Source organism: Oenanthe melanoleuca, chromosome 2 (assembly GCF_029582105.1).
Source record: "Oenanthe melanoleuca isolate GR-GAL-2019-014 chromosome 2, OMel1.0, whole genome shotgun sequence".
In the NCBI taxonomy this organism is placed as follows: domain Eukaryota; kingdom Metazoa; phylum Chordata; class Aves; order Passeriformes; family Muscicapidae; genus Oenanthe; species Oenanthe melanoleuca.
In genome coordinates, this window is record NC_079335.1 from 137,126,821 (window position 1) to 137,198,909 (window position 72,089).

Genomic DNA, 72,089 nt, shown 5'->3' on the forward strand with positions numbered 1-72,089 from the left:
ATATTCATGTGTGTGTATGTGGTGTGTCCATGCCTCCAAGACTTTCATGATACATTTTAACAGGAATTTCTAAAATAAGCTTGGTGGTGTTATTATTTTACTTTCTTTGACAGTTTTCTGACTAAATTTCATATTACTTTTCTACTGCCTTTTTCTTAGTTTCCCACAGCATGTATCTCACACGATGCTATCTTTTCTCACAGATTCCTTGCCCTTAGTTCAAAAGTTTGCTGGGATAGGGCAAATGTTATTATGGCATGTAGAAATGGCAGTTTGATAGAGTAAGAAGTCATTCAACTCTAAATAGAGATTCTAAATCAATTCATAAATATGAAGACTAATAATAAGAGAGGTTAGATTCAATTTTAAATTAATTCCAAGATCTTCAACTCGAACTCTAAATCAGCTCAGTCTAACAGCTTGTGAAAACCTGGATGTGCTTTTAATTTCAGTGCAATGAATGGCACTCAGTATCTCCCAATCTCCCAGTCTAGTATGGGCCCATAATATTGAAATCATCTGAGAAACCTCCTTTTTCTTCCAGTGGCTTTGGAATGAGGCTGAGAGTAAGATTCAAAATGAATAATTCTTGACAGTCCTTGTGATTTCCCTAATTTCTATTTAAAAAAAAAAAAAAAAAAAAAAAAAAAAAAAAAAAAAAAGGAATACTTTGAGTATATTAATTCATAACGGTGAAAAAAATGGGAAAAAACAGATCAAATCTGGCTTTCACAAAAGACCTAATGTTTATGCAAAGTCTCAAGCAAATCAGCAAGCTTTAAGAGCAGCAAGCTCAAATCAGTGAGGGTTTTGCTGCAAGTTGCTGCTCTAAGGCTGCACTGCTGGATCCCCAGCAAATAGTGCAGCCTCAGGATTTCTGCCTTCCACACCTGCAGAGGAAGCACAGTCCAGAGGAAGCTGCCTGCACTAAGCCTAAAAGATTTGGATAGCAGAACTCATTTAAAAGAGAATTATGTCAGTAGAGGAGCATCTCCCCAGCCCCAGCACAGCAGCCTGTTTTGACAAGTGTTAATTCCCCTTGTGCCCTCTCCCTCCTAGCACATCTGTGCCCCCAAGAAAATCCTTTATCCCATATTTATTGATCTGATTTTTCTTATAAATTTTTTCCAAACCAGATATTTTTATATTGACTTCTCTTTTGCAAGAACTTCTCACTTGTCACCTGTAGTATGTCTAACCTTGAGAAGAAATTGGTTATTTTAGTTGTTCTAAATTTTGATTCTGAAGAAAGTATGAGGTAACTTTCCTCAGTATGTTCAACCTTCACGTTATCCCACCAAGAAAAACTATAAGAAAAAGAAAAAAATCACATATTTATCTTTCAGAGTTATTTAGATATTGTTATTTTTAATTAATAAAACTCAACATTTAATTTAAAAGCATACAAACAGCAACAGTCTTGTTTATTTAATGTAAAGCAAAATACTATATGGCCTTATTCAGAAATTATTTACACACCATCATTTCTGTCTCTGAGTTTGGTACAGGTTTAATGAGAATGGTTTTAAAATGGGCTTTTCAGTTAAAGTACACAAAATATTTGCTTTATCACACCCCCCAAAAAAAAAAAAAAAAGGTGTGCATTTTCTTGTATTGGCATCTAACAGCATGTTTGGCTTGGTCTATTAAAAGCAGTGAATTTTTACACAAAGATTGACCAACAAAAATTCTGATTCTTTGTTAAATCAAGTCTACAGGCACCCTTTAGCAATTCTTCAATTCTTGTTATCTCTGTCTTCTGTCTCATCCAACATTGTGGGCACTGTGCCAGGGAAAAGAACAATTCCCTGACCTGGTCAGTCACCCCTTTTTCAGGATTGTGGCATTCAGTCATGCAGCTGGGATCAGAAGGTTTGGAAAATAATCCCTGGGTAACCAATCCAGTCCTATCTTCTAATTCTTCCAGGCACCCCTTCTCTGTCAGCTGCTGGTGCACAGGGACAAACCTAGAGAACAATATAAAGTCTGTTTCATCTGCAAGTAGTGCAGGGAAATAGGAGGTTCTACAGAATGGAGCAACTGGTCCTGAGATTTAGGTGTCCAGTCTGTCATCTTCTGAAATTTACCATGGGTAATTCAGAATTCAACACCCATTGATGTTTGCAGTGCACTGGGTGCCCTCTGGAGCACATGATCTGAAGGAGAGCCTGTTCATGCACTCATTGCAGATGAATGAGTCTCATGAAGGGATGATCAGGAGATTCACTTCGAAAGTGTGCCTCTAACCTGGACCAGGTCAATGCAGACACAATAGAAGTGGCCATTCACAGACACCCAAAGAATAGGATAGGAAAGTAAAGGGGATAACTTTGGTGTGGTCTGAAAATTCCAGCATCCTCAAAGCTTTGATAGTCTTATGTGTAATATGATGGATGGATACTGGATTCATTTTCCAGATCTGTTACTGATTGACTACCCCCATTGTCACCAGCAGTCAGTAAAACTTCCAGAGGATGCTGATGTGGTCAAATCTCTGGAAGTACTTCCCTTGTTGAGGATATCATATCTGACGTGGCATTAAAGTCATGCTAATTTGTTGCTCTGAATAAGAATTATTGAAGCAAAAATAGCCCTTTATTCTTTAGTTTACAGTATTTATTTTTTCCTCTGTCTTGTTACATCTATGGTGACACAGGCATATGTTATTCTGTTCAGGCTGTAGCTAAACTGCACACAGGCATTGATGACAATTCTCATTTTGACCAGTGCAGGTGGAATCAATAAAAGATGAGGGAAAACAGAGATCAACTTAATTAATCTAAGGCCTTACATATTAACTACAACAGATTTAACAATGTTAAGAGTTCATCTTTTTTTTTTTCCCTTAGGAGTTTTCCATGAGTCCTTACTCAAGAAAAGGCATTTTTTCAGTTTTTGAATATTTAAAGGAAGGTGATCAACCAAGAATTTCTGGTGCTTCTTTGCAACACATTTCCTACTTGAGGAGAACAATAAATGTATCTTATACTTTCCCATCAGAATGATCTTCATCTTTGTTACCATTAATTAAAACATCTTGTTTCAAATTGAGTTTCTGATTTCAAGTTTTTATTGAACATAAAGAAAATTGACAGTAACACAGCTTATTTCTTTACAGAAGCAGAAAAGGAGAGAGTGACAGATACAGGATATGGGAATATAGCAAAGTCAAAGCAATGTAAGTTGTGGATTACAGAAGTATATTTACAGTTATAAAAGTTACATCAACTGTATATTTTTAACAACTTGTCCTTTTATTTCTTAAAACCAGTGAGCTGTTAATCTAATGCAGGCACTAAGTCACAATATTTTTTCCAGCTCCTTTACTCTTGACATCCACATTTCTAGAGTGGGTATTTGTTTTTTCGTAGCTATTGCAGTGAAGTTCACTTGCTGCCAGTATTATCAAAGATTCCAAAAATGGTCCATATTTATTTAATTTCACTAAATCAGGACAATTCCCTAAAAAATAGAATTTGGCTATTTATCAATGAAATAACTTGGGTACTAATTTTCTCTCTGATTTTTAAGTCTTTTGACAAACAGTTTTTCTGTAATGTCTTGCACAACAACAGCTGAGATAAATGTAACAAGCACTGACTAAATCTTTCATTGAAGTTACATTACAACCTTTAAATTTAAGACCAACAAATTTTATGCTTGTTGATAGCAACTTTGACAGATGAGAAGCTGACATTCGTGTCATTGGACTTCAGTAGGGGTAGTATAAAAACTCACAGGACATTGAGGACTGGAAGTCTTTGAATTCTGACAGATTTTTCTATATTGGCATTTAAACATTTAGCACTCATCCTGGGGGGATCCCAGAAAAAACCTTTCTATCATGATGCTAAAACCTGAGCAATTACAACTGTGTATGTCAAATCATCTCTCATCTCTTACTGGGTTAGATGTTTTGTAGTCTCTAATGGAGGCTGCAAGTACAACCAAAATCCAGAGCACCATAAAACATAAAAAACTACAGTGTTGTATAATATGTAGTCAATATTTATTAGTGGCCTTAATTGGGTTTGCAAAGGCTGATAACTAGGAACAGGAGCACCTGTGGCACTAATGCCTAAAAGAGTTCTAAATTACATTGTCACAGTCTACTCCTCCTGTGGATTAATAGTTAGAAAACCTAGAGAAAAAGTCATGGACATTTGTACCTAAAGTATAGCTCCAAGGAAAATAGTTTTTTGAAATGGGAGCTGGTTTGGAGACCATAGGATCCAGCTGGCAGATGTAGCTCAAATGGATCCCTGGCCTGTGTAGTCATGACTGGCCACAGCCCTGCTGTGAGGGACACTGAACCAGCTGGGCAAGGGAGCTGCTGTTCAAGCAGGAGAGAAACAAGCACAAAATTCTATTTTACAAACAACTTTTTCTTTGAGTCATGTTGTTAAGGGCTCAACCTTGTGTGTTAGTCAATATAGCCTTGTTTTGGTGTTACACCTGGAGCTGGGAGGCAGAGTGAAATGGCATGTTTCACCCTGCCAGAAACAGAGAAAGCAAACCAGCTTCATATTCAGATCTCCTCCAGGGACCTGCACCCACAGGCACAGTTAGGAAACCAGGAATGGAGAGTTCTCCCTGCCAAGCTGCAAGGAATGGTGGTGACTGCAGGAGTGCACACATCTTCTGTGTCCTTGGAAACCCTAAAACAGCCCAACCATGTAAAGCTGGAGTTTGTAAGACAACTTTGTCCCTTATGCAGCTGAAGGCACTGCAAATGAGTGAGCATTCTATGTCCAGTACCAGCTTGCCAAAATACAAGTGGAATGAGCTATAACATACAAATGTACAGGGATTAAGTTTTCCAGTCTGCAGAATCCTTCCTCTCTGCTCATTCTCTGCTGCATGGTAACAATTTACTAACTACATCTTCCATAAGGGATGCACTGACTTGGATTCCCATTTTTGAACTATAGTCATAGTTCTCTCACAAAGCCAGAGCATGTCAGTCTCCTTTCCAAATGCTTCTGCCCATGGTGTTTCATCTTCATCAGATTTCCCTGGCAGCATGAATATTAATGTGCCTGCATTCCCTTTCTTTGCTTTTACTTTTGTGACCCTTCATTTCTTGAAGTCCTCTTCAAATTCCATCAAATTAGTAAGCAAAATTCCTGTTTGTTTTAGCAGGACCTACCAGAGTATTCAACAAACCTTCTGATTTCCATCTCACTCTTTTTCGTGCTTCGTCCCAGCCCTTTTATTAATGCAGAAACCATTCTCTAGTCCAGGCCAATTTGTATGTCACTGTCACACAACCATAACACTTTGCTGGTCCCAATAATGCTGGACATAGAGCTCTTATTAAACTGACAAGCCACCTTTGGTATCCCTCTCTGACCAGAAAGTGAAATGGTGCTGACCTGTGTGCACTGCCAGGGACTACAGAAGAATCTCACTCAGGGCTCTGAACTGGTGAGGATTCAGAACAATCCCCAGAGGAGCAGAGGTAGCACAGGCACTTCACACCTCACTGGAAAACTAAATCGATTTGTGAGGTCTTTTTTATGTTAATTCACTCACCAAAAGTACAATTGCAATTTTAATCAAATTCAGGAAATATGTTTGTGTGAGAAAAGCTGTTCTTGCAGCCCTGGAACTAACTCATCACAAACTATTTGCTTCAACAGGACACAGCTGTCAGCCAGCCCAAATGAGAGTCAGAAAAAACCCTTATTCTTCATCTACTGTTCTTCACAAGTAAATTGCTCAACTAAACTAATTTCTTTCATTTTCTAGGGCAAGATTTTAATTTTTAATGCCAAAATCCAATATTCTTTGGATATTTTTTAGGTAAAAGAAGGCTTCTTAAGATTAAAAGAAGTATTTCATTACACTGAATGGCATAATTCATTACAGTTTAGATTTTTATTTCAAGTGAGATATTAGTCCCTAAATGAAGTCAGTTATGTTTCTAAAACAAACCAAAAGCATTGGTTCTTTGATACTAAGGAGAAGAACCCATAAAGGCAAAGAATCAAGTGGACCTCAGCCAATTTATGTATGGTGAAAGTTGATTTTCCATTACAATTTCCTCTCACCCCACTGTGCCAGTCCTTGCCAAATACTCCCTGTCTTTTTCCCTTTCCCTTTCCCTTTCCCTTTCCCTTTCCCTTTCCCTTTCCCTTTCCCTTTCCCTTTCCCTTTCCCTTTCCCTTTCCCTTTCCCTTTCCCTTTCCCTTTCCCTTCTTTCAGATGCCTTGGACTTCCCTACACCTTCCACACTTTACAAATCTAAACTTTTATTTGCATCTTTCCAAATAAAGTAGACTACTGTTGAGAAAAGTTGCAAACCTTATAAGTCATAGAAGAAATACTAGTGAAAACAAGATCTTCCAGCAAGTTCTGAGTTTGTTGTTTTCCAAGCATGCCGAACAGCCCAGCCCAGTGCTGCTCCTGCTGCCCTGGTGCTGCTTGAGGCAGGATGAAGGAGTGGAACATCCCAGTGCTGCCTGGTGCCCCTGCCATCAGTCACCATTGCTGCCCTGCTGAGAACAGCCCAAATGCCTTGCTGAGCTGGGATGATAACTGCATGGCTTGTGTGCACTTGTCCATCAGACCACATTATAAATCTCTGAGCAGCAGTTCTACTGCACTGAAATGTAGTTCTCCTTTTAAAAATTCTAAACATAGCAGGTAAGATCATGGTTTCCCTTAACCACATGGGGTTTTTTAATACATTTCAGCATATTTTAGAAAAGAAGATGAAATATTATTTCATTGTAAGGACACAAATTAGCACAACTAAGACCCCAAGAGTGGTGGCCACATTTTGAGGAAGCATATTAAAAGCAAAGCTGGTTCCACATCATGTAAGTTAAAACAGTTTGACTCAAGCTATGCTTAGAAGGGAGACCTTCAGGAGAAAAGGCAATGCCCAAATACTCATGTGCTAAAAGAAGTGGTGTGAGTGACTCAGGATTTGTCATGCCTTCCCAGTACCAGAACACTTCCCATGAGGTATTTATTGCACTGATGGAGAGACAAGCCTTGAATGACACACAGGGTGTGAGCTCCTAGTGCCTGACAATGATTTCAGTGAGGTTGGCACAGTTTGGGCCTCCTGAGCAAACTGGGGTGTGTGGGGGTTGTGTGGGGTGGCAGTGGCTTGTATTGAAGCAGTTCTGAGTGATGATAAACTGATTATATTCTAAGGTGGCAAAGGGATCTCTTGGCCTTTATCCTGTTATATTTCATACAAAGCAGGGTGTCCTGTGGGAAAGAGAAGAAATATTTAGCAGAGCTCTGTGTACTCCACTGACCATTGCTGGGTGCTCAGCAGGCTTGAGAAGGTCTTTGAGGTGCATCTCAACCTGCACCATAATCCACAAATGGGAAATTGCTGGGTTTGGAAAAAAAAAGGCAGCTAAGGACAATAAAGACAGGGATTCCTTCTCTGAGGTGAACAAGATAAACTGCACTCTTACTGAGGCCTCTTACTGAGAAGGGAGGAATTGATATTTTTTATAAATTATTTTAAGTATTATCATGATATCGTATTAGAAACACATGAAACATTTTTTTTTTAATGATGATGATGATGATGATGATGATGATGATGATGATGATGATGATGATGATTATTCCAAGATTTTTTTAGATTAGCTTTTTGTAAGTTCCCTGAATCTCACAAAGGGCTAAAAAATTATAAGGGAGTTTGTCTGAAAGTTACTACAGATTACAAAGGAAATACTTTGGTTATCTGCAGTTTTTTCACAGAAACATATTCTGTGATGCCTTTTTTAGGTAGAGCATAGCCTGAGCAGAGTTTCTCAGCCCGTTATAATTAAAGAAACATTTAACCTGTGGAAACAAACAAACAAACATGTAATGGCTTAAGTATTGCAGTAATGTGAGATTTTTTTCTTGGTAACAAAATAAAAAATAAGTTAAAATATACCATAGTTTATTGCTTGTATTTTCCATCATATTGTTTTGTGTCCTGTCTTGCATAACTGGAAAAGCATCTATTTAAATATGCACACATTTTTTATGTTTTGTTTTCTGGTGTTTTACTGACTACCAAGGCTATTTGACTATGAATTAACTTTGTCATACAGACTTTATTTATCCTCAGCCTCTGACTATCTTGATTTCTGTTTATTATTTTTTTCACAGTGACATTTAGATTCTATAATGCAGGGTTCTATTTGAATATATAAAAAGAAAGGGATTTCTAGATAGATCAATTGCAACTTGAACAGACAGAGAGAAATACATTTCCATCAATTTTCCAAAATAATAATATTGCAGGAGAATGATAGGAAGCACAATAACAGCAACAGATTGAAACCACTTGCTAAAAGTTCCTGAGAGGAACAGAACAAGGAATATTCAAAAATGTTTGGGTTGGGTGGACTCAAGACAGGCAAGCTTCCAAACTGGAGATGATATTTCCATCAGTGCTAATGCACCTTGCTGAGAAGCTCATTTTCTCAGACCAACACAACTGCACTGCTCTCAGGTCTCAAGGTAACTTGTCTCCCCAGCACTGCATTATTTTTTGTGGACATGCAGCCTTGGTTTGGAACTAATCCAAGGATTTCTTCATGACAGAACATTTCTGCAATATATACAAGTCCCCAATAAGCCTGTAAATGGGCTATAAAGTTCATTGTGGGGGGGGATTTGAGTCTTATCCACAAAATCATCCATCTTCTGGTGACGTGCTTGGTTCATTTTACTGGGTACTCAATGTAGGACACAAATATCAGATCAGATGGTAATTTCTTACCACAGTTTCTTAATGTAGTAATACCCTAGAGAAAAAAATAAGGAAAAAAACCACAACCCACTCTGTGACCTTGCTCAGTTCCTTGCATATATGTTTGTAAATGGAGAAAAAAAAAATTCTCCATTGAAATAAAAAACCCTAAACCAAGGAGAGTGTAGCAGTGAAGCAGAGGAAAGCAGGTCCTCAAGAATTTTGATATAATAGTCCTCTTCTGTCCATGAAAGTCTAGTTAACTTTGGGAATAAATTTAAAAGCCAACACAGCACTATAAATGTAGGATGTAAATGTAAGGAAGCAATAATGAAATCTCTGGCAAGACTTCACTTATACTGTGCTCAGTAATACTTACCACATCATAAAAATCTGGTTTCCTTAAAATGTGGTGAGAAGGAAAGAGAGTTGATCCTAGTAATAAAAGTTATGAGCTGTGAAGACGAGAACAGAAAAGTTCTCATTCTGAAACAGTCACAGAAAAGGCAAATAACTGAGACATAAATAGTAAGTGATGAAATTTAAAAAAAACTATTTTAGATATATACAGGAGAATTGCAGGCATTTCCCCATTTTTACTAATTCTTCTTTATTTTATTTGCTATGATAAATAACACAACTCCTTTAAACTGTGAGAATTTTACTGAATAATGCACCTACAGACTACAGAGACTTTCTGTGCCACTTCTCACTTGCAAACTGGAGCTTAAGTACAACTTCAGATTATACAGAAATACCAAGTGGCTGAATGCTGGACTGCAAGTGAGCAAATCACTATGAAAAACAAAGCCACATTGCTCACTGTGAGTGCAGAAGAGCACAGATGCTATCAGAAAAGACATGTCCTGAGAAGAACATAAGCTAAACTGAAGTCCATTTCTCTGTTTTCTTCTATAAAAGTTATTTGGGAGACAGTTGTGACAGTTTTCTATAAAATGCAGGTAGGAGGCCAAATTTTGATTTTCTTGACTTTGGCATGAATGTCTTATTTGGGTATCTTTTTATTCCTTCACTTTGATTATATGGCAAGACAGCAGAGAATACCAGAAAAGAGTTTTTTTAGCACAAGTAGAAAATTAAGAAGCTATCTTTAGTTTTAAAAAAAGAAAATTGTGAATGATTTGTTTTGCAAAAAGGTCATATTCACTCATGTGATCATAGTAAAAAACCCCAACAAAATCAGAAATCTCAGACATTAAGATGTATTTGGCAACTATAATTTCTAAAGAAATTAATCAACTACTACATCTGCCTTTTCTCTTTACTGTCCTCTCTTCACTCCCAGTGATTTTTGTGCTTCATTGTCTCAGAATTCTTGTTTCACCACGAGAGGCTTTTTTATATGGTAGCCAAATTTACCTATGGTTGGAAACGAGCTGATATTAACCATTTTGGATGCCTGAGCAGCATGTCCAGAGTCACAGAGGGCAGGGAATTAAACCTCAGCCCTTTAACACTCCAACCTCATGTCCATGCTGGAGGTGGGGTCTGTGCATTGCAATTTTATTCCACTAGTCCTTGGACTAAAGATATGCTGAGCTTCATTCCAAAGGCTGCAGGTTCCCCATGACTATGTGTGAAATGATATTCACACAGCCCTGTATCTTGTATTTCACAGTCACTTAAACCCAGGGTCTTTCTGTTGAGTGTGGCAAGTGCCTGAGCAAACTTTTTAATCCAATCCTAAAGGCAGGGGATGATTTCTTACTCAGAAATAAACAGATGTCAAGTCAATACCAGCCATTTCAGTCCCTCAAGTAGAGGAGATAAATATGCATCTTGTACAGGTGGAGAGAGTACATCAAAAGAAAAATACCATCATGGAAAAAAAAAAAAAGAAGAAAATAGGAAAAGAAGTCACGATAAGTTAGTTATTGAAAATACCACAGAACCAAAAATAAAACACATAAAAATATTATTTTAGCATGCACTGACAGTAGTGGTGAAACATGAGAATTATGTTCTGCAAGCTACTTTTGAAATAGAAGCACAGAAACCATTGTAGCAGAAACACTGTGAGGCCCTTCTTGTGTAGTAATTAATTCTAAACAAAATGGTTTTTTGCTTGTCACATGATGGATTTTATTACAAAATAACCCAAACCTAGAACTCCAAATGCTGAAATTCTTATCTTCAGAACGTGAATTGCTAAATAGATTAAAAATGTCATATGCAATCAACCCCCATCCCCTGCTGATGTAAATAGGATTAGCTCCACGCAAGGTTTCCAGACTGTCTTATACTACCTTGGTGATTTCTTGCCTCTTAATCCAGTGTTATTCAGCAAAATTCATCATATTTGCTGTTTGTTTTAACCTTCAAGCACTTTAATTCCCAAAAAGTCTAAATATTTGCTGCTATATTCCCAGAGGTTATTCCATTATGAAAATTCTTACCTTTTCTGGTTTTCTCTTCAGCTCAATTCCTTCCCTGATTTTAGATAAGAGGGACACTCTGCTTCTGCTTGGTCCTGTCTTCACATCAGTTCTTTCAGCACGTTCATTCTTGAAAGATAGATTTAAGATTTTTCTCATAGAGTTCACTACTGCATAATTTCTATGAGTAGATGTATATGCAAAATGGAGCAAGCCTTTAACTGGAATGAATATTTGTCCATCAGGTTATTTTTGAGTGCCATGAATCCTGAATATCTAATCTGTCAGGTCCCCTGTGTGAGGAGCACAGTAACATATTGACCAGGGACTGCAGAAGAAGCCCCATGAGCCAATGAATGGATTTTTATCACTATAGTCAGACTTTGGATTCTGCCAGAAAACTGAGGAGAGAGAAGGAGTGGGTAGAATTTTCCTTCTTACAGAATTCAGCTGTTGGGGAGAAAGTGCAATATTTCAAGAACAGAAGGTGTGGGTGCTACTTCAGAAGTACAGCTGTGAGGAAGAAATATGCTGTGAAATACTTATATTAAGATATCTCATGCAAATGTTACCCGTGGGTCCAGTGTCTGAGAAACACTCTAGATGTGATTATGTAGAAAATGTGAATTGACTTCTTACAGACCAGTTCCAAATGAACAGCCAATTTCATGTAAATTAAAACTATGACATCAACCTTTATATATGAGTAGTCTTTCTTAATATGGAAAGTAATATTTTACTGCTCCAGATAGATTAATAACTTTATAGATACAATACAAGCTTCCCAGTTGTCTTCTGTCAAAATTTACAGTCTTCTGACATGTCCATGTTCCCTCTCAATTGCAGGGACACAAATGCATACACACGCAGAAAACACAAAATAGTTTCTTGAAATAGCTTGAAATCACAAGTATCTATTCTTTTTTACTATCTAAAGATGTTCCCTCTGAGATAAAAAAGGTGTGAGATGCCACCACTCCTTGCTGCTCTGGGGACTGGAAATGCTATTGTACCTACAATTCTTTGCAAGCTGCAAGATTTTTAATGACAATGTACAAACTCCACTTCTGTGACTGCGCTTCTAAGACTCTCACTACCAAAACATTAAAGCTATTTCATGGATTCAAAAACAGATATTTCTCCACATGAGCATAGAATACAAGCAAAATCATTGTTCATAACTTTGTTATAAAATGTAATAGCAAATGTGTATAAATCATTAATATCACACTCTGGTGTTTGATATAAAGGATGGGTTTCCAGTTACATCATTGATGTACTATTTTCTTTTTAATGTCTCAAGCTTACTCCAGTTTCTAATGCAGTAGGAAGAGATCACAGTTATTTTAGCTGGGTTTCCATTTCAAGCCTGCCTGAGCTCCTGCACTTATATTCAATGCCAGCTTTTCCCCACAAATACATGCTGTTAAAGGAGAGAGCTAAAATTCACAGAGCTGTCAAGTAAGATATCCATTAAGATAGTAAGATGCCAGTGTTCAAACTTCGACTTACAGCATTAAATCTCAAAGGAATTCACTTTGTTAATGAGAAACAAGACAGGAAGGAGTGCATGATGCAGGGGGTGGGAGACAGGATAATATGGAACAATGTGATGGCAAAATAGAAAGCACAGATTGAGGTACCACAAGGAATCTGAATTCCTCAACTAAGACTTGTCAATGAGATTTTTAGCATATGATATGCAGTTTTAATTAAATTATGGCCCAGAGTCAGAGAAGAAAGCCAAAGGCCCAGGTTTTTATTTCATTTTTAGAACAGAGATCTTATCTTCTATAGTATTTCATGAACTTCTAATTAAATATGGATTTATGGTTTTAAAGTACCTGGAAATACAGCATGACTTTCAGGATTCATGCTTTGCTGGACTCAGAGCAGTGCTGTCATAGAGTGAAATTCCAGCCCTTCTTCATAGGTTCAGATGGATGTGGGCAAGGCATTACAGAAAAAATTTGGCTTAAGTACTGCATACAAAAAATGTTATTATACTTCAGAGCAACAAGAAAAAGTGTCACTTTGTGTGCAAACATATTCAACAAAACTTTACTTGTGCTTGCTTGTAGTAGCAGGGCACAGTTTTGAACAAACCTAATGAATTCTGAGTACTGCCAAAAGTGCTATTTCAATTTGATGGTTATTTTTTTGCTGTGCCTGCCAAATCCTACATTTTTTGGCAACTCTAATTGTGCTCCTTTCACACCTCATCACATTATTTTAAACAAATACATTATCTCTTCTATTTAAAAAGTATAATATACCTTTTCTAATAAAAAAATTTCTGCAAACAGTTTTATTCATGGTGATGATTTGTTGTTTAATTTGTTTCAAGTAAGTTTACAGAGTGTAGGCTGTGAAGGCTGGGTGCAAATGAATATCAGCACCTGTTTTGTAGTGTTCATATGAAAAGAGAATGTGGAAAAAAATTTTAAAGTGTTAGCTGAGGCTCTTCTGATAACTTCTTGAAGGTCAGCTTCTCCTAAAATTTCTTTAGAATTCTCACAGGATGAAGGGTTATGGTGCTCTAGTTAACAAAACAATGCTTGTAATAACAATATAAATATGCATAAACCCATCAAACTCAAGAAGTGAGACCCTAACACAAAACCTTCCAAGACAGATTTACTCAGTAAAACTGAGGATAATATTGATGTTTTAGAACTGAAGGGGTTTGTGCCTGCTTAGGACAAATGTCTGGTGCATGGATATGATGTATATGCATGTATATGATACACCTCTAGAACCATCAGAAATATGGGAGCTTCTTTTGGGGACAACATGCTGAAATTATTTGTCAGCAGGATTTATGGCTGCTAAGGTAAGTTAGAGATGGTCTGGTTTTTTCAACAGTTTCTAAATGAAGATGCACAGTATATGACTTCTTACCTTTATGTCATTCTGCAGAAAGGGCTGTGATTTGAGAATGTCAGAAGCTTAAAACAAAAATAGCAATTAAAAAAATTAAAAGTACCCAGACTCATCCCAGTATAAATACATTTATATTCATAGAATGTACTGATGTCTTTCTCTGCCTGTATTCTCTTTGTGAAAAGAAAAAACAGTTCAAAATAATGTTCCTCAAAGATGGGTCCTGGTACAAATTCCACAACTGCCAAACTACACCATCACAAGTAGGAGGAGAATCAGTCTTGATGCTCTCCTGCAGCTTGTTTTCATTGATTCTTGGAATTTAATCACATTTCAGCTGTTGTTTCTGTGAGACGATTTCAAAAACCATTGAATTAAATTGTATTATACCAAGAGCCTGATTTTTTTTTCACTGCAACTGCACTCAAAACCCAATTTTTATGTCTTAGAAAGATAGAAGTATTTTCTGGTGTCATCTAGTTTAAATGGCTTTTTTTGAATGCTCCTTTGAAAATTAGGTCTGTAAATCTGTTTTGAAATTCAGAATCCATCAAAGTCTCTCTCCTGTGAAATTGCTGTTTCTCCTTGAAGCTTTCCATCCTCAGTGAAAAGGTATCCATTTGACTTCCCTTAACAAGTAACTTACAACCACAACTATTTTGCAGAAACACTTTGATTTTTGAAAGTGCAAATTCAGTTTGTAATATTACTAATTAAGCAAAAGATTTCTAATGTGAACATTAGAACACACTCTATTAGGGACTACCCAAACAAGTTGGGACCTTATCCTACACATTCAGTCACAAATTCACAATGGCCTGTGGCTTGAGCAACAAATACAAATCTCACTGTAATTTGTACAGATACACTCTTCAAAATGCAGACTAAGATTTTGAAATAGAGAGAATCTGTCTAAATACAGAGCAGTAAAAAGTGCACAAATCCTCCACCTTTGATCATTATGTATTTATGAAATAAATTTATAGTACATTCTTACTCATGAATTTCCAACCAACATCTGAGATATGCTATTTTTCTTCAATAGTTATGCATCTGAAGTGAACATTTAAACTCACATTCCAGCATTTGTCAGAACAGAAGTCTTATGCCTCTAGCACAGATCTGTTCTGGGAATGATATTTGAAAAAAAATTCACTGAAGAAAGTGAAAAGTTTTTCCATCTAATTGTCCCCAGCATTTCTTCTGACAGTTAGGTAATTTACCTTCTTTTGTTCTTTAGAAAATCTCTTCAGTCACCAAAGTGTAGACCTTGACAGCCACAAGTGGTCAAGATCAAAACCCTCAAACTCCTTGCCAGTGGTCTGTATTTATGAAGTCCATACATGAGTCCACTGCAATGTAAGTTTTAACCACTTTCACACATCAAAAATATGCAATGAGTTAGGAGGGTGAGCATGGCCAGTTACTCAATGCCCTCATAGGGGATTAGCCTGAAATATCCCCATGGATTGCAATTATCTTTTCTTATGCTAATTCCTGTGGAAAATGTCCTTGCAAGTTTTCCCTTTGTCCTCTCTTTCATTTCCTGGATCCACATCTTCAAATGGTGCAGGTGAACATCAAAGGAAAGTGATGATTTTGGTGACAATAATGTCTCAACCAAGCAGAGGTCAAACTTTTCAATACTTCAAGCAAAATGCTAAAATCCTCTGTATGCTCTACAACTGAGACCACACAAGCATATATAATTACATTATGTGGATTGACAATGAAAAATTAATTTAAACTGGTGTGCTTCCAGCCATGCAATTTTAGAGTAGTCTAATTTTTCTAGGAACTATCCCTAAGGCAAGGCTTACATTGCTTAGAAAGAAAAGAGGTTTAAAATATATCAAAAATTTTCAATCCTCTTTATCTGCTACTTCTCCTCCCTAAGAAATTTCATGCCCTCAACGGCTTTTCCAAACCATATAACCTGATATTAAGAGTTTGGTGTATTTAGACAGGAAATAGAAATTATGTCATTTGATTTATACAATCAATTATAACCCAAAACAGAATTCTAGTATTCACTGTTCAGTCATCAATAACAATTCATGAGAAAGTAAGAGGATAATACTCAGAATAAAAAATTGTCTTGTAAATTACAAGTACAAAGGTAATTCCAGAACTCTGTAAGCCGATTGCACATATTCTATGAGCAAAAAGGAACATTTTCAATTCTTGTCATTAATAGCACACAAAAGTCCATTTTGAATATTCTTTAACATTTTCCCTTTCCATTTCATATAGAATACTTGTCGTTCTCAACACAAAACGTTTTCCTACTTTTTAGGAAAAGATCTTTTATTTGACATTCTGCTTTAATTAAAATCTAAAAATAAGCATATTTATTTCTGCAAGCTCAGCACTCCAAAATACACCATGTAAAGGACAGGCCAAATGTTTTTAGAGTAGTCAGAGCTCCTATATATTTTTTCTCTCTTTAATTTTTTTCCTTTTTTTTTTTTTTTTGCGATGTATTTGAAATGCGTGTGGAATCTTGTAGCATTTAAGAATATCTTTTGTTTTGCTTAACAGGAAAGCACATAAGCCCTTATTAAAGATGATTTATCACTATGATAACAATAGATGTTGATTTTCTTTTCTCAGGCTGCTGTGTTTTTTTTCTTGTTAGAGAACATTCAAAAGAAGAAAAATAATAATGAGAAATGCACTTGTAAGTTGCTTTTGAAGTTATCAAAAGTTTTTTTGTATTAATAGTACTCAGTCATTCACTACTGTTTCTTAAGAAAGTATTTCTCTGATGTATAAATCAAATCTAAGAAAGGTGAGACACATTCTATCATGGAGGATGTCAGTTTAGATGCAAGATGTATAATTTTGGTGCTTATTTGCATGCACATGCACACATGCAAGCACATTTTTACTTTGCTCACTTAGCTGACATATTAGTCCACTAATCATTTCACTAGAGGGGAGCATTTGTCTGTCGTTTCCCAAAGTATTTAACACAAGAGGAATTCCTAACACACCCAATTTTGTCTCCTCTGTTTTGTCTGAGGATAAAGGGGAGGGTTGGCTTGTAGATAAGATCTCATGAATCACTCTGAGAACTGCAGAGCAAAGTCAGATATATTGTATTTCCTAACCTTAGAGCCACTGGGATGAATGTTCTCCTGAGCAGCACAGCAATGATTCACTTGTGCACAGGCAGGACTTCAACCACTTGGCCACAGCTACACCCTGGGTACTGAAGAAATTGTAAAGTGAGGCAACAGCTTTGAGCAAACAGCACCAGGACGTTTATTATCTGTGCTCTTGGTGATTCAGCAGAGAACAAATGCCTGTGAGCCACCCAGGGCACGTCACCCTTTGTGTTACTCGCAGGGACTGTGGGAGCTGTGAGCAAATCCTGTCTGCTGGCACTGCTTGGGTGACAGAGCTGCAGCCCCAGCAGGTCCAGGTCTTCCCCTGCCAGTTTCTGTCCCAAATATCCTTGCATGGTACAGATACTGCACCCTGGGACAGATGAACTCTCCATGAGCCCAGGCTCAACATCAAGCTGTTGCAAATCCACTGAAAAATCGAGGGCAGCTGAAACAGCTGAGCAACTCCTACAAGACTTTGTAAAAAGTTTTCACCTAAAGCCCATCACACACTTACCACATTTGACTACAAGTATTTATGAATACAGGACACTTCTTCCAAACTGTGTATTTTTTATTTGCTGAAGTCCCTTTTCTAAGAGTGGGTCTGTGACCTAACTTTTAGGTGACCATGTTTAGGGAATTATAGAACTAGTTAGTAAATATATTTCATCATGATTAGCTCTAAAATGCAGTGGCCATGGCATTTCAAATATCAGGAAAATTCCTGCTGCAGAATTCCTTTTTTATTAGAATATTATGAAAGATATTACTTGTCTAAGATAATAAAAATCTAGTACAATAAGATTCATGGGCTGAGGCATGGGCTGCCATATCCCTGAAAATAGCATTTCCTCATTTGAGCACACATGGAACAATCTGGGCTTTGACAACTTTTGGTATTTTACCTTTCTGTCCTAAGGCAAGATGGAAAGGTGTTTCAAAAATATTGGAATTCTCATGATATTAAATCCTTTATTTTATTTTATTAATTATACAAAACATTTAAGGTCAAAGTTTTTTTTCAAAAATAAGAGTTTTAAGCAACCCTAGAAAAAAATGCCTCCTCTCCAATGTTCCTTTAACAGGAATTAAATAAAAAGATCGTGATAGAAGAATTGCATTATTTTGGTTTCATAAGCATCATTAACTCCACCTTAATTTTAGAAACCTGATGTTTGTTTTGGAAAAGTAAAACGTTTGAACCTTAACAGGTTGCAAAAGAATTTTTTATCTTGCATTCTTGATTTATCTAGGGCATCCATCTGCATTTCTTGTTCCTGACATTTATGTGATAATTGAAACTCATCTAATTGACTGTAGTTATTCCAAGGACATTTCCTGTAGTTTCACTCAGTGAAACATGAGCTCCTGAGTCTACTTGAGTGATTAACTTGTATAATTAGTGTTTGTTTGCTGGGAGAAAAAAAACATTATTTCAAATTTTTCCCTTGTTGGCCTCTGGTCAAAGCAATGATTTTCTTTGAGAGTAGATCACAATAGTGGTATATTCTCTAGAGAATTGTAAAAAGCACAATATATAGTTTCTTCCATCTAAACACATCTCAACAATACTAATGAGTTTGACTGCTTTTGAAGGACTCAAATCCTTTGTCTTGCTGAGGGGTATAACTAAATTATAACTTAAGATAACAGCAATAAAGAAAAGGTTTCCCACTTGCTGTGTGGCTTTCTTCCCTGGTTTGTGTGAAATCAGACTCCCAAAGAATTTATCTTAGATAACAGTCCTAATTCACCTTATAACTAAACAAAGCATTGCCTCAGACCCTAAAGACATTGATCTCATCAAGGCTGGTGTTGCAGGAAAGAGCAGCAGCCCTCAGTACAGAGCTCACCACCAATTTTGGGTGTAGTTTCTGAAGAAAGAGTTGTTTGAGCCTTGCAGCTGGTATTCCTCAGTCAGCAATGCTATTGCTCAGGGATTGAGAATGTCCCTTCAGAGTGCTCCTCTGGAACAGCACTGAGAGGAACAATCAGTAAAAAATCCAAGGAAATCCTAAAGGAAAATAGGAAACTATGATTTGTAAATTAATTTGTTGTAATCTTCCATTAGAGACTGGACTCATACAATTATTTCAGCTGAAACTGGTGCAAATTAGAAGGGTTACAAGTTTCACCTGTTAACCTCCATCTTCAGAGGAGCAAATATCTCTGTGTATGATATGGAATGCCTTGAAATCCAGATCTGAAACCTTGGGCTCCAAAATAATGGTCATGGAGGCTGAAAATACTTAGACATGTAACGATAGTTTACTGAAAAGTGTTTTGGAAGGGATAGAAAATTTGTTTGCCTTCTGCACCACCCTCTTCTTCTTAAGTAAAAGGAAAAAAATCACCTGAATAGGCTACGTTCTGGGTGCAGTTTTGCTTGTGCATTTTGGTACAACAATTGGAACTTGTCACCATGGTAAACAAGCAAACAGTCTGCTGGGTTGACCTGTGTAGCAGCTCCTGTGTTTTATTTCCTACATTGGGTGTCTATTGGACTTACAGGAAGCAGAACTGTCTGCTTCACAAAAATAAAATATTAACAGGTACTTATTGGAATGTGATCTCTTCAGAACTAGATACTAACAAAGGTTGAAGTTAATTATGCATTTAACTTCTGGTTAATGTCTAACCAGCCAGGGGACTGGGTGTACTCTTGTCATTCCAATAAAATATACTGGGTGACTCATCTAAGCAATGGATTAGCCCTATCTTGGGTCTACACAAAGGTTTACTATTTTCTGCTATGGAAATATGAGCTGTCAAGAAAGGTAAATGGTCCATACACCCCATTCTATTGACAAACCTTGAGGTAACTTTGGTGTTTGCAAACTCTTTGAGAATGAGATATAATGGTCTTGAAAGAGAACCTGACAAAAAAATATTCACTAAGGAGCAGCTATCCCAATACTCCTTCTTGAGATGTCTCTTTAATTCCTTCATAATTTCCACTTAGACTTGATTAAACTTAGCTTTTTTTGCCTCTCTTGCTAAGTCAGCCCTCACATGACTCAGATGTTCCTGATTATTCAGAATGGATAAATTGCTTTTGTTGCTGTATGAGGTAAATATGTCTGAGGACCATGAGCATGAAAGGACACTGAACTCCATTCCCTATTCTTATGAACTCAAATATTGGATTCTCAAGAGATCATCTTTGTTTTTAAATTTGCATGGTCACTGGTTAATTAAAGTCCTACATTGCAGAGCTGTTCTTGCTGCTTAGGCATGTGGGATATTGCTGTGCTATTTCTTTTGTCCTTAAATCCTGCTTTGAGATTGGTGTTCACAAAATAAAGTTTGAATGGTCCTTTCCAAATCAAACCAAAAAAGTATTTTACTAATCCCCAAATTTCCTAAATGTCTCGTTCAAATCACTCAGGAGTGTACCTTCTCAGTCTTTGCTTTGTGACCCATGACTTAGTATGACTTAACTCCTTTTCCTTTTAAAGTATAATTTTTCAGAAGATCACGAGGGATATTAGCTGATTAAACTTCACATAACTAGCTGTGCTGCTGGTGCTATAACACTTATGGACCTCCACTTACTGCTGGGTCATTTCAATTCTCTGGGTTAAACCAATGAGAAAATACATCAATCTTTTTTTTTTTTTTTTTTTTTTGGTCCCCTTCGTGTAAAAAATAACCTAAGTGATACTTAGACAATGATAGCTGGGGAGTTATCAGAAATTAAGATTTTGTAAATAACTCATGTATTTTTTCTAATGTGAGAATAAGAACTCTATTAAGAATGGTAAGTTGAAGCAAAACCATTTCTACTTCTCTCTCAAAAAAGGGGGAAAAAGCAACTACCAATTGCAGAAAGCTGAGCCTATTTTGTCTTCTACACAAGCAATCTGGAGATTAAATTTTGATATATGTCTTTTTTCTTCTATATCAGACCATTTTTTGTTTCTGCACTGGTTCGTTTCGGCAAAACGTGAGTCAATATTTAATATAAAAGTCTGACAGTGTTATTGGTATCAGTATTATAAATGTTTGTCTAATGCATTAGGCAAACTATTGCAGGATTTGGTTTCATGTCATATAAGGAGACAAGAACAGTGTTTGTTGAGACTTTGATCTTATCCTTATCAACATTAGCTCTTTCTGCTTCTCAGAGGATCTGCTGCACAACGATGAACACAAGCTGCTTCTTGGAAAATGTGGAAAATCCTTAAGAGGCTGGGAGAAAAGGCAGTAGTGTTTCTGAACTGTGTTGAAATATCTCCCACGCCTTTTCTCCTCCCTTTGCTACGAGGATGTTTTAACCCTCCCAGGTGGTGGGAAATATTTGGAAGGGGAGTTTCTTTGTATACTTAGCTATGTGGGAAAGCTATGAGAGCAGTGACTCATCCCTTGTGTTGGATACAGGCTTTGTTTAGTGTGGAACTACTGAAATAAATACATTTTTATTTAGGCACAAAACTTTCATTATATGCACCTTAAGTTAAAAAAAAAAACAAAGCTGCTTGAAACGACACACCTACTAGTTTCGGGAATGGCCCCCAGTTGTTTTGCACTTTGCCAAGCAGAGCCCTTGTTTATGCAGGCTCTGCATGTAGCTGGCACTTATCCCAAGTCTTAGCAAAATTTACAGTCCTTCCCTGATAACAAAATTCTGAACATTCCTCCTCTTTGCTGGTGGTTAAGGGAGATACCTCTCATTCTGCCCAGCCAGTTAATGGTTAGAGATTTTTTCTCGACTCCCAGAGCTGGAATCACTGGTGTCTTTGGTTAGCCAGATGATGCTGGATCTCCAGTTTGTTCTCTGGTTTGCAGGACTGAATCTAAAGAGCTTATTGCTTTGTAATGCCAAGGTTAAGTGTTTCCAGGTAAGCACTTTCACTGTTATTGAAAATGCTCCATTTTATTTAAAATGTAAGACTGCTTGCAGGAGACGTCTCTCTCCAGTTTCTAAGCTATTAAGGCTCCCTCTCAGTCCAATAATTATTTCATTACTCCATACAAGAGGAAGCAGAGTTTGACAAAAGAGTCTTTTTTTTCTCCCTGCTGACTATAAAAGGAGTTTAATCCCTTACCTTTGTCTCCTTAATTCTTCCTGAATTAGTCACCTAATTTAGACTACGTGAATATTTGTGTGTTACTGAGGGCTGAAAATTCCAGCTGGTGTCCAAACACCTGAATGTTGATGTTGTAATGTTGGATTTAAGGGCCTGCATGACATCTAAGCAGCACACATAAGGGTGTTTCCTCTTCATTTAGATAAAATTACTGTGATTAAGACTAATGCAAACCAAAATATCTTAACAAAGATCAATCTACATGTTTTAAATTTTTCGTAGGGTTTGTACTGTGTGGGACACATGTCAAAAATAATCTCACGTATCTTCAGCTGTCTTTACATTTCTTTGGGTATATATATCAAGATACATATCTTTAGGTGTGTGTCCAGTCAGAGAGCTTTTCCTTTACTAAATGGATAAAGATCTAGTGATTTTGCTACCCAGATTAAGACAGGTACTTAAAACCACTAGAATAGATTACACTGAAATTCTTTTGCCCATTGACCACTGAGAGAGTTCAGAAAATTAAGAAACTAAGATTTATATTACAATATATGACAGGTTAAGTGAGATGTCTCTTACTGCATATTACAGTCACAGTTCCACTATTTAAATTTTGAATAGGACCAATATAAATTCCATAAAAAAACAACTGATTTTATAGAGGACAACCTGAAGGGAAAGAACTTGCTGCTTTTTAAACATGGGTTACTAAATCTCAAAAATATCAAAGGCAGTAGAACTGTATAACTACACAGGACCAAAATTGTCTATGACTGTCACAGTCATGGTCTGTGAGAAGAGCAGTTTGTAAGGCTTAAAGTGTGTGCAGTGGAAGACTGTTCATTTATAATTTGCAGCTGCAAGCTTGATTAAATTCAGATAAATGATTTAATACTTACAGTGAAGTTACACATGAAATGCAAGAATGGTGAAAATATTTTAAATTCTCTCCTGATTTGAATAAGCTTTTCAGCATTATGTAGGTCCCAAGAGGAAGAACTGAACAGTGATATTCAATTCCATAATTTAATTTACTAAAAAATTCTTGGAAGGAACATACTGGAATTATGAGACTAATTTTTAATATGCTGGCATAACAAGCAATAAATTGACTTGATAAAGAAATCTGTTGCCTCCCTCTTTTTAAGCTAGAAATCAGTTGTTTGCTTCCCATTTGTTAAATAATAGCACTGTAAGTGTTCACCTCATCTAAGCAGACTGATATTTTCCAGGTCAAACAAGTTCTATCACACTGTGATTGGTTCAACCTTCTCTTAAAACTCCATTTTAAGGAAATCAGCCTTAAAGGAACTTATTCTGAATTGAAAGCCTGATTTTGTTTCTCTCTCTTATAGCCTAACAGTTACATCAGAGCTGTAACTTTGCTCCTTTTATGGCCTTTATGAATAGACTGCTGTTCACTGGACACCAAACACACAATCTAACTTTTTTCAAGCTTCTAGGAAAAAACCACAATGCAATATTGAGAGTTCCTCCTTTTGCACAGGAAGCTCCATTAATAGCTTGGTTCACATATTAGAGTCACAGCATGTCAAATCCTTTATCAGTCACACATCAATTCCCCTCTGAAATCCTCAATTACATAGCTCAGAGCACAATCCAACAAGAGAAGCTCTGTAATCAGATGCAGTGAATGTTTACTGGAATATACGTGTGCATGTGTGTATTTATATACTCATGTATGTATGCCAATTTTAATATTTCCATTATAAACAACAACAACTTGCCCTATGCCTATTTATAATGATGACAAAATGTTCAGAGATTCAGCTAATAACACATTAGCACTTGGACAGCTGGAGAATTTGTGACGGCTGCCAATTACTTAGAATTCTTCTAATAAACAATAGTTTCTCCCCCTCTTGAAATATATGGAAATGGGCTATTGTTGAAGTGCTGCTGCACTGAAATGGCACCTGGGCTTGCTGTAACATGGAACACTGCATTCCAAGAGAGAAACAAAGCTGCAGGGAACTCCATGTCCCAACCTATTCTCTGCACAGTCTGTGAATCTATCCAAGAAAAAGGAAGGGGGAGGGGGAATGTGACAGGGCAGCTATCCTCAATGCTTTCATTTGGACCATGTTTACCTTTTACTTACTTAGCCCATAGTACCAAAAGTTTGAGCAAGGTCTGTGAAACAGTGAAAATGCTATTTTTTCAAACCATTATTCATGGGATCTACATATAATTTAACACAAGATCATGCCCCAAGGGCTCAGCAGCCTCTGTGCTAACAACACATTCCTGGGGTCACTCAGTTTATTACTTTCAGTCACCAGGTTTGTTTTTTTTTTCAGTTTCCCTTCCATTGTATTCAGTAGTTTGGACAATCCAGAGATTTTGATTCTGCAAGTCATGAGCTGGCAAATGGAATTTTAGTCCTAAATTTCCTCATAACTCTCTAAAATTCATGAAACAGTCAGTTTTATAGCCAGTAGAAAGGGGAGTTATGGCAAACCAGAATTCTACTGCTGTGGTATGAAAAGCAGAGCAGAACTTTAAATATATTTCTTCAGGAAAGTAAAAGATTATTTTTCTTAATTTCTCACTGGAGTAGAAACTTCAAATTTCTATTCTGTGTCAGCAAGTGTTTTTATGGGGGGAGAACCTGAATTTTCCCATTGCTCCATTAAGAGTTATGATCACATTTAATTGCAAGACACATTCCTAAGGACAAATACTATGGACACAAATTACAAAAATCAGTATATTGGTCTGAGTTCTTCTCTAGCTCTCTACAGGTAAACACATATCACAACAAAACCCCATTTTATAAAATACATATTAAACTTCTTCAGGCATAAGTCCATTCAGACACACTGATATTCCATTGCAGAACCAGTACTGTGGTCCATAAGGATGAAAGGTCATATAAAGGATTAATTTAAATAATTTCTCCAGTAAGTATAGAGTTTTTAAGATTTAGATATTGGTTGAATGTGTGTGCATGTAAGATGTTTATACCCCTAATGTTCCTGTAGTGGGAGCTCAAGTTTTGATTCAATTTCCACACATGGCACTGGAACAAGCCCCCAGGGAAGAGTCACAGCACCAACAAGGGTTGGGCAATTCTTGCAGGCAGGTGGTGGCATCCTTTGGGTGCCCTGTGCAGGGCCAGGAGCTGGTCTGTGATAATCCTTGTGGGTCTCTTCCAGCTCAGAGTATTCTATGATGTGCTTAGAATTGCTCCAGAAGATTTTGACTCAAGCCCTCTGAAACACCCTACTTAAAACTAATGTATCTTCTTACACATATCTGAATATTTTTTGGGGGTTCTAGAAAACCCTTCTCAGCATTTTAACCATGTCCAGAGGTACCCATTGTGTTCACTGCAACTGGTACACTAGATGAGCATAACAGCATTCCATTCTGCTTAAAAAAAAAAAAAATTAAACCAAAAAAAAAAGCAAAAAAATTGTCCTGAGGTACTGTAACATGCCTTTTTCTCCCTGGAAAAAAACATATGTCTGATCAAGGCCAATTAAAGAGATTAGAGTTAAATGATTTACGTGCTGTAATAAAAAAAGTCTGCTCCAGTCAACGTTCAGATCTGTTTATCTGCAAGGCTTTCCCATAAATGTCTTCTGCCAAAAAGCACTGGAATGACCTCCAAGACAGGGTGCTTAACTTGACTGTACTCTTGCTTCTATTTTAATTAGACTTTAAATGGTAAATATTTACTAATTGCCCTCTGGGTAAATAATTAAGAAGTCTTGATCTGTTTTGCTAGAGTTCATCTGGCAACACTTGCAGATCACAATCTAGACAGGTTTACCTTAATTAAATGTCCTCTTCCTGCATCATTTTTAGAAGCAGAAGTTTCTGAGATGTGCAGATTAGAGCTGTGTGGAAGGAATAGACCTGCCTGCCTCTCCACACTACCAGCCCCAGTGGGAGTCTGATTTCAGGTGTTATTGTACCCATGGACTCCTCAGTACTGGGCCATTACTGGGATGTTCCATTAACTCCTCTGTGGCCTCAGTTAGGGATGTCAGGGAATCCTGCAGGATGATGGCCAGGGAGCTGGGGAGCACTGGGATTGCCAACCCCAGTCAGGAGCAGAGTGCCAGGGGACACTGGGGCCATCCCCAGCCCTGGCACATCCCTGGACACACAGGCTGGGCTGGGCTCAGGGCTGGAGACCATCAGCAGGGACTGGCAGCCAGGGGGACTGACAGCCAGGGGGACTGACAGCCAGGGGGACTGACAGCCAGGGGGATTGTCATGGCAGGGGGATTGTCATGGCAGGGGGATTGTCATGGCAGGGGGGATGCTCCCAGGCAGCTGGGCAGGGACAGGGCTGCCTGTGGTGCCCTCAGCCCTGACAATCAATAGCAGAGCTGTGCTGTCACACATGGCAACCACCTGTAACCTGCTGGTTTCCATTCCTTTCAGCTTGTCCAGGTCTGGGCAGATTTATCCTGTGATGGGCATGATCAGATTCCTACATGAAAATCAGTTCTCTCACCAAGTGCAAGTTTTTCCAGGCTGTCAGGAGAAGCAGATCTCCTCAAAGAAAAGATCACAGTGAATTTTTGTCTCAGTGCCATATAGTACAAAAGTGGCTGCAGATGAACAAAAAAAAAAAAAAAAATTAAAACAAAGAGTATTTTGAAGGAATAAAACAGCTTGTTCAATTATTCAATAAAAAGGCATAGTTGGATTGCAGGGAGTTTAATGAAATTATTTGTTCAACAAGAATTTTGCTTTAAAAGAGAATTGTGAGGTTGATTAAAGTTCAGGATAGAAGTAAATTCTTTCAATGTCAGGTTAAATCAATAAAACTTTCACATCTGGAATATTACATTAATTTTATTTGTTGTCTCCCTTAAAAGTTCAAGTGCCAGTTTATTAGATATACAAGGAAGAATTAAAAGAAGGATTGTTTAGTTTAAATAAGAAATCAACAAAAGTAAAAGAAAATAGAGATATGCAATGAATAATTGGAGAATGTTACAGAGGAAGCATTGTAACACTTTGTCAGGGCTTATTTTATGGAATTTCAAAGCAATTAGTTATTAACATATAATGGAGCAACCATAAAACATAAAAGATTGCACTAAAAACCATCTACCTATGTTTCATGGCATACCAGATAATGATCTAGAATTTGCAGAAAATGAGCTCTCCTGGTGTTTAAACTATCTTTTAAATCTGTAGCATGGAACTGTTTGCAGTCAGTTATGACTGTAGTGATGTATGGATGTCAGCAGACAGTGATCCAAGCTAACAGAAAGCTGTATATCACTTTAGTGACTTAGGGCATTTCACAAAGAGTTTGAAATTCTAAGATTCTTTCCTCCTTGGATCATGCCTATTTTTTCTTTGGTCAAGTATTAAATGAAAAAGAAAGAAGAAAAGAAACAAAGACAGCTACACCAATTTGATAGCTCTTTAATTTTATCCTACACTTCTATATAATATAAAATCATAGTAACTGTATGTTATACTTCAGGGATTTCTTTTTGTCTCAGAACAGAAGCACTAGACAGCATCTGATGTATCCCAGTATGAAAGACATGCTATTAAATTATCAGTATCTGCAATGGAATCCAGTGACAGTGAAAAGAAAGACAAGGAAAAAGATGACAAGCCTTGTCAGGGCTTCTCCAGTGACAGGGGCTTTCTTTCCCTGGTGAGAGGAAGACATAAAAAATATGCTAGTGAAGACATTTGCAGCATGATTTTATTAATACAGTGAAATGATTGATCAGAGAACAGAATAATGTGCCAAAGTGAGTCAAGAAAAAATTTTATTATAATTTCCCATTCCATTATCTGTTAAATGCAAATGCAAATAAAATCTATATCAAAATATTTACAAGATTGTTCCAGTATAACCTATCTTCTTTATTGCAGCTTCTGGTCGTTTTGGTGCTAGTTCTGGGATTTTGGGGCCAAGGGTGTTTCCTTTCCTAGAAGCATAAAAGAACTAGCAACCAAAACCAATGTTTGATTGGCAAAAATGCATGGAAGGGGCTAATTTCTCCCTTGACACATCCACAATTTAAGTAGACATCTGGGCAGGAGGAAAAGAGAGGAGGCACTAAAGAGGGTCACAAAACAGGTCAGTGGCAAATCTGTGAAGAGTAGCCAAGCATCATGTCATCAGCCCTAAGGCCTCTAGGCAAGAGCAGCTTACTTGGGAAATTTCATTGATACCTACATGCTTTTTATCAAAATCCACTCAACTGAAATAATATTTTGCTCTAATTCTCTTAGGCCAATCAGGCATGCCAAGATAGTTCATGGCTTGAAACTGTAATACAGTGCTGCAGCTGCCTCCAGAAAACACCAGAAAAAACTGTGTATGTTGGGAAGAGTGGGGCTGTTGGAGCTCTCCTGGGGGAATATGAAAGATGCTGCATGACTGCAACTTCTGCCCTGACTGCTGATCCAGTCTGTAATCTGATCTTTGAGTAACCCTGCTTGCAGCCACCCTGTCTCTAATTAATCATGCCCTCCCCAGGAATTTAAGTCTTGATTTAGACAGGTGATCATGTAACCAATAGCCAAAGGAGCACAACTGTGGCAGCCCAGGCAGAGTTTGGGTTAGTTTTCATTAAACAAACCATTTCATGCCTTGTGGCAGGGAAATGGGGCTTTTTTTTTTTTTTTTTTAATTGGACTTCCTCCAATACTTCTTAATGGCTCAGGACAAAAACTTGCAGCAGAGAGTGCGTGGGAAATTCGTGTTAAAGTCAGAGTGTGATTTGCATAAGATTGTTATGTGACCCAATAAGTGTGCAATCTACTTGTGTTCTGGTTTTAATTAGGTACAGACAGCCTGTTTCCAAAATAAATAGCAGTTCCAGTGACAGAGGTCTGTATCCATCCAGGGCAAAACTCAAGCCAAATTTTCAAATATGTTTTATGTCTTTGCTTTTACCTTTTGGATTTCTTGCTATCCATAAATAGTAGTGCCATATTTTATGTGTTGTGTACTTCCAGCTGTGTCCCAAAGGGTGAACATGAAGTCAGGAGGAAATCTGTTCATAAATGTTTTTTTTTTCTGATTGATTTTTTGATTCAATAAATTCTCTACTTTATCTGGTTATCTGGTCACTTGACATACATCCTTTAAGCCCTTATCTATTAACCTGCTTTACTTACTCCTATAAAATGAATAGAAATTCACAGGAAAAGTGTGATGTTTTTCTGAAGCTATTGTAGTAGAAGATCTCATTCCAAGTCTTAAGCTCAAGATGATACTGATACTGTTTCTATAGCCCATAAATCAATAAATATTTTCAGTTATTATCCATCAGGTCTTTCTTACACAACAATTTCATACAGGATGTAATTTATAGACCAATCTTATTGCACATAAGTTCTAAATGTATTGTGATTTATATGTGATTTTATTCTCTTGTTAAAAAACAATTTCAATGACCAAAAATTTCAATAAAAGTGGGATCTTTTTATCTTCATGGATATTTTGCAAATGTTTATTTTTTCCCCTTGCCTTGCTTGCTTTGAAGTTGATATAGTTAAAAGTACTGGAAAAGGAATTCTGGATTGAGCAGTAATGTCAGTAAGGGTCTACAGTATTTTAATTAAAATAATGCAGGTTCTTTCCTTTTCAAGAACCTCAGTGTAATACATGCTCTTTATATATTTACATTTTGACAGTACTGTTCTCATCAAAGCCTGTGTTGATTTTTTTTTTTTTTTTAAATGTCAAAAAGTGCAGTGTTTGTTTTCAAGACTTCCAAAACATGAAGCATGTGAGGGAGAGAGAGGTGAACAAGGAAGAGCAGGCTTAAGTAGATAGATTTGCAATCAGAGGATTGGAAGTGCATCATGAGAATCTTTCCTGTACTAAATGGCCTATTACAGAGGCTTAAAAATGAATGTAAGAACACGGGGTGCACTGGGTAATCCTCTTTTCCTGTGCTCTTGCAATTCCTGGGAATCAGCAGTTAAATGCCTTCCTGACCCAAAGACCTTATCTACGTTCTTATTTTAATATCCACTAATGGATGTGTTCAGCACTAAACTGTGCAGTTCATTCTTGGACACATTACACTGTTCTCCATGATAATGATCTGTAGTAACACACTCCACCATGCAGAATGCTGCAGGTAGTGCTCTTTTCCTGTGTGTGTGTGTTGGAGGGTGTGGTGTATTTTGAAGAGTCAAATCTTGGAAAAAAACACTGATATGTACTCCCTTGCAATGGTACTATAATTTGTACCTCTGGAACTTGCCTTTATACCAAATTATTTTGGTGTTTATATAGAATATAGAATTTGAAGAAAGACTGGAACACATGAAAATGTGCATATTGGGTCTGGCTGAGACAGAGTTAATTGCTCACAGCAGCCCTCACAGTGCTGGGTGCTGGCACCAGAAAGGTGCTGATAACACCCCAGTGAGTGGCTCCTGCTGAGCAGAGCTTCACAGCATCGTGCTGCCTCTCCAGCATCCCTGCTCTCCAGCAGCCTGGGGATGGGCAAGATTGAGGAGGGGACACAGCCAGGACAGCTGACCCCAGCTGACCACAGGGGTACCCCAACCCATACAATATCTGCCCAGAAATAAATGCTATGAGAAAGGAGAAAGCCCAGGGAGTATTTGTTATCATATTATTGTTCTTATATTTGTGTTCTGGGGAAACCACTGAAGCCTTGAAAGTGGCTGGACATTGCCTGATGATGGGAAGTAGAGAATAAATCTTTTGTTTTCTATGCTTCCACTCACAGCCTTTAATTTTGCTTGTTTAAACTGCATCTATTTAGACCCATAAGCTTTTCTCCATCTTTTCAACCCATATCCCTATCCTGCTGAGAAGGGGAGTGATAGAGTGGCATGGTGGGCACCTGGTTTTCCAGGCATGGTAAACCCATCACATGGTGACAAAACCTTACTGTAACTTCTATCATGAATAATAAAAATAGGAAAAGCTGGCTCAGCATTCAAAACCAGAAAAAGACAAACCATACCAGCAGCATACATGCTCAAACACAATTTATGTAAGTTTTAAGTGAGTTCTATTCAGTACATCAGCTAATAGAAGATAACATGGCAGTGTATTGCCCTTGACAACATAATTTAACATCTCTGTTCCCTGATGAAAAGAATTTAAGATACATTCCTGCTATATTAGTATACAATTAGAATATTTTTAAGTTAATGGCTACTGCTCAGAGACACCTCAAAAAGACCATTTTTATTTTTCACAGTGATCCAATACATATTCCTATCTGTTTTGCAGATGTGGGAGAAAATGAAAAGATAAATTGAAATCCTTATTTCCTATCTGATTAAGGCTGGCAGAATTCTTTCTTCTGTTTAGGCAATTAAATGATCTCTTAGTAGGTGAAGGTGTCAGAAAAAATTGACAGTTTGATTCTCCTTTTAATTCTTTGAATGTCCTCTTCTGGTATAAATCCAAAGCAATTTCACTAAAGTAGCTTGAAAATACAATTACATCCTTTGTGTACATATACCTGTTTCAAATGCTCAAGTCTTGATTTTTTTTTTAATATACTATTCTTGACCAAAATCCTCCTTTCCATATTACTTTTTGAGTTGCTCTGTTGCTTTCCATCTGTTTGCAAGACAGTTGAACTTCTACAGTTTTCTCTATTTGCAGAAGGTAGAGCTGATTGAGCTGATAGAATTTAGCAACCTAAATATATGCTATGATAAGTAGCATAGACATATCTCTCATTACTAACAAAAGGGTAGCCGAGAAAAAATTAATTAGTTAGATTAAATATTCTATAAGATATTCTTCATTTTTTCTAATGATACCAAATGTGCAAATTAGTCATAAATTTACCTCTCAGAGAACATGTCAAAAACTAAAACACTGATAGTGTGAACTAATTTAGCCTATACTTTTATCCTAATAACCCTGTTTAATACAAATTTGAGGTTAGAACAAATGGCACCATCCTACAGATGTAGCTCTAACACAGTATGTGGTTTATGCTGAGCCATTAGAGCTATTAAAGCACATTAACATTAAGTAGTGTAATAACATGAACTGTGCCTCCTGCATTACTGAAATGCTTCTCTCCTTAGTACTTTTATTGTGGAATCCTGGATAAATTATTACTGTGCACCTGAGATAATTTCAGTATTGCACATTTGATCATTTTGGTCTTGATTGGGTTAGTCATAAGTCTCTGAAGGAAATTTGGATTGATTAAATATCTATCTCAGGCTGAACAGGTGAGTTCATCCAAAGTATGGAAGCACCAACTAACATTTTATCAGATTGCAATCCAAATAGATTCTCTATTTCTTCTGTACTGGGTGCGTTTAGATGAATAACTTGGAAAAAAATTGGATACTTGTAAGTGATTAGCTTCTTTGCTTCACATGTTTTTTGTGGTTTGTTTGTCAGGTTTTTTTTTAAGAGATGTCATGACTTATGCCAATATAATTGAGTGACAGAGTGAACTTAATGAAAAACAAGTGAGTTGATATAATTTCCCTAAAGGAGTTTAGCAGAGAAGTGACAGAATTAAAATGAGATTTTCCTGTTTCAGTCCAATCCCTCCTCAGTGCAGTATCTGTTGTTTCCAGTCCCTTTTATAGCTGAGCTTTATGATAAATTTGAAGAGTTGAAATTTAGTCTTTTATTGGGAACTTTAATACTGGTAATTTTTCCTGAAGTATTGCTGAATGTCTCAGATAAAATATTGACAAATAATAGTATATTACACCTGACCAATGGAAAATCTTTTCACCAGTCAAATATTGATGTTTTCTTTTTTTCCTTAAATCATGAAATAAATTCCAGCTCTAGCAACAATGTAGAATGTATGTTCTTATTTTATCATAGAATGATTAAATTTAAAAATTGGACAAGACTCAGTTACTTTCCCTTTCATCACTGAGCTGCACTCAAAAACCAGAGAGCAAAATGATTCTTGGCTATCTGACATTCAGTGCTGAGGATAAAACTCCCCATGAAGGATTTCTTTCCAAAAGTCTAGAAATAATGTGCCTTCTAATATATCTCAGGCTACCTTTGGGTGCATATTGTTTCAATTGAGACCACAAAAGAAATAGATTTCCCTGTGTCTGGACTTTGGTCACTTAAAGACAGCAAAAGAAAACTGTGTTTTAAATAATGATGAAACAACTACAAGGAACTATACTTTATCTACTTCTTCTGTTTGTCAAGAGGGAATTTCCTCTCTGTAATTCAGAGGGTGAGCAAGTTTCTTGCAATGCTGTTGTTTACATTGAATTTAGTAATTAATTCATGGAGACTTGTATTAAAAGTCTGATGTTCTAAATACATTAAATGTGTATCATACCTTAAAGATATGAATAGTTAAGTATAGTATTAAAGAGAAAAGAAAATTTAATTCAAAAAGAGCTTAGCAATAGTAGATCATGACAGGCTTTTTCTAATACATAAAAAAAGAAAAACCTCAAAACCAATAAAAATTAAAAAAAAATCAAATTGCAACAACAAAAAAAAACCAAACAAACAAGAAAAAAAAAAAAAAGCAAAAAAAGTTACTTCTTTACCTAATGAATGAAGTAGTTCTCTTCTGCCAAAACTTTTGTCAATGATTCAGATGTTTCACATAGAAAACTATTAAGTGATCTGAAGAATACGCAGTTTAAAGAATTGCAAGATAGATGGGGAAATAAGGAAAAAGGAAATGGCACTATTGAAAAGGGAAGCATAAAATTGGAGAGTAGAGGCAAGGTTCCTCAAGGATCAAATTTTGGTTTCATTAATTATTTCACACAGGTATTAAAAGCATCCTGAGGAAAGTCAATAGTGTTGTAAAGCCAAGGAGCAGTTTCAGCACCAGGGAGAACTGAGGCAGTATATGCAGAACATGCCAGACAGCCCTGAACACACATGCAAAATGCTGGGTCATGCACTTGGCAGGGTTTTATGGCACTTCCTATAGGCTGAATAAAAATGAGAAAGAGGACAGGTTAATGACAAGATGTGGCTATGAACTACTACACAGCAATGAAAGAGGCAAATGCAGAATTGTCTCTAGGATGACACTAAGAAGCTTTTAAGGCATCTTTAGGGTGGGGAAATTGCTCTCTTTTATGATTATAGAAAGAAAAATATTAATGTTAATTTTAAAGGTTTTTGTGAGATGTCATCTGAACTGGTGTTCTTCTGTTCTGGTTATGCATAGAATATATGTGTAAGAATAAAGAACTCCATCTGAATCTTGTACTTATGGTCTGCTTGAGCTGTTTGATCAGAGGTGAAAAATGTCTACAAGCTAGCTAATATAGCCTTACCTACCTGATTATGTACAGGAAAAAAGCACTTTTTATGTTGTTTTTTAGAGATGATATGCAAATAAGGAATAATAAAAGTTACTGGTGCAACAGGAAGTGGAAATAAGTATGGATATATTTTATGGCAGAAACTGGGAGGAGATCCACATCCACCACCCCAACTGACTCACTGATGTCTCTATAGCTGCATGCAAGTAAAAAGTGATTCAAGTGCAGCTTTCTGCTGGGGCTATGAAATATGACCTGCAACAAGGCTATTCTGCTTAATGGCTGCTTAATAGTCCAATTCCCTGATTGCCCATTCCTGGGAGACAGCAGGAACCAGTGGGTCCAGCACTGCAGTGATCTCACAGTACTCCCAGCCAAGCTCCAGCTCTCTAGTCAGAACTGGCTTTCTCTGTGAACAGGCTTGGAATATCTTCTCTCTAAAGGTTTCTGAGGAATGTGGGGCAGTACAGCTGTGATGAAGTCTTGTGATAAAGAAACACAGTGTTAAAGCCAGGAAGTCTTATGTTCTTTGGGATATAACGTGAACAGAAATACATAAATGTCATAAATGTTAGTGAGTACAAGTGTGACTTGTAACACCTCTGCTGAGGGACAGCAAACCACACAGGCAGCTTAGCTGTGTACCAGCTGACACTTATGTATTTCTGTATTTAATTAGTTCATTAACAAAAGGGGGAAAAATAGCTTTGTGGGTTCTGACTTGTTTCAGTCATGGAAAGGAGACCATGTGTCAAGAATCCACATGCAGGAAGGGCGGCTTCCAACCTGCTGTATGAATTTAACTGGAGTAATGCCTAAAACAAACTGTACTAAAATGTCTAAGAGCTGGAGTGCTAAACCAGGCCTTAGAATTTTAATAACCCAATAAACCAATTCATAAGGGATTGATAACAACATGTGAAGAGGACTTTGCATCTTCCTTATTTGAACTAGTGAATTACTTGACCTTTCTACCTATCACCTGCTGTCTATATATTCCTTATCTAGGCTTGCTTCCTTTTCCTTATTCTATTAATAACTGAGCTAAATGGCAGCTCTGGTGTTAAAAGAATCTTACTGATGCAAGGTACCTTCTGTGGAAGGCTGGACGCCCAAGTTTTAAATGACTAAACATAACTCTTACCCTTAATGCCTGTCAGAGATGTTTGTATTCTGGAAATAATAAAGATAACAATGAAAGAAAAGAGGAAATGAAGAGAAATGCCATTTAGGTCACTGTGATGCTGTTTTAGAATGGTGTATACGTATATAAATATATTTTTACTTTTCATTTTTCCAGTATAGTCTAAGTTTTAAGCAGATTTTTCTTTTTCTTGGATGTAATGGAGCACTGCATTATATTGTCATCCTCTATATGTCAGAAGAAGGAAAAGAACAAAATAATGAATATCTGTCAACAGCTACACTTACCTTTAATGAGCAACCCAAGACCTATGAAATAGTAAAAAGCCTTGTAAAACAAACAAACAGAGAAATCCATCATGTCAAAGTGTTCTGGTTTGAGCTGTTCCACATCATGTTCAAAAAGGTTCCTATATTGTCCTGACCTTACTAACCTGCAAATCACTGAATGCAGTCCATGATAACTTTTTGTACATTTTGAAGAATGATGATTTTCTCTTATAAGTTCTGTTCACTCTCCAGGTTCATCTTAACTACTTTTTAGAGTACTCTGGCCCACTAACCTCACCCACAGCCATCCCAAAGTTAATCAAACCCCATTATTTATTGCAGTAATAAGTTGGGATGTGGGCAGCAGATAGAATTAGCAATAGAGCAAAACTTCATGTCTCTTCTATTTTCTAGTGTTACACCTGGGGCAGGGAGTGAAACCAAGGAACACAGGACAGGATCTGAGCTGTCTCACAGCAAACTGGCCTCAGTAATGGGGCGGGGGAAACCCTATAACTATAGAGACCAACAAAATATTGTCAAAGCTGAATGCTACTAATTGTTGAAATGTTTGTTGTCTTGTAACTGCAGCATAAGACACAGCCTGGACAGTTTCAATGCCTAAAAACCAGTAATGAAGAAAAAAAGAGTAGGAAAAATAGTTTTCTTATAGTTGTAAAAGCTGCCCTTTATATTTTGCAGACTGTCAAATCTGGCAAATTTACCTTAAAGTAAATGTCTTTAATATCTGCACAAACTGCAATAAATACAAGTGAGATGTCGTTGGAGAAGGAGGAAAAGCACATTTGCCAACTATTTCATTTTCTCCCCATCCACTCTTCATAAGTGAAAAAAGCTAATATCTTGAAAGCTTATGAGCTGGATGTCTGTATCCCATCATGAATACTGTTATTGATTCTGCTCAGTAGCAAAGTGAGTGAGGCAAAGCAAGTGAAGCAAAGCAAGGATTGGAATGTAAAGCAGGTGAAATAGCTTTTGACATCTACTTCACAGTTTATTTTACACTGCTTCAAAAGTAGCTGGCTTTCCAATGCCATTAGTGCTGTTTAGATGAACGGGCATTGCAACAGCAGATGGAATTCTCTGATGACAAATACAAGGTAATGAACACGGGAAGAAATAATTTGAACTGCTTACACACATTACTAGGTTTTAAATTAACTGTAAGAAATTGCTCAGGAAAAAAAATAGGGATCACAGTTGAAATTTCTGGCCAATGAACAGCAGGTGATAAAAAAAAGGAAGTAAAATATTGATATGTGTCAGAAATTAAATAGAAAATAATTTATCTACTTGCCTATGTGTTTTTATTGTTCCTAGTTACCATGGTATTTGTGAATCTTTTATGCAATGTCATTAATATTGAGAAATATCTCTGAAATATTATGTGCCTGGGCTTCAGGTGTTTATGTGTGTTTGTGTTAGTGCTTATTCACATGCCCATTATCCTTCTCTCACCATGATTTTACAATAAAATAAGGGATAAAAATATCAGTCTTTGGTTAATATGCCATATGGTGTGATGATACCATATAACTTGGGCGTATGTCTGAGCTTTATTTGACTGGTATATGTTTACAAAAAAAAAAAAAATCATTTTCCTAGACAGGAAACCAGTTGCAGGAAATAACCTGGTTACCCACATTTTATCTGAAGTTATTAAATAAGAGAATGTTGATAGATTTAGGGCAGCATACACTATCAAAATACCTTTGTTGCATTTTTAAATACTTCAGTTCCCTTTTATTTAGAACTCACATAGATTTCTTTTTCCTGGTATTCCTTCACATACATGAATTACTAATTTTTGTACTTTGGCTGTGCTTATGTTTCTGAAAGTTCCCTGCCAATTGAATCCCATTAACTTTCACAACATTGCTTCCATTGTATGACAGTGTAACCTGCATCAGCTTTACTTCTTAGATTCAACTGGCACCATTACTCTGAATTAAAGACAATTAGGAAACTCCAGTAGTGATGTTTTTCTAGCAGAAATTATTCTGAAATAGATGAATATGGATGCTCACTGTAATTGCCCTTTTGAATGATACATATGGATAAATTCTGATTCTAGTGAGACATCTACACTGTCAAAAGGTAAAATTGATTTGATTGTCACTTTTATTCAGGACATATTTTTAACCCCTTTGACTAATTTTCTGTAATACTTTATTAATTTACCTGATTTACATGTGAGATATAGTTACAAGCATTATAGCATATTTAAATATAGCTTGAAATAAGTATCTATTTGAACTCAAAACAGAGTTTCAAGAAAAGTACTTTTCAGGCAGTTTTGTCATGGGGATGACAAAAGGACACTGAGCTGGAACAGCTCTGAAATCCACCATGGAAATTACTCTTTATTCTTCCTTTTTCTTTCTTCATAGAAAAATAGCATTCAGCATTTTGTGTACAAAATGCTGAGACATTTAAATTACACATTGGTTGTTTGTTTTGACTTTAAGGGCAAAAACCATCTGAATGTCTATAATTTTTCAAAAGAAGGCTTAGACAAGAATCCATACTGCAGATATAGGGTGTATTACAGAGTACAGCCTTTTCACACTTGGGAAATTTGAAGTGACATATTTGTTGCAACTCAAGAAGTTTCCTTTTTAAGAAAATTGAGTTTTCTTGAATTTTCTTGAGCTACCTTAAATTATCAGTCTAGTAAAACAGTCTCTATGGAGATATTCATATTGCAGCATTCTCTGCCCTTGAGTTTCCCCACACTTTAAATAACATGATTTAGGGTTTTATGCATTTAATAAAAAAAAAGAAAGAGAACATTTATTAAATTAAGATAACTCAATATGGATGTAGGACTGAAAAGGACATTCTGTGTTAAATCCAGTTCCTAGTTATACAATTATGTTCATAATGGTAAATAAAAGATGACCAGAACAGTTCTTTGTTGCTGACTCCAGATGACAATCATTTTTATTCCATCCTTTTTCTTACTCTCCAAAATAGAGTGTGTGAGTGTATGAGGAATGCTCCCCAATTGATGCAAACTCACTGACTGTCCTAGGAACTATTAAGGAATTGCTGGAAGGTCCCTGCCAAAGAAATGCTTGGTATCACTTTTAGAGTGTAGACAAATGAGTTTCTGTGCTCAAGAGTGTTTCTTCTCTAGTGTAGGTGTAATTAATACCTTTGTAAGTTGATTTAACCATAGTAGAACTGCTAATATTTTTGCACTTCTTAGGTCTGTTGTGAGGCCGTTCTAGAAATTTGCTTCTTAAGTGAATAAAAATCTGTCTCAAAATCACCATTATAAATTTATTCACATCCAGATTATATGCCTTAGTTCTTTTTAATAATGCTATAAAATACTATATTAGACTATAATCTGTTTTATCAAATTCCTGATTTATGTGAAGTAAAAGGAAAAACACCAAGATGACCTATTCATAGTCAAGATGTTCTGAATTAAATATTTGACCAAGATTTCTGCCAGATTTTCTTGTAAATCTTCTTAGTAATAGTGAAAATGTTGTTTTGTATCATAATGATCAAGCAGAGTACATTATTGAACCCTATGGGCTTTGTTTGGACTTGTGGACCCTAAGGATATAATGAAGAATGATGAAGTTATGTGAACAGTTTAATAAGGAAATCTATTTAGCAAATCTTCTCATGCAATAGTTTCACAATACATTATAATAATCTTTTATTTTGAATGGCTTTGGAATCAAAATTATTGATCATGAGTGTATAGAGGATTTATAAGGATTTCAAAGTCATAGCCCTGAGTGACTGATTCTTAGCCTGAGTATTCATTGCTCATTAGAATATCCCAATTAACATCAGTGGGAAATTGATGTGATTAAATGCCCCTTGGTATGTAGAATCTTGTCTGGTGCAACTTTGCCAGATATTCATTACAGTCAATTTAAAATGGTATGAACAAACCCTCAACCTGAAAATACATGTTTTATTAATACAAATTTACAATTCTAAAGTAAATTTAATACAAACTGATCATATTTTGGTGAAACATCTTATCCCTCTGGTATATTGCATTCAACTATCAGCCTTTACCAAAACCCCACTTTTATGGTATGTTTTCTGGCTGTTCCATCTTCTGTAATGTGACAAAAACCTGAACAGTACATATATCACATAGTGCATATGTGCATATTCATTCACATCTATGGCCCTGTATTGGTGTCTGGGTTAAGAAATTAAGTGCACAACACTGAAAATTATCCAGAGTCTGTTCTGCTGTGAGTAGGAATCATGGCTCAAAAACTATAACCATAACCTCCATAACCACAACAACTAAATCTTTATACCCAAAGACAATTCCAATTTTCATTGTATCATTCAACACAAATTCTATACACCAATAACAGTCACTTTTTGATATAAGCAGAAATAAAAGCATATCTTCAATCTGTTGTTCTTGTCCAAAGGAAAAATCTTTCCATTTTACTCCAATATAGTGTTTTTACTTCATTATACAGATGTAAAAAAAAACAAAAAAAAAAAAAAAAAAACACAAATAATGAAAGATGAAATTGTCCAAAGGGCTGGAAATTACACCAACTACTGAGATCCTCATCCAATACCATTGGAACTCCAAAAGTCCTTACTAATTGCAGGAAAAGGGTGACAGCAAAACTGTCTGGGTCAATTACAGTGCAATATAAGGTCAAAAGAGTGGATACTCAGATTCTTTTTTCCCTACATGACAATGGTTTGTGTTCCCATTATTCATATGGCTTCTGGTTATTATTTCTGCTTGCTTTCCTGCTGTATCTCTCTCCTGCTGAGCTATATTAGAAAACTGAAGTTCCTGCTGAGCTCTCACAAGGCCATCATTCTCTGGTTTTCACCTCAAACAAACAAACAAACAAAAGAATAAAAGTTCTCTATATAGGGATGTGGAGGTCATGGTAGCTACAGCTGGTTAACTTTTTTTATTTTTCCCTAAGGCCTGCTAAAGAACTGTGCATTTTAATTAATGGTAAAGGAGAAAAACACGTTATCTCCATTTATAAAGAGTTCTGGTGATTTTTTTCTCTGAGGAATTTTCATTTTTATCACAATGTAGCTTTTATGATTAAAAAATATTATTTGATCAAGTGCAGTCATTAGTGAAGCTTAGCACAGTTCCTACAACTAATGCATGATATTTCACAGATAAGCAAGTAGAATTTTAGAATTTTTCTGAAATTTCCTGAGATGTTGGAAAAGCTATTGTAGCAACTGAAAGTGCTGAAATTTTTCTGTATGAAAATTACCCTTCTTATTTACCATCCTTTAAATCTGCAAACACAGCTGTGTCAAGCATCTTAAAACACTGACCTTTTAGAGACCTTTCCTTTCTCAGTGCCTGGGGGATGCAGGTATTTCAAGGGGTCAGTTTGGTTTAGTGAGGGATGTGCCTGCAAAGGAACTTCTCATTCTGGTGGAAAGTATCCAAATTGTGCCCATGGAACCTGGACTGCTGGCCCTGTACCAGCCCTTAGCATTTTGACACTAACTAGGATTCATTTGATGAAATGTACTGTTCTGGATTGATCAGCCCATGATCTTTACAGTCTGCAAAGATCCAGTCAATTCACTCCGTGCAGTCCTGGGTGCAATTCATCTCCCAGGTAAATATCTGTCTGAAATAGCTCAGGTGAATCACATCCCTGAGACATCTATTCCTCTCCTTTGACTCTTAAGAGAGATTTAGGTCACTGGCTGTGATGTTAACATCTTTATCATGAGTGTTGAAAGGCCAGTGAGCCAAAATCCAGCCAATGTTCTCTGGATAAATGAACTCACTCTCTGTTCCTTTCTCTTGGTTAAAAATGTAGCTGGGATAAACTTTCACACACCTCACAGAGAGCTGTTACTCTGATTGCCACAGAGCTGCTGTTTGTCCTGCTTCCAGAGAATAAAAACAATTATTTCTACAGTGGGAAACACACAGCCATCCTGGGTAGCAAATCATGCTTGACCTTATTTTGGATCTGTTCTGATTATTGGTGTATTTTATGGGCATGATGAACTGTGTGTTCAGGATTGTAGATTTAATGAACTCCAGCAATTGACTGATATGATAAAGCCAATCAAGATGCATGTCCAGTGAGAAGCTTGCTTCCCACATGCACTTGACCTTCAGGAGACAGTATGTGCTGTACAAGAACCAAAAGTTAGAAATAATCTGAGTGATCTGTAAATAACCTGATTTTCAAGGCTCCCGAGCACAAAATTCTTTGAATCTATAAGGAAAAACTGCAGAAAACCAAATTAAGATGTTTTTAAAATGTGTAAAATGTGTTTCCACAGTCACTGAAATGCCATAATCATATAGCTGTTGGCTGACATGATTACAGAACATAGTCAGGATTGTTTGCCTAGTTTAATTATATAGTTCCCACATGAGTTCTTTTACATAAAAGCTTAATTCTTCACTTCACCTACTCCAACACTCCTCTCTAGATATCTCTTTTGAGAGATCTTTATCTTAACATTTTTCAGAGGTAAACTGTTTCACATTCTATACTGAATAATGTTTAATGCCTTTGAAGCGTTTCCTATTCTAGAAAAATGGAAGGAATGGAGGATAATGTCTCTCCTGACCAGACTGAGAGCCATGGCCTATACAAAGAGGACCAGAAAAGGGAACAAAAAGAAGGGAACCTTGGAAAAAATGGATAAATCAAGTGTTGCCACCAACGTGGAAAATCACTGCATTAAGAAGGATTGTATTTCACAGTCCTTTCTTGCAGTGATTGCAAGATATACTGTGTTTGGATAGCAAAAAAAGTGTGTGAAATATTGTTCAAGTAATTTGTGATTTTCTGATTTTATCTTTCTCATCTCTGCTCCATTTCATTTTGATTCACTCATATCCTTCTCCTACTTTTTGTTCATATCTTTGTCCTTGACACCTTTATTCTCAACCACTCTCTCATTGAGCTCCTACTCATTGCATTTCTACTCAGAGTGAACTCCAGAGCATCTTACAAATCCCTCAAGGCTTTTTTAACAGTGACAATCTGACAGATCATTAAAAACAACAACAACACAGCAGGCACCACCAGGATTAAGGAAACATTTCAAAAAATAAAGTGCAAGTGATGATATTTGAAGACTCTAAAATGAAAGTTAATTATGCATATCAGAGAGAGGGTTGTGTCTTGTAAGGGGAGGAGGTTTGTCCCCCTTTAAGCCATTTTGGGGGTTTTGGAACCCAAACCAGAGGCTGGTTTTTGGCTCCTGCTTCTTTTGTGTAGTGAGATCAGTAGATGTGATTTACCATCAGCCTTCATGAGTAGGAGCAGTCACTATGGTAGGATGGTCTAATCCATATTATTTGGTTTAGTTTTAACATGACAAAATGCAATTCTTACCTTGCTTCAACTGAGTTTCCCTCAGATTTCTTTGCCATATGTTCTTGACTGTCTTTTGAACTTAAATTAAAGTTCAACTATCTGTTTTGTATGAAAAAAAAAAAAAAAGTCATAAAGCACATAATTGCTATAATGAAGTTGCATTGCTCCTCTTTGGGAATAACATCAACAATTTTGTCTAATTTGTTTAGGCATATAGTGCTGAAATGACAGTGTATACCTCAAGAGAAATAACTTGAGATAAAATGATCCTAATGTGTAAGAGATGAAAAGAATAGAAGGATGGTTAATTATCTATACACACACAGTCTGGGGCTTTGGAGTCTTTGAAGGAGGACTCAGTTTCACCTGACAGCATCATATCTCAACAGTGTATGTTGATTTTTTTCAACATCTTTCATTCAGTAATCTCAAAAATCATTAATAGTAAATAGTAATCTTAATTTAATTAAGTAAATAGTAAATCATTAATAGTAAAAAGTAATCTTAAAGCATCCTCATGATGGATATTGGAGATAGCCACATCTTATAATTGACATTAGAGACAATCATTCAGAAATATACAGTGAACAGGTCCTCCACTGGCCCTCTGTTAGGGAGTCATATTTTCACTGCAAAGAACAAACCAAACAGGAAGAATTGGTTTGGTTTTTTAAAATTCAAAAATGAGTCCTTGAGGCTCTTACTATTGCTGAAACTTTTAGTAGAGTACCATTTCTAGGAGGAAAAAATAAAAATTTTGAGGATTTTTTGTGTTTCAAGATTTATCATATTCAGCTCAAACATGTTTTCTTCTGCCTCTCTCCTCTTTCCTAATTCCCATGGCCAAAAATCCAGAGACTGAAGGAAGTGTGACTGTGAAATAAATGAAAGAAAAAGGGAATTGCTAACAGTAGAGAATAAAAGAGAAAGATGCCATTTCCTTCCTCAATAACAGTACCTTGGCTACTCCTAGGACATTTCAATGACCCAAATACAAAATTCTTGTTTGTTTTTTTCCATACTGGCAAAACAAAAAAACTGAACAAGGCAAAAATCACTGTCACTTATTGATTTTTCTCTTAAAATTCACCTAATTTATTCACTGGAAATGACAGCACTGCTCTACACATCACTTTGTTTTTCCAGTTGTTGCTGAAGCTGGCCATTCCTTTTCTTCCTTCAAACATCCAAGAAGCAAGCCATCTTGCATTTGATGGATTAGTTGCTCACAGCATCAAAGAAGGAATAATTGGAGTGTTATTTTGAGATTAAAATAAAGATATTGACTGAGACCTTGTAAAGATAAAGATTGGATGGCACTCCTGATTGATCTCTGGGACTACAAGATACAGTTGTTCATAACATCTCTCCAGCAAGACTTTGAATTTTTACCCCTCTGGTAGAAAGTCCTGATAAACACTCATATTCCACAAACTGATATGGAAAATAAAGGAGGAGAGGAGCTAATGGAGCAGAGAAGCACATTAGTAATCCCCTTGCCAACACAGCTCTCCAGTGCTTCCTCTGAAGGGCAAAGGGGTTAGGACATAACACTACATTTTTACAAAATCTGGAAGTCAAAGTTGGGTACTTCTCAGACTTCAGCAATAAAATTAGTTCTTCCTCTTTTGTAAGAACATGTGAGAAATATTCAACTTCCAAAAGCACTTGGTCGTACAAGGACAAGCTCAGAGTAAATGAAGACAGATTTTGACTCATTTTGTGAGTGAGGAAGAATTGCAGACATGGTGCTTCAGCAGCAATACTACTATCCCTTCTCAAAGATAAACCCAGATTCATCACATATTTTCCATATTTGCATAAAATAAGTTGATTTTTTGCTGCATAGGACGTTTTTCTTTTCACCTTCGGTTGGAAATATGGGCTGTGCTGGTGGAATCCCAGCACAGAAGGAATCCCCAGGTCTCTGTGGTTGGTAGGCAGGGAAACTACAGGGAAACCTCCTACCTGCAGCTGTCCAGGTGTTACCCTGCCATGCTTTGGAGCTTCAGCAGTCACCTACAGGCAGCACACAGTGGGCTAGAGCCCAGTTTTGCATCACCAGAGTAAACCCACCATAGCTACTCAAAAGCAAGAATGAATATAAAACATGAGCCATAAAAACAGTAAGGTAGGATTTCCTTTCCTGGTATTAAAAGTCTTCATGCAGCTCATTTTATGTGTACATCTCAAAAGGTTTAAGTGGGATGAAAGCTGTGCAGTGAGGAGCTGTCTCTTTTGGCTTTATCAGATGAGTCATTAAGTCATTTTTATGAGGAAGGGGAGAACTGAGGCTGATAGCAGTAAACACAGCATGTTAATGGCTTAACTGGCTGACTACAAGCAATTAGAAAAGAGTTTATAACTGCATATAGGCTATCTGCATCTGCATATCATTTCATCCATTTACTTATGTGGAATGCCTTTATCATCTAATGTTTGGGGGTTTTTGTCATTAAAAATAAGTTCTTAGGCAGGGAGTGTGGTTTTCTTTGTAGTGAATGCCATTAAAAAAACCTCTTGCCATAAGTGGCTACATCCTTGCATTTAATTTTCCTATATAGACTTATGATAAATAACCTAATTTTTGACTGAATAGTTATTATATCTAATTGTTACATCATTTGACTGTAATAACCAACACTGAGAATGTAAGTAATAAATAGCCAACCGTTTACTCAGTGCATTTTTCTTATCATAGCATTTGTGAATTATTGATGACATTTTCATTGATATATTAACCTTTTAGAAATTAGTCATGAAAGAAATGCTGCAATTATTTCATGATCTACAGCTCGAGGAGTAAAGCTGAAGCCTTTGCAACTACCAGTTTCTTTTTTTTCTGATAGAGTGTTTAGAATTTTTCAGGCAGAAAATACATACTGTAAGTGGAAAAATGTTCTGCATCAAAAATCAAAGTCCAAATGCTTTATGCAAAAATCAGTCCTTTGTCTTACAATGAAAATATTTATTTTTCACTTTATGATAACAACTTTTTTGGGTTTTTTGTACATCTTCTGCAGAAAAATAAATTCTGACCGCTTATGATCATAGTGGTAAGCACATAGGTTTTGCTCAGGTACACTTCATCAGCCATGTGAAAACACACTCTACAGCTTCAAGGAACTTAAGGGAAGTTAAGGAAAGGGAAAACTTAATTTTATTTCTTTCACATTGTCTCCTAAGATAGAATTTTTATACTATTAGTCTAACAAGTTCCTGTTACAAGATGCTCCAATCAAGATATGATCTTTTTAAAGCAGGCACAAAGCTACTTCAACAAATTAACTTATTCACTGGGACAAGAGAGGCAATACTGTCCAAAAATGTTTGTCTAACATCAGAAGGGAAACTCCAGCGAGGTAGAGTGAAAGCCACTTCCTTTTATGAAGTCTGTATAACAGAAGTACCCTAATGGAACTCCTCTTTTAGCTGGGACTTCTGAGTAAAACTAAATATGAGTTAATGTTAGGAATAACACAAAGAAGAGAGAAACATTTTTAATGGAAACATCCATTTCCTTTCTGTCTCTTTCTAGTGTTGGTAAATATGTGAGCTATCTTGTAGGTTTAATAATTGTAAGCCAATGATTAAAGAAAAGCAAGGGAAGTACTCTTGTATTTGTATGAGGAAGGAAATTCAATTTACAGCCCAGATGAATAATCATGGCTGCCATGCTCCAACAGTTTGTTGACTAAAATAAGCATACAAAAAAGTGACTCTGCTATCAATGATCACTGATCCATTCTACAAGCAAAAATCAGCTGCTAAGCCTAATAATCTCCTGTGGCATTGTGCAGTGAAAAAATGAAAGCAGCAACCACGCTGCTGAGTCAATATTTACGACTCAGTGGGACTTAGCTCCACCAGGAGCAGGAATGTGTGGTGTGACAGGGTTTGGAGCCTCTGCTGGGCTGCCCCAGCCCCCCAGTGCTGCAGGGAGGCAGCACCTGGCCTCACAGGTGTCCCACAGGTGCCCTGGAGGGGGTGACAAGGTGCCCATTGTCTGGCAGAGCTTGTGTGTCACAGGGGGCTTGTGAATGGTGTCAATGGGAAATAGCTTTGTTTCAGGGAACAGAATAGCTCGTGCTTCTTCTGTTGTGTTTGCAAAGCAGAAATATTTCCCAGCTGATGTAATGAAGTGCATTTGAATGAGCTCCCCTGGCAAATGTTTTAACTCTTTCCAAAGCTGTTATTAATTTGATGCCCTGTGGTGTAACATGAGCACCATCTTCAAAGTTCCATAACAGTGTTTTAGCTTTTATTTGAAACTGCATCTACTAATATGTTGTATGAATTTATGGAATAACCAAAGTGCAGTCACCAAACAGCTGCATGGAATGCTGTCACTCTCTGCATGAGCAGCACAGCTTGTACAAGCAACTCAGAATTCCACTGATCTGCTTGTGCATGAAGGCAGGCAGGGGCTGGGAGAACTGGTGTATTTCTGCTAACAGACTGAAGGAACAGCAAGGTTTGGGATTTTTTGGTGGAAGAAGAAAGCCCAGATTCTGCCAGAAATATGTCTATAAACCATGCTCAACACCACATTATGAACCTGCAACTTCAAAATAATGACCACTGGTATTCTTGGGACTTTGAAAGACAAGGGCCTGGAATTTTGCAATATGAACATAGTTATGGAGAAAGCAGGGAAGAGATGTGTGAAGACAGTGCTGAAAGAAGCTTAGACATAGCACTAGGAACAAGTCCATGGTCCCCAACTTTTGTGAATCTGTACCTTTCCATGCAAGCCTGAATTTCACCACCTCACAGTTAAGGAACTGGGATCTAGCAGGGTTGGTATTTTTCTGCTGACATAGAGTGAAAGGGCAGGGCATGACCCAAAGAACAGGCAGGGGTTTGCAGACAGCTGCCTCTGTTGTTGACACTGACTCCAGACTGGGGGTAACAGGAGCTGTGGATCTGGGGATTTGCCATCTCTTTCAAGCACGTTTTATGCAGAGGAGCACAAGCACTGTCTGCCTGTGTGCTCACTGCTACAACTGCATGGCCAAGCCTTGCTTGCATCCAGTCTCTCTATACTGCAGGTAAAAGCCTAAATGTTAAACACTCAATTGCCCCATCTGCATTCTCTCCCTTGAAAAATGTCATTGACATTCTGAGAAGTGTCCTTGATTCACTTTCAAGGCAGAAATAGGAAATGAATGCAAATATTTTGAGCCCTTTGACATGCTGCCTGTGCTGCAGAGAGGGTGAAGATGTGCAGTGCTCTTTGCTCTGCCTAGGAGAAATGGAGTAGCAAAGGCTTTTGCTTGTCTGGCTTGTGGACTAATTCATGTACAGAGCTAGCATCAGGCTCCTTCTAGCAACCACAGTGTGTCAGGACTCTGGCCTGAGTGCTGGCTCCATATCCCCTGAAAATCCAGATTAAAAATCAAGAGATATGGAATTTTAAATTTCTTTTCTTTAGTATTTGAACCATTTTGATATTCCCTAGGTTTGCTGTCCCTTGGGACACAGCCTGAGACACTAATAAAGCCACACCTGCACTTGTGAGTTTCTTTTTTAGGACTTTTACATATTGACAGTGAATATAATTCCTTTTTATCTGAGTCCATTCCCATTTCTGTTCTTGACCATGAGCTACGAGTATCCACTGGTACCTTGGAAAACTTAGCTTCGTAATTTTCAGCTAATTTGGGAGGTTGTCAACAAAAAATGACATTTAAAAATATTTGTTTCTTGGACAAAGACATAACTGCTGTGAAGTAAGAATCTTAAAATTTTCCACAGCAAAAGATACTACAGTAAGAAAAATGGTTTAGTGAACATGGAGATCATCACTCCATTTGCAAGCAGTCACAATCTCTCCCAAATTAGGCACATGATTTCATGAAGAGAAAAAAAATAGGGAAAATTTTAAATCAGTTATCAAATAAAAACTTTTCAGGAAGTCTCTGCTAGAATTCCTTAAGGAAAACCTACTGAAATAATTACAGCATCACAGAATATGCTGAGTTGGGATTTCTTTAAACTTTTTTTTTAAATTATATTTGATAATTCCAGCTCATGCCTTTTCAGTCTGTAGACCAGAGACAATGCACATAAAACTCATGCACAGAAACTGAGCATCAGCTCCAGCAGGTTTGCTCTGGGGACCCATTCCTGTCTGACTGCACTACTTGCTAATTACAGACAGGTTTTGGTTCCACTGCAGCCTGTGAGCTCTGACAGCTCAGCAGGGTGATCCAAAGCATGCTAAGAGGGAACAGCAGGAAGGTTCACTTCAAAATCTCACTCCTGATCCAAGCATAAACACGAAGAGAAACACTTTCCTGGGGAGCCTGTTCCAGTGCCCAACCAGCCTCTGGGGGAAGAACCTTGTTCCAATATCCAACCTAAACCTCCCCTGACACAGCTCCAGGCCATTCCCAGTCCTGTCACTGTCACCACGGAGCAGAGATCAGAGCCTGCCCCTCCTCTCCCCTCCCAGGAATCTGTACCTGCACTGGTCTGCCCTCAGTCCCCTCTCCTCCAGCCTAAACAGACCAAGTGTCCTCATCTCCTCCTCATCTTTGCTGTTTTCCCTTGGATGCTCTCTCATGGTTTAATATCTTTCTTATATGGCTGGGCACAAAACTGCACACAGGACTCGAGGTGAGGCCACACCAGAGCAGAGCAGGACAATCACACAACAAATGAGTCCTTGAATGACCTTAAAAAGAATCTTGAATTTTGTTCCAAGTCAGATTTGGAAGGCTTTGAGTATTATCTTGTTTCTGTAAAGTTAAAGGAGGCATCTGAGGGTCAGTCAAAGTGTTTCCTTGATTATTTTGTAGAAAATATTTTCTTTCACCTAAAACTTCTAGGCAGCAGTGGTTTAGAAATCATTTAGATTTCAAAAGGCACGTTCAATAATTACATTCCTGATTCTAAAGATACACAGGAGATGTAAAAAAAAAAAAAAACTCTGTGAAGGAATTGAAAGAAGTAGTGGATTCAGAAAGCAAATGTGGAGCTAGGGAGGAAGGGCACATAATATTACACAGCATAGCCCATGGGACCTCAGGGAAGGAACTGGACACTCACCAAAGAGCAAGGAAGCAGCAAATCACTCACAGCTGAGCAAGACTTAAAACATCTCAAAATGTTTTCCTTAACTCTTGTTTGTGGCCATTTTTAGACTACTATAATTCCTTGGAGTATACAAGAAGAGGGAAATAGCTGAAGGAGCGTGTTTCTGTGATGTGTTGCAACTCTTAGGACATTAAAATGTGATGCTATGAGCCCCTAATTTATGTGAATCAGAAACAGAAAAGATTCAGTTGTGGAGGAAATGGACAGGAGAGAAACTTTGGGGATCCTGAATATCCTTTGAATAACCCCTCTGCTCTGTTTTATCTCTTTAAATCATCTCTCTGCAAAGAGTGGCAGTGTTTCCTGGCTGTGGTTTGGGCACAGTTTTATCTCAATTTTTTTTTTTTTTTTTTTTTTTTTTTTTAGAAAGAATCATCTCTCTGTCTCTGATCACAGAGAGGGCACAAAATGAGCACATATTTGTACTTATTTGGCTGAATTGTTCTGGCAGCTCTTAGCTCTGAACTGTTAATAAGTAAATAGAACATGTTTTACAAGTCTAAAGGAAAGAGCTTATCACCAAAATTACCAAGTAGCCACCACATCTCTTTCTGGGGGACCTCTGCACTAATCACAGAGGTCCATATGACCTTCCTATGGCCAAGCTCAGCTATATCTATTTAAAAAGTACTAATACATACATGCACACTGTTTACTATTTAGAACGTGTGTTATTGTTTCTTTGGTGTCACAATTTTTTATTTTCCTAAAATTTCTTAGTGTCATAGTAACGATTACTTGTTAAAAAGGAAAATTCTGAAACTGGGAGATGTTCTTTTCTGATGATATTTGAGTGCAGTAACTGTCTGGGCACACTGAGTTAAGTGAGACCTTTCTTGTTTTCCTAGTTTAACATGACTGAGTAGCTGCCATTAATTGTTCTGTGTTAGTAATTTTTGTTTCATTGATTAGGTGACTCAGTGGTATCCAATCACTTAATGACATCTTTAGAAATAGGCCAGCAGGCTGCAATACTAATTAATATGAAATATTATCCAATGAGCAGTAATGCAAGCTAGTACTTTGTTGAAATACAATTGCATGCCCACAGCTATTGGATGGGGCATAAATGATGATTATTTTTACTATTAATATACAGAGCAGCTCATTCATTTCTGTTGAAACTGTTCTCTCTTTTTTTTTTTTTTTTTTTTTTTTTTTTTTTTTTTTTTTTTTTTTTCCCTAGCATAGTGGCTTTCTCTGTATGTGAAACAAAGCTCAAGCTTCAGTGCTGGAAAACATTGTTATACAACTCTGGGATCCTAAACTCAAAATTAGGCTTTGGTGTTAGCACAGAGAGTAGTGAGGCAGCAGCCATGCCACTAATTAAAGGAATATTGATTAGTTTGGCCTAATCTAATCATAGTCTTTATAATAAATCAGAATGTGTTTTGCAATTAGGAAATCTATACTAAATAACAAATGCACTGTTATCCTTGTAAGCTTACTAAATGTGTTTTAATACAGAGTTGCTCTTCACAGAGCTTCATTTTATGGCTTTTTATTTGGGACTCATTCAGGACTTTGGTGGCCTACATTACCCAGGAGGATTCACTTAGAAATATGTTTGTTACCTCAGGATTTTTAAAAAGCCTTTTTTTTAAACTTACATTTTCCTTCAATTTCTCTCTGTTGCAAGCAGTGCTTTAAAAACTAGCTACTAGAAATAAGAATCTACTTAGATATCTATCTTAAACTCAAATTCATAACTCACACATAAAGGTATGAAACTGTTTTTTGCTAACAGTTAAAAAGTGCCCTGTCTTGTATTACCTCTTCCTACCTGTCCCATTCTAACCCTCAGGAAGAAAAATCAGTGCCATTGATGGGATTGAACATGAAGCTGCATCTCTGTTTGTGATGTCTGATCAGTAAAACTGAAGGCATTGAACCAGAAAACTATTTGGTCTCTAGGAACTGCACTATTTCCTTTCCAAAATGTCAGTTTGCATAGGATAACTGTATATGCAGAAACATAATCCATGGGTGTTTTTCATGTAAAACATCTGTATGACTAAACTGTGCAGAGGCAAGAAGGTAATGACTTAATAAGAGCTGTTAACACAAATAAGGGGATTAAAAGCCAATTTCAGAGCAATTAATTAAACTGGGATTTCTATTATGGAGTAAAAAATTAATTGTGACATTGTAAAAAGAATACCTGAAATTAACCTTAGGAAAGGCACCATAATCTAATTTGAATTTGTAATACTCCTTAAAAAATATAGAAGAAATACTGGATGGTTGTGGTTAAGCTTTTAGTCACACAGGTTCAATATATCTGAGGGCAGAACTCGCCATTAAGGGAGAGTAATTCCCATTTTCACTTTGTTACTCCTGCACTAGAGTAAAAATGGCCTGATCATGGGTGTAAAAACAATTTGCCAGAGCAAAGTGTAAATTAGGAGCAGGATGAAAGTTTCAGTAAGGTTATTGTGTTCAGATTCTGAGATGCTGTACATCAGCAAGTAAAGACAAAGGTAAAACTGAAACAGCCTTTATACACTTAGTATCACCATCATTCCATTCCACTGTGTTTTAATTCTATAACTCAGATTTATCAAGAGTAGTCAGAGTCCCTTGACAGAAGACAATATCACCATTATAACATATGGTAAGACTGAAATTGTGCTCATTCTTTATTTCTAAATATTTTGCTCTGGCCTTACCTCTAGCATTATGGTAATACTGGGGGTTTGTTGATTTAGTTTCATACTCAGGAGTGTGCTCTCCCTTTGAATGGTGCACATAACTTCCATTAATGGTACTGGCACTTGTGTGTGCATGGTGAGGTGGGAATGCTCCCCTCCAGAAATTACACATGAAAATCCCTCAGGGAATAATATTTTCCACAACTGCACCATTACCCTATCAGAGACTAAATAGTTAGCATGCACAGTAATTAAGCAAGTACAACAGGCAAATTCAAATTTCAAGAGTCTGGGGTTTATTGTTACAGATGTTCTTCAGAGCAAAGTCTGCTCAGCAGTTCCTTGGGTCATAAATGTTTAATTTTTAATCTATTTCTTATCAGTTTTGTGTAATGCAAGCTCCTTGTAAATTGAAAGAATTTTTACAAGTGGGTTTTTTATGTCTTGGAAATTCAAAGTAATAGTGGTTGTTTAGCATTTTACTTCTAAAAACATCCTGCCTCATAGAAAAGTAGTTTTATATTTAACTCTAAAAGTGAATTCATTTGCTTGTCACTAGTGCTCTGAATTTAACAGTGAAAAATTAGTACATGGGGTTTTTTAAAGGGAATCTAAGGGCTTGATTCCATTCAGTCAACTATGTGACCTTAAAAACCTGTCCCATTTGGAAATGACCCTCAGCTCCCCAGTCTCATGTGAAAATCAATGCTTTGAAACTGTCCTCCTATAGGGCTCTGAAGGATCAGATCTGCTGAGCAGGCACATCAGATGCACACTTCCTATTTATGTTGCTGTTTGCAGATGGTAGTCTGTTTGCACAGATTGAATATTCTCCTGTGAAAACCACACAAGTTACTTCTCCAGGGCATTGTTGGACCCACTTTGGGTTACATCATTTATTTGCACGGAAGGTATCTATTTAGTAGACTCAGGAACTCAAAACAATAGCTGTTTCAGGTGATATTTATCTTTTGTGACTCAAACAGCTGTCTTCTCCTCTCTATTTGCATGATGATATAGTTTGTTAGTTAACAGGAGCTGATAAAAGGTAAACTGCTTTTTGAAAGACTGAAATATAATAACATAATGATTGTGGGGGAAAACTCCTGGTGATTTAAACATATTTACATTTTATCTTCTGCCATCTGCTCCAAGCCAGAAATATGCTCATCCACATCGTGTTGTGTGCTCCAGTCACTCAACCCACCAGAAGGGAAATTACTGTCTTCAGCTTCACAGAGTCAAATATTCCTGTGGCCACTGCCTGACCCAGTACAGCTCTCTTTACACTGTGTTCAAAAAATAATAAATACATTTTAAAAAAATCTTAATTTTTAATCTATGGAGAGAGATAATCTATTATATTTTGTGTCATGCAGTTGGCCTTTGGTCAACAGTATAGCACAAATTATAACCTACAATTAAGTAATTATTCTTTGTTGGTCTAGATGGAATTCGGGAGAGGAAGGGCACAAATATTTATTTATTGCTGCAAAGTGCTTTAGAGAACAATCATGACGATAGAGTGCTAAGAAACCAGTTAAATATTTCAGAAATTCCTGGGTACCTAGGTAGGTCACTTTGATTTCCACAGGATTTAGATATATCACTAGTTCTGTGTCCAAAATAGATGTTTTCCTGTGCCTTTATGTACCCAAATACCTGCACTTGCCAGTCCATTTATCCCAGCAACTTTCAAAATTAATTTGGCACTTTTGAAATTCCTGTCAAGCTGCAGCTCCAGATCTAGAAATACTATCTGGGCCCTGACTAGAGAAACCTGTTCTTTAGGTTCATCCCTTTGTAGTGAATTGGAAGGCAGCTGGGCTGGGTTAGAGCACAGCAGAGCTGAGACCAGGCAGGTGAGGTTTGCAGTGCACAGCCTGGGGCTCCCACATCTGGACATGGTGAGGATGGGCCGTGTTGGCCTTGCCTGGTCTTTGGGCACCCCAAAGTGAGTGCAACACCCCTGGAGCAGGAGGGGAGGCACATGTGCTGGGACAGCTCCAGGGGAAGGAAGGGAGGGAGGACCAGGCAGCTCTGCCTGCTCTGCTCCTGCAGCTTTGAGCCTTGTGGCTGCAAGATGAGGGGCTGGAGGCTTTGCCTTTTCCCCCCACTCCATGCTGTGACTTCCACATCATGAAAAGGACAATGCAGTCAAGCAGAAGTGTGCCCTGCTCCTGTGTGAAATAGACTCCAGCTTCAGTGCCCCACCTATTGCTTTCAATCAAATATATTGTTGGAAACTGAGCTATAATAACATTTTAATGTTCTCCAGTTATTAAAGTTAAACAGAGGGGAATAATTCTCCTTGGTAATCCAAAGCATTCAAGAATGAGAACCACAGTATCAGAAGATTGGCAGAAAAATTAAAATATTTATGTGTAATAAGTTGTGGAGGTTTTTGTATTCTGGTCCTTAGCTAGCTTCAGATTCTTTCAAGTGTCATTAACACTGGAAACTCGGGAAGGGAAGGGAAGGGAAGGGAAGGGAAGGGAAGGGAAGGGAAGGGAAGGGAAGGGAAGGGAAGGGAAGGGAAGGGAAGGGAAGGGAAGGGAAGGGAAGGGAAGGGAAGGGAAGGGAAGGGAAGGGAAGGGAAGGGAAGGGAAGGGAAGGGAAGGGAAGGGAAGGGAAGGGAAGGGAAGGGAAGGGAAGGGAAGGGAAGGGAAGGGAAGGGAAGGGAAGGGAAGGGAAGGGAAGGGAAGGGAAGGGAAGGGGAGTTGCTAAGTCAATATGCAAAAAGCTTAAATTCTATCACACTTTGTGGCAAAGGCACAAGCGATAGTAGAAGCCTCACCCATAGTTCCTTTGGAAAAGCAAAAATTCTCCACACATTTACATCAGCATGTGCAGTTGGGGCCAGCTCATTTTCTGGCAAAGGTATCTTTGTCTTGTTGCTGTGCCTGATGTTAGAAGTTTTGAAATAAGAGCAATGTTTTCCTTCATTTTTTCCCCTTTGTGGAAAATATTTTGATTTTTTTTCCAAAATGCCCCAGACTAACAAAGGTAGGTAAACCCACAAATGTTTAGCTGTTAGTATTGTCAAAAAACCCCGAATTCTCTTGCCTCTAGAAAAAGTACTTTACTATTTTTTGAGGATAAAGTACCAACAAAAGAAATGTCGTTCAGACAGATTACAAGGCAGAATCCATAACTACACAGAATACAGGAAGCATAAAGCACAAAATGACACATCTCAGCACACCTTTTTCCCTCTCTAAGTCTTGGATATCTGCTGCCTCTAAATAGGAAATTTAAGTATGTGTGGTTGTTGTCATGGAATATTTCCAATGAAATTTCAGACACTTTTTTCTCTAGGAGATTGCAAACTCCTCCCCCCACACATGTGCACAGATGCACAGATAGGATGGCTAATTCTACTTCAGTTTTATTGCTTTTTATTCTGCCACTCAGAAGGGATCTACTTCCTTCCATTCCACTTCTACCCCCACATTTTTATGTAAACATTTTTCTAAATTATCCTTTACACTCATTCCACTTGTTTTCTGCATCCCATTTAAGCTCTGCAACAATTTAATCTCCTCACACTATCAATATCCCCTGTAGTTTAATTCCTGCCTGTACTTTAATGCAGCAGCCAAACCAACCTTCATCCAGCTCTGCCTACAGTTACCAGATGTGCAATCTTTGCTCTCAGATCAGATTTGCTGTTTCTTGGTTGATGGCAGAACCTGTCCTAAAATACATTTGAACCATATTTAAATCGCTAAATCCTCTAGTATAAAATTTCTTAATTAACTGAAAAGGCTTTTCCCCCCCTCTTTTTTCTCAGACAAAGGTTCAAATACAGATAATAGATCTCCTAGTAACACCTGAATGTCTTTTATGCTATTGAAGGTACACAGCTGGAGCAATTCTTTGACTGATGGCAGTGGAAATATTGACTTTGGTAGTGAAAGATGAAAATACAATATACAATAACACAATACATCCTCTACTTTTAGAAGTGATTTTCAAGGCTAGATATTTAGTAACTGCTCTAAGAGATGTTTGTAGATCAATTTTTTTTGTTCTGTGCCTTTTGGGAAATGACCTTGCTGCTAAGAATGAAGAAGGCAGCATATGTGCTCCTTTAGACATGCTGAAATAAAAGGAATATCCTCACACATAATGGTTTTTCTTCATGGATATTTCTGTAGAGCACAACAGCTCTTGTCTGTAAATCACACATTTATTACCCATGTGGATCACATCCTGCATCCACTGAAACAAACACAGGTTTTCACTTCAGCAAAAGTTTTATCTGATCAGCTTAGGGCCAGGTTGTAAATGATAACCAAGTGCATGAAAATTAATGCTGTGTGAGTGAGATATCTTGAACCTTCAAATCTCTCTTGCCTGGAAAATTTCTCAATGACTTCTGTAGGAATTCAATTCCACACCTGCAAAAATGCCAGAGAGAAAAATACTATTGTGTGAATAGAGCCTGCTTTTCTTTCACAAAAATGCTAATTTTTTTAAAATGACACTTTTCACAATTGAACAATATTTGCTATGCAACTACGTAATTCTTATCCTGGAAAATCTTCACTAAGGGTTACTAATCAAAATAACATTTTGTTTTTGTGTATTAGACTTCAGTATTACTTCATATTAAATATTACTCTTACTCTTTTAACCCCTCTTGGGGTTCCAGATTCATATATAACATTTCAGACATATTTTTCTTACCAGCATTTAATATTTCTTCCTTCAAAATATATTTAAATTTTTTGTACATATCTTTACCAGACTTCTGTATCACCATGATATAATTTTAAATAGTACTGAAACAGAAGTAGGCAATAGACTGATAAAACAGCTTGTCAACCCAAGACTAGGGAAAAAGACCTAGGCCTGAATAATGTGTGACTTACAGCTAAGCAGTTTGAAGGTCTAAAATGTATCTTGGACCTAATTTCTTCAACAGTTTTCTACAAGATACGGCTCTACTATCTTATAGAACAATAATGAATTTTGTGCACATCAGCAGTCAAAAATCTCCATAGAGGTTGGCAAAATTGGGGAAAAAAATCATCACACATGTTCTTTCTTATAGGAACTACATTTTATGATTTCCTATAAGGAAATGTGAGTTAAGAGGCAAGGAATTCAACAGAGGCCCTGCATTACCTGGAGCAAGGAGAGTCTGCAGAGCAGCCTGCTGATCCCATGTGCCTCCTGCCCAAGGAGGGGCAGAACCCTCTTTCCCCATTCACTGCCTTTGTTTGGGTCCTGGTTCTGGGCAGAGAGAACAAGCTCTCTTGGAGGTTGGTACCTTCATCTCAGCTGGCCCAAAGCTCAAGCTGCACTCCCTGGAGAGAGACTGATGCCTCCCAAGGCAGCTCCTGCCTCAAGGTGAGATGAGCTGCTGGAATGGAATGAAACACCTGAAATTCTGACAGGCTGCCTTCAGACACAGCTGAGTATTCAGTGTGTTAAAATGTGTTCACTGTGAGACTGTGGCAGCTGTCTAACATGAGCAGCTCATCACTTCAGTCACCTCTGTCTTGCACAGCTGTTTTCTAAAGGGAGAAGGTTTAGAAACAGGATGACTGAGGATGGAATCATGGCATGTTCCATCCTCTTCAGAATTAGCTCAAAAGTGAAGCAAATAGTTTGGGGAAAGCAAGGGATTAGGAAATAGAGCATGAAGGCACAAGTTGCTTGACATTGTAAAATCAAGACTCTTCACTCAGGATGTGACTCACCAAGCTAACCTTAGGTATCAATCAATATTTCACCAGACTTTTTGTGATCTCTCCTACCGTGGTTGGGGATTGGAAAGAATTTTAGGGCATGATTCATCTGTAAATATGGGCATCTCTCTACAGCTCTGCTCTCAACAACTACCTGAAAGGAGGTTGTGTGAGGTGGGGGTCAGTCTCCTCTCCAGGGTAACTAACAATAGGGATAAGGGCCTCAAGTTTTGCCCAGGTTGGATACTAGAAAAAGTTTCTTCACTGAGAGAGCAATTAAGCAGTGGAACCATCTCACAAGAATAATGATGGAATCAACATCCCTGAAGCACTCAAAAAATGAGTAAATGTTGCACTTTGCTATATGGCTGAGTGGGAGTGGTGATATTCTGTCAATGGTTGGACTTCATGATCTTACAAGTATTTTCCTGCCTCAATGATCTTATGATGCAATGATCTGACTAATTATAGTGACAAAAATTTACCTCTTTTCTTCTTAATCACAAAGAAGGAAGCTGATGTGACTAGCTCAGACATGGATGTTTCCTCTGTGGAAGTCTAGGTCTGGTCAGATAAAACCCCTCCAGAACACAATAAACATCTGCACCTCATGGAATCAGAATATGAAACTTTTCTTGTGTGAAAAGGATATTTGCATTTCTATAATAAACTTGAATGTAACAGCTTTATTTCATATAAACAAATAAAAGCCTCACTTAAGAAAATCAGACCTATTCGGCAAAAGCAAGAAAATTATTTCTTTTTTCGTATAAAAAATCTTTATTCTATAGTCTAAGGTTATTCCCATAAAAAAAAATCAGAAAACATTCATTCTGTGCTTGACCTATAATTTTTCAGGGGTATATTCTGACAATTTTCAGATGTCAGTGGGGTTTCAAATACTTTCAGAATTAATACCAAATCTCCCACACCAATCAGGTTCTGTACCTTTACTCCTTTAGCTGATTTTTGAAGGTCTGCAGATAGACTTTCAATGGACAGCAAGTCAGAGATGCTGAGCACTGTGGTGATGAAAAGGAGTGGGAGCAGCTCTCAGGGCATTGAACAATGCAGACAGAACATTATGTGCCTAATAGCAATATGCTAAAGCTATTTTCAAAAAGCAGATATCTTCACATCTCTTTCATTTTCCCTTCCCTTTTACTTCCTTAAATATATTAGATATTAGGTCTTTCTGACTGCTGTGAGTCTATGGCAGAGTCACTGCACAGAACTACCTAACTAATGCACAAATTAATTTCAAGTACACTTTTATCTTCACCTCATCCTTTTTCACAATATTTTTATTTTTAAAATATTTGTGCTTAAACCACCACTATACTAAAGAAGTGAAAGTAGAAAAAAATGTACCTTCAAAATGCAGTCTTATTATGAATTTTTTTTCTTTACATAGATACATTTTATGCTCAGCTGGATTTTATTTCTTTACATTGAATTAGAGTTAAATACTGTGTACTAATAAACAGGGAGTTGATCATGCTTTTACTTCATGTATCCCCTTAGTCATAATTAATATTATTGAATTTCTGCAAGATATATTTGTCATAGAAGTAAAATAGGAGCAGAAAAGAGAGAGAAAGGAGGAGGAATTCCAGTAATTCAAATTACATTTTGGAACCGATTTTGCAGTGATAATATGTAATGGGTAGTAAACTATAACTACTGCACACACATGGTCATAAACTTACATTATGCAATCTATTTCTTCTGAAAAAACTGTGTGTGAATATATGCAGTTACTGCATAATTTTATATAAGTTGTAACAGTATCATATTTACAGCAATTTTTATAATCTATGGTTGTTAACTCCAGCAAGCCTGTTCATAAAAAAATAACTATAAGCCTACAGCAAATGTCGACCTGTGTTCAGTTCATTTTACCATTTGAGCTGGCTGGATAGGTTACATGAGTTCACACTATAGTTAGTGGGGAGAGGCAGAGAGAGGTGTTTCAAGAAAATGATTCATATCCCCAGAAGAAACACAGGAAAAATAGATGGGGTGAACAGCTTTCCTCTTATGACTTTGCAGCCTGTGAATTGGCTTATAGGTAGCTGAATTTAGCTGAGAGAATTAACACTAAAAACAGAGACACTCCAACAATGAGACAATAGATGTACAAATGAAAAATAAATATTTACTTTATAAAAGGTTATCTATTCCTTTTAGGTAATCTTGTGTTTCACAGTCTTTTTTGATGCTGCAGCTTCTGAAGCTTTGGGCACTATCACCATAGTAACAAACTAGAAAACTATCATAACAATAGTTCAAAAGTCAAGATGGAAATTTTCCAGTATCATAGTTTACAAACATTTCCGTCCTTTTAGAGTACAGCTGAGAGGTTGTCATCAATTTCCACAAGTTGCCTACAAATAAGAGAGCTAAAACATACTATTCAAGCACAAATTAACTCAGATTACTTGCTTGCAGAACATGTTCCTTTAATAAAGGAGTCTTCAAGCAGGTACAGTTGATGCTATACATTATTTATGTTCACATTTCTATTTTTGCAAGGAGAGGTAATGATAGGACAAAGGGTAATAGCTTTAAACTAAAAGAGATTTAGATGAGATTTGATGAAGAAAGTCTTTACTATGAGTGTGGTGAAACAATGGAAGAGGTTTTCCAAAGTGTGGATGTCCCATCACTGGAAGTGTTCAAAGCCAGGTTGTTGGTCATTTGAGCAGCCTGGTCTAGTGAAAAGTGTTCCTGCCCATAGCAGTGAGTGGAAACTAGATTATCTTTAGTTTTCCATGCTCTCAAACCATTCTGGGATTCTCCAGCTTTCTTGGGATAGAGGTAATTTCAATGACTGAAAATGGCCACCACACTTAGAAATAATTTTACCTTTTTTCCTCTAAATAAATATTCCTGATCTGTTTTTTTTCCAAGCGAATTATTCTTTTATTAATTTATTAATTTTTTTTTTTTAAATTTTTGGTGATTTGGGGTGTCCCAGCATATCTAGCTTATTTAGAGACTTCTTCAAAACTTTTTACTTTCAGGAAGGGCTGAAAAAGTAAAATTTATAGATTTGCTATTCTTGGGTGTATTCTGTAAGTTTTTAAGGGTTCCTTTCTATGACAAATGAATAGATGGGATGAATTGAGGTGTTTTTTGGAATCTCTGTTTAGGAATCTGTTTATTTTCCTCTCAAAGCCCGAGAAAGTGTAAATCTTTAGACACCAGGCTCTGTAGCTTCAATACACCATTCATAAGCCTTCACTTTATATATGTGATTCCTGTTTTCTGCATTAATAGATTACCTATCCAAAGCTGCTACATATTTACTTATTTCTGCATTCAGATTTTGCATGCTGAAATGAGCACTTGTCCATCAAAGCACATCTGCATTTAAATTAGTCCTTATGATGTTCAGAAGCCTAGTCACAAACATGGCATCACTGTTCCCATTTGAAAAGCAGTCCAACTCATGCATTTGCAGCAAATGTCCTTGGAAAAGAATTTAATACATGTACTGGTCACCCTGACCTTTCAGGATCCTGTTCAAATGCATTAATGCAGGATATGGAGTTTGCTTTTAGCTCTCAGAGTGGTCACATTAATCCTGGGCCACCATCCTGATAAACATCCACGGCACAGCCATGACCAGAGTGACTTTATTTAAAGATTCCAGTGCCTCTTTCTGCAGTAACCAGCTGGGTCTTCCAGCATCCACAGCAGTAAAGAAACCCTGAGGGCTCCACAGTGTTTTCTTTTTACTTATTCAATTACATGGGCATGGATAAATACAGAATGAGTTTTACAGCAGACTGCAGCTTTTACAATGTCCAAAGGACATCTTATTATATGTTTAAAACTAGAAAATTCTCCAATAGCTATCTGAAGGATATCCCAAGGACTCCAACTCTAGAGATGAGCTACAAACACAGCGGAAAGATAAGGAATTTTATTCAGCTTCAGAGTCTTCTGTTCTATTTCTTAAAATAAATAAATAATCTTGATTAATCAATACAATTTAACCTTTTTACTTTAACTCTACTAAGGTTAAATATGATGGACAGTTCCTTTTGTACATACATTCTTATTTTATTATCACATTAACTTGTCATCAACTATACTGTTATTTACTGGAGATTAATTAATCATTCATTGTCTTCTCATTAAAGCTTTAGTTTGCTGCTATCTTTTTCCTTCCATTTGGAAACATGAATGTCATAGTTCAAATTTTTCTTTTGTAGATTATTCTTACCCTGCTCTAACAGAGAATTCAATAAACAAGTTAAAGATTAATAAATTATGTCTGGATTTTCAAAGCACTTAAATAAGGTGGGCGTTGCATTCCTAAGAATACCATGAAGAGTTTGTCTAACCCTCCTACTCTCTGCTGAAAGCTTGAATTGTTATTTTCTACACAGGAAGTCTGCACAGGATGATGTTCTGCAGGACTGCAATTTTAACGGTGGTTTAGCTTGTGACCATCTGCATCAGCATGTCAAGATGTAAAATAGGAAACTTCAGTCAAGTGATGAACCAAAAGTTTGCCACAGCAATCCATAGTTGGCTGTGCCAAGCATGGAGAAGATCCCATGGCAGGAAGGCACCTTGTCTCCTTTTCACTGGCATACACACATTAGCCATAGGAGTGGTCCAAAGGAACATGAGAGCTGCATAAAGGTCAGCAGTCTACAAAAGCACAAATATGAATTTTGCTTGGACTCAGAGGATACACAGCACTCTATCACAGCTTCAGTTCAAGGAGTTCTAACTGGGTTTGCTGGCCATGCATAAAGCCAGGTTTCCAGGTTTAACAATATGTACTTGTCTAAATTTGAACCAGCAGTAAGACTTGACAGTGGGGAGAGCTGGGTTCTTTTTTCCAGACATATGTTTCCAGTTATGGCTGAACTTTTCTCCTCCTCACACTAAAGTCCTAAAACATCTTGCTACAGCAGTAAATTTTTCAATCAGTGTTTATTAAAGGAGTGTGTGGACATTCCCTATGATGTGAGCACTTCTCTTATTAAAGTTGTCATTTGTTGACAAATGGGATGCAATTATGGTATATGTAAGAACATTACAAGTTCTTCGTGCTGACAAGCCTAATTGCATAATTTCCTATACTTATTACCAAGCAAATCAGAGGGAGCAGCAATGGTGGATTTGGATCAGCAAATAAGAAAATTGAAGAGACCTCATATAACAGATAATGGTAGAATGTGCATTATGAATAACTATTATGTAATGAAATATATTTGGTTGGGTTTTGTGGTACAAAGCAAGTCTCATAATGAGATGCAGATGGCTCAAGGTCATTTCACAACATAGCAACCCACATTTGGGGAGGGTTCTGGGTTGGCATCCAACACAGCCTGATACAGACATCTTTTATTTTTTCTGATGAAAGAGAGCTGCAATAGTTCTTTATAAAATGCTCCATCTTTTGATTTGAGGATTTTGCACTTCAGCAGGTTATTAAGAATTGTCTCATAAACAAAAATCAAGTCAAAAAAAGAAATTATTCATTTTGAGATATAAAACCACCACACAGAGTACATTCCATGGCATATGAAGATACTGTCCTTAGACAAATCTCAGAGGTCTTTATTTCCTAATTATATCTCAGAGACATCACAGACTCAGAAGTCACACACTAAATATTGGGGCATCAGTGTGTGTCACCACACCACCTGAGATTCAGGCTCTCTTCTTGGTTGCACCACAGTAAATCCAAAGCTATTCCAGTGGTCTCAAGAAGTTCATATGAATGTCTGTAAGGAAGAAAATGGCTTTGGAGCCTGGCACTGGTAAAACGTGGAGTCACCACTTTCCAGACCTACAGAAGACAATACAGCCTCTTGCTGTGCAGGCATGATTTGCTGCAGTATTATGGGAGATAGGCTAAAAAAATGCTTAGTTTAGTTTCCAAAAGTTAATCCCTAATTTATAAAAATCTCTGTGTGTGTCTGTGTATTTTTAATTAGTGCAAAGCACTCAAATGTCTCCTTGTCAGAAATCCAATATAGTATCTAAAAATTGGTCTAACAGTTCCTGTGCCATCCAATTGTATTTGAAATCAATGTTGCAAAGATTTTTTGGACAACTTCAAGAGCTATGAGCTAAATTAAGTTCTGCAAATGCTTCACTTGAGCCAGCTTCCACAGAAGACAGTGAGAACTTCCACAGTAACTTTTCCAGAAGTCATGCTGAGTTATATGTTCCTGAAAACTGATGGGGACATCTTCAAGATTTTGTTTGGGTTTTGAAATTATCTGTGAGACTGAGTGTGCTGTTTTGGGAAAGCTTGCAGAAACAGATAGTCTTTTGTATTGCAAGTTGTCTTCCTCATTTCTTCTTCTCAGCAGGAAGATGTGTTGCTTGATCCAGGTAAGTGAAAATACTGTTTTATTTTCATAATGGTAAAAATTACTATTTTAACTGAGAAGTGAGTTTCTTAAGCAGTTTCAGGATGAAATTTCAGATTGAAAATATTAAAATATTAGCTGTTTTCATGTTTTAAAGGTATGTTGAAAATATATTTTTAATTAAAATTTGACTAATCATTGCCTATAAAAACCTCTAAGCATTAATTTTTCATTCAGTATGACCTGTACATTTTATAAGTATTTCTTATCCATAAAGCCACTATCATGTCAACAGTATATGGCTATATGAAGGGTAATATTAACACTAGAAATATTACCAAAAAACCCTTACTGGAAACAGCTCAGATACTTTTGCTCTATTTGCACAACGCAAAAATAGCCTAAATACATTTTTAATGCAATCAGCTGAATTCCGTAAATCCAAATTGTGTGCTAACTGCTCATGCTGATTAGTGTGAAATATTAATTTGCACTAATCAGCTCCAGGCAAGGGAAGCATAATAAACTTGACACATACATTTCACGCTTTGCAGTGCTGGAACTTGCCTGTAAACACTATCAGTGCTGTTAGTTATGTCACAGGGGCTGTGTGCTCAAGGTGCACTTGGAAAAATTTCTTTAGCCCATGCTTCAGCTGGATTGTGTTGTGAAAATCCTGGTCTCTGAGAGCTGATGGTCTGCACCAGCTAAATGTTGTCAGAAGCATTTGTCTCTGCAGTGAGCTGGAGCATCTGATTCCTGCCCTGGCTGGTTCATGACTAAGTCATTTCCATTCACATTGCCCCTGCTCTCAGTGTACCAGGGTGAGATTAGACTCCACAAGCCAGTGGCTTCCTGCTTCCTTTCCATCTGAAATGTGCATATAGCAACAAAATAGAACAGTGTCACTAGGCCTAAAGAAATACATCAGCTATTAGACAAACTCACAGGGGAATTGCAACATCAGGTTTCTTATATTATGTCTGAGGGCTGCTTTCTGCAGCCCATCTTACTCCTCTGCAGAATGGTGCTTATAATTCCTGAATTCATGAGTTAACATTACCCTCAATAAGCATCTGATTTAGCAGGGACACCCTCCCCAGATGCTATTTTATGCCATAAACCCATCATGTGATGTGATAAACAGGGCCTTTTCTCTCTAATATGTGACTAAATATGTAGTACCTTAGAAGCTGGGTCACAGTGAAAGTGAGAGTCTGACAGGAGGCTGGAGGGGAAAAAATTCTATTTATGTGTGCTTAAGACAATCATGTGCATGAGTGAGAAGGGATAATCTGTGCAGACAAATCTGTTGCTCACTGCTGCCTGGGCTGTCCATGCTCCTCTTTCCTACTCTGTGTACTGCTCACAAGGGTCTGGCTGAGTTTGCAGCCCTGCCAAGTGTAAGGAAGAGACATGAATGAAAACACATATGGTGAAAGTCACCCTTTGGTTGAACAGCAAAATTGCAAAGGCCTGTAATCCTACTGGATTTTCAGTGACCTCTGCCCTACTATATTTTGCTCTTCCATTTTACTATAAATTACTCCAGGACACAACTCTGTGGATGCTGTACCCCAAGCCAGATTAGATTGTCTGTCTGAAATGTGGGTCACCCAGCTGTTAGTGGGGAAGGGAGCATTCCCCATGTGAAGTGGGGAAATTTAAAATATTTGTGCTGTGTTTACATGTGATTAAAATGACCTAATAAAACAACATAATTATCTCATGTGTTTGCTCCCCAGGGCAGGCAGAGCTAAGCACACTGCTGAGCACAAAGCACATTGCTCACCACAAAGCTCATGACAAGCTCATTAACCCCAGTGAAACAAGTAACCACCATTTACACATAACCAGATACACATTTGGTTTGATATGCTCTCAACAATATCCATTTGATTGCAGCCATTTATGTTTTCTAGAGGCAAATACAATTTGCCTCTTCATAAGAAGGGGCATTTGGAACTTGAAACAGATTTATATGTCAAAGAAAATTAAAAGAATCGTTGGTGATTATATGGGTACAGGTTGTGCCATAATGGGTACAATCTTATGTGCATTTTTATTTAAATATAAAAAACGTTCAGTGTGGAACATTTCTAAAAATCCTTTAATAATCTGCAAACAGACTACAACACTGTCTTAGAAATCTTTGTTGTAATCATTTTTCTGTGTATTTCACTCCTCTGTATTGGGCTACTACAGGAAATCAAAAAGTGAAGCACTTACTAGACTTTTTTTTACTAGGTGTGTTTAGCCTCAGTGAACACGAGTCCATTCTTTCATTTTTCCCAACTATGTCAAGTTTCATAAATTGTGACAAAGTCAGATGGATGGATCATTTTTAAGAATACTACTCTTGCAACTTTCATCTTTTCTCACACAAGTAAATCCCACTTAAGACCCTGACAGCTGGGAGTGTAGGTAGAGGAAAGAGGAAAGAAAAAAAGATGACTCAGATCCTGGCCCTTAAACCATTTTTACCTCTGCACTAGGGAGATTTCCATTTTTGGAGAAATGTAATATTTCAGTCCTGACCACTCATAATTCATTTCATCTTCCTAATATCTCACATACCTCTGTCAGAATTCAGCTTGTGTGATTATATCCAGAGAAACTGCAATTCTCTTTGTAGTTTCAACTTATCTCTTCTATATATAGATATATTCTTCCTTTTTAATTCTGACTCTTTCCTTGGCTAAATACTTTCTCTCTTCACAACTATTCTAGCAAATTTTGTCTTTCTCCTTCTCTTTTACTCTCAATGGGGGAGAGCGAGTGCTCATCTGAACAGAATTTCAAGACTTCTCTAATATTTGATGAATTCTTATTTACTAGGTTAACATTAGGTTAGTTAGAAACATTTAGCTACTTTGAATTTTAAGCTCTTTCCCTTGTTCACTGTGGGAATAAAGAAACAAAACTTTTCAGTTTGGGGTTTTAAATCATGGTGTGTATGAATATGTTATTTGTCTTTATTAATGTATTTGCACACTTTATAGCCAAGGGAAAAGATAAACAATATATCATAAAAACTTCACTGAAATATACAATTGAACCTCCTTCCTTAAATGTATTACTATTCATAGGACTGTCTTCATTGTTTTAGATTCTGTACAAACACTTAGGAAGAGACAGCAATTACTCCAAAGCACTTGTAATCACACTTACGTGCAGTTAATTAATTAAATTAAATCAAGAAGAAATAATTGTAAAATAATTTAGATTAATCCACCAAGGCTTTGCATCATTTTAACTTCATTTGTTCAAAAAAGCAACGTGGTGGAGCTGGTGTAGATTGTGTTTAAAAATAGGACATCATTATACAAGATAAGGCTCCTGGAAAACTCCACATTTGTACATTGCATACAGTAAAGGAAGAGCAAATAATGGGTCACTATGCAGGAATGGGTGTCTAAGGCCTCAATCATTTAAACATCTTGCCTAAAGAAGGCAAGAGAAGTTCAAAGCAGAGAACAATGGAAAGAATCCCAAAACAGGAAATATCTGTTACAGACATTAGAAATGCAGTAGATCATCCAGGTGCAGTCACATACTGACCAGGAAGGAATATTGGGCTTTGTTGCAGAGAATAACAAATCCCCAAAGCATTCAGCTTGATATGCAGCTGCAGAGCACAAGACAAACAAAAATTATTCCAGCAATAAAAAAATACAATAGAAATCAAAGGATATAGTTCTGCTTCTAAAAATAACACTGCTTATTAGACTTCACCTAGCAGGCAATAGGCAGGCTACTGACTATGGTTTAGAGGAGACGTGCATATAAACTACCAGTGCCTGAAGGCATGCAGTGTCTGGCAGGAGGAATACAAATTTTGGTGATTATTAGCACCAGAATTAGAGAATAAAAGCCTGAGAATGCACTGAACCAATACAATTATTTCTTAAATATCTCGTTTTTGTGGAAAGAGAATTCTGGAGTGCAGAACAGAGAGCAGGAGCTGAACAGGTTCATGTACAAGACAAGGAAGGTAGCTTCATTTAACAGAAGGCTTCTGAGAGTACTGGAAAAATTTGCTTTACAGGCTGAAAAATGAACACACAAAGCCCTTTACATGAAAGCAGGATTTAGATCTTGCTCAGTGTTTTTCCTAGTTCATAGCAGTCCTCTTTCAACAAAGGAAATCAATGAATTGGGTTTTCACATATAGGAAAAGACCCATTTGGGGGAGTGAGTATCCAAAGTAAGGACACAATGAGGTGGTGAGAGGGGGATGAAAGGAGGCTCTCCATGACCTCTCCTCTGTGAGGGGTCCAGCAGCTGCAGGGAAGGGGGCAGCTCTGTGGGACAGGAAGCAGCAGGGATGCAAGCCCTGCACAGCCCAGCCTCCAAGGGACAAGGTCTAAACTCACAGCCCAGCCTCGTTTCTTCCTCTTGAATGCCCAAACACTATGATGGGCTTGATGCCACAATACTGCCCACTGTGAGTTAAAAAAGAAAAAAAAAGCACCACGAAAAATAAACAGTAAGATCTTGCCCAGTAGCTGAAAAATTTGCAGGGCATGCATAAACCTTTGCCAAGGATGCAGAAATAGAACATAGGTCTTTCTTCTGATGCAGTGAGAGAAGTCTAAGAGTAGGCAAACCTTTTCCTCTAAAGGCTTGTGGGATGAAACAAATTCCCATAAAGTAATCATGAGTCTGTTTCCAGTAGATAGGGAAAGAAAAATACAGGAAATTTTACCAGAGTCAAAACATCACATAAAGAAAGAAGAAATGCTACTGATCCTAGAAGGAAAAGGGTAAAGGGAGGAGGGTCATACAGTCCAGCTTCTCTGAAAGGGAAATGAAAGCTCTTTCTGTTCTACTGGCCTGATCTTCTTGTGAGACGAGTTGAGTCAATTAGACACAATGCAAGAGAAATGCCAGATTATTGTTGCCATATGAAAAGCTAACTTTCCCTCTGTGACTCATCTCTGCAAGCCAAAATTCATCAAAGGACTGAGTGAATTTGAAGTTTGACACAGCTGGAATGAAAATCTCATCCAAGGCTTCAAAAAGAGTAGTCTAAATATAGGTTTTTAGATATATGTAACCTGTTTTTGAAAAATGTGAAGTTCTGTCAGCTCCTACATGAAAATCAGGCCAAGTCTACTTCATAGCTCTGACAGGCATTGAGATTTTGGATAAAACCAGCAGAAATAGTTCTAATACAAGGATTGGTGCTTGTGGACTTGTGAGCTGCTGAAAAGCCTTGGCTCTGTCTTGGCCCATGCTCTGGCAGTCAGTCTGCTGAGTCTGGTCTTGTATTATTTGGAAAACAGGAAATGAAAAGGAAATTTCAGAAAGAGGATTTCCTCAAGGAAGGGAGATTCTGAAGGGTGTGGGAGGCAGATTCTTCAAGCGCTGTTTGAGCTAATGCCAAATTCAAGAAAATGGAGATATTACTTACAGCTAAGATTGAAAATTAAAATATAATTGATACACACTCCATTAATTAAATGATAAAAGTTGAAATAAATCAAGCCTATTACAAACAAATTAACATTAAGTAATTACTGCTTATGACCCCAATGCCACTTCAAATAAGAAAAGGTAGCTCATGTTTCAGCTTTAGATTATCTACATACTCAGAATTAATTTCTAAATGATACACCAGATTGTCTTCACTGCATCATTAAAATCCACTGACTTTGTTGTGCACAAACACTGCATTTCTAGCTTTGACTAGATGTTGCTATTTTTACATTCTGTGTTAGGTGTATTTTATTTCTCTAAATTATAATTTGTGGTTGTCTTTTTTTATAAAATATGGTGAATGACACATCTTTTAAAGTAGCCAAATTTGATATTTCAACCTAGTTCTGCAGTGAAGTTTCTATTCATGGAATATGTTTGGGGTTCCCATTCCTACCTGCCTCCCCTCTTCATTTAAGACACAGCTAGGAAAAAGTCTATGTTACACAAAACTAGAATAGCATTCTTTTAAATGTTTTATCAGCTCTCTAATGATATTCACAGGGCTTTGCTTTAGAATTCACCAGAAACTCATCAGGGCATGCAGCCTGGACTGAATGTTTCTACATGCTTAGTAAATTCAGTTATTTGTAACCCAGAAGTACATGTGTATTTATATTTTTTTTTGCTAGGGAGAGAAAAACAGACACAATAGGATTCAATAGTGTCCTTAATTTTAGATCTGCATTTCCAGTGAAGTCAATGGATCCCCCCAGGTTCTTAAAATAAAATAAATGAAAAAAATGTTGGAATGATTTCAAGCTCCTAAAAAACCCAATCTTAATATTTAAAGAGACCTCATAATTTCTATATTCAGAAAAAAATTACCATAGGAGAAAATTATCCAGGCAGAACACGTTCTTAAGTACTTAAAGGCAGGTCTGTTTTTTATAATTGTTGACTGAGTGCTGGTAAGATGCATCTATTGCTAAAAATAGACCTAAAGTAAAATATGTAGGAATAAATTTGACTTCCAGTGACAGGTGCATTTCCATAAACACAGCTCCATTGAGGGAATATACCTAAAACTAGGCAACTTATTTATGATTCCTTCAGCTTCATTTGCATACTACTGTATCAGCTCTGTTTGCTCCTGTTAGTCAAAACTACATGGCATTTTTGTCTGATTTGGAGACCTGTAGTGGAAAAAGTCAAATTCAAATTTTCGCACCCGTGAATTTTCCTTTTTGAGATATTTATGTACCTTGCTCTCCTGAATTCCATGGAATTCAGCAATTAAAAATATACAGAGTTATGGGTTCACCACTGTGAAAATTACTTTTCCTAGCTGCTGAACATCCACTACTTAAATTAATGAAAACAAACGTGCAGAGTGATGAGTTGGGTTTTAAATATATCCAAGGCTGGAACCTCAAAAACATTTTTGAAAAACTGAATCTTGAAGTCTTTGACACCCCCTGACCCTTGCAGCAAAATTTTCTTCTTAATTTAACATGAAAATTCTTGTATTTCTGCTGATGCCCATTGCCTCTGAGGAAAATTCTGGCTCTGTATTCTTTCTTCTGGCCCAGCAGGTATTGATGCCCATGGATAAGGTCTCCCTGGCCTCCTGTTCTCCAAGCTGGGCAGCCCCAGCTCTCTTAGCTTTCCTTAAGACTCTCCAGATCCTTAAACAT